The 72,089-nt window shown below is 35.5% G+C and overlaps 4 protein-coding genes across 8 annotated transcripts in view; 3 read left to right on the top strand and 1 right to left on the bottom strand.

Moving 5' to 3' along the window:
- The window catches only part of LOC121318228 (hepatocyte growth factor receptor-like), a 27,915-nt gene extending 18,198 nt beyond the window's left edge, over nucleotides 1-9,717 (top strand). For 2 of the 3 annotated variants that reach the window (XM_041254679.1, XM_041254678.1), the window contains exons 9-21: nucleotides 57-221; nucleotides 418-517; nucleotides 3,090-3,308; nucleotides 3,642-3,788; nucleotides 4,451-4,607; nucleotides 4,836-4,976; nucleotides 5,522-5,752; nucleotides 6,696-6,776; nucleotides 7,492-7,673; nucleotides 7,970-8,079; nucleotides 8,335-8,524; nucleotides 8,995-9,131; nucleotides 9,494-9,717. In XM_041254679.1, the coding sequence (XP_041110613.1) occupies nucleotides 57-221; nucleotides 418-517; nucleotides 3,090-3,308; nucleotides 3,642-3,788; nucleotides 4,451-4,607; nucleotides 4,836-4,976; nucleotides 5,522-5,752; nucleotides 6,696-6,776; nucleotides 7,492-7,673; nucleotides 7,970-8,079; nucleotides 8,335-8,524; nucleotides 8,995-9,131; nucleotides 9,494-9,707 (2,074 nt within the window). In that variant the 3' untranslated portion in view covers nucleotides 9,708-9,717. The remainder of the gene's footprint in view (nucleotides 1-56; nucleotides 222-417; nucleotides 518-3,089; nucleotides 3,309-3,641; nucleotides 3,789-4,450; nucleotides 4,608-4,835; nucleotides 4,977-5,521; nucleotides 5,753-6,695; nucleotides 6,777-7,491; nucleotides 7,674-7,969; nucleotides 8,080-8,334; nucleotides 8,525-8,994; nucleotides 9,132-9,493) is intronic. The other variant, XM_041254680.1, reaches the window with a different exon arrangement.
- Nucleotides 9,718-16,013: 6,296 nt separating this feature from the next.
- LOC121318225 (F-actin-capping protein subunit alpha-2-like) lies at nucleotides 16,014-32,156 on the top strand. Its single transcript, XM_041254677.1, is given in 10 exon segments — nucleotides 16,014-16,097; nucleotides 24,045-24,108; nucleotides 25,673-25,728; nucleotides 26,386-26,451; nucleotides 26,967-27,173; nucleotides 27,822-27,901; nucleotides 28,269-28,347; nucleotides 29,630-29,701; nucleotides 30,306-30,368; nucleotides 30,976-32,156. Coding segments are annotated over 10 exon segments (867 nt in total). The 5' UTR covers nucleotides 16,014-16,058; the 3' UTR covers nucleotides 31,117-32,156.
- Nucleotides 32,157-33,618: 1,462 nt separating this feature from the next.
- LOC121318224 (suppressor of tumorigenicity 7 protein homolog) lies at nucleotides 33,619-58,081 on the top strand. 2 transcript variants are annotated; one of them, XR_005950585.1, is made up of 16 exons: nucleotides 33,619-33,771; nucleotides 45,169-45,251; nucleotides 47,580-47,739; nucleotides 48,815-48,869; nucleotides 48,969-49,084; nucleotides 49,888-49,963; nucleotides 50,161-50,315; nucleotides 50,648-50,745; nucleotides 51,487-51,601; nucleotides 51,719-51,791; nucleotides 52,089-52,191; nucleotides 52,606-52,756; nucleotides 53,561-53,653; nucleotides 53,974-54,113; nucleotides 56,300-56,526; nucleotides 57,462-57,518. XR_005950585.1 is itself a non-coding variant. In XM_041254675.1 (15 exons), exons 1-15 carry the CDS (start codon nucleotides 33,711-33,713, stop codon nucleotides 57,555-57,557), a joined length of 1,575 nt encoding a protein of 524 aa, XP_041110609.1. In that variant the 5' UTR covers nucleotides 33,619-33,710; the 3' UTR covers nucleotides 57,558-58,081. The 2 variants fall into 2 exon arrangements, 1 of the variants encoding a protein (XP_041110609.1); XM_041254675.1 differs by lacking the exon at nucleotides 56,300-56,526 and having other exon boundaries at nucleotides 57,462-58,081.
- A 2,894-nt stretch (nucleotides 58,082-60,975) lies between these two features.
- On the bottom strand, nucleotides 60,976-67,909 carry LOC121318223 (protein Wnt-2-like). Of its 2 annotated transcripts, XM_041254673.1 has the most exons (6): nucleotides 67,834-67,909; nucleotides 66,116-66,244; nucleotides 65,307-65,533; nucleotides 63,072-63,349; nucleotides 62,342-62,606; nucleotides 60,976-61,333 (listed from the first exon to the last, which is right to left on the bottom strand). In XM_041254673.1, the coding sequence occupies exons 2-6, from the start codon at nucleotides 66,196-66,198 to the stop codon at nucleotides 61,104-61,106; spliced, it is 1,083 nt and encodes a 360-aa protein (XP_041110607.1). In that variant the 5' UTR covers nucleotides 66,199-66,244; nucleotides 67,834-67,909; the 3' UTR covers nucleotides 60,976-61,103. The 2 variants fall into 2 exon arrangements, with proteins under 2 accessions (XP_041110607.1, XP_041110608.1); XM_041254674.1 differs by lacking the exon at nucleotides 67,834-67,909 and having other exon boundaries at nucleotides 66,116-66,645.
- Nucleotides 67,910-72,089: the final 4,180 nt, after the last annotated feature.

The following is a 72,089-nucleotide window of genomic DNA, read 5'->3' as shown; positions in this document are numbered from 1 at the left end:
GTTTGTTTAAACAAATATCTAGATTTTATTTTGAAAATATATATTTTTCTGTCTAGTGTCTCGGATACCATGTTAAAGTGTACGACTCCAGCACAGACGACACCATCGAAATACCCTGTTAAATTGAAAATTGATTCGTCTGTGCTTGAAGTTGCCATTCCCTACACATACAACGAGGATCCCATTGTTTCTGACATCCAGCCGTCCAGATCTTTCATCAGGTGAGGCATTGTTATGTAAAGTTAACGTAAACTACTTTATTTAAAAACATTACACCGTGTGAAAGTTTTACCAAATTGCACACATGAAAGGAAATATGTTATCAGTACTTATTGTAATTGTATTAACTTCAAAGGGCTTATCAGGGTTTCAGTTTCCCTGTAGCAAATTACAGAACAGTCCGTTTTGTGTACACAGTGGAGGAGGCACGGTTGCAGCACATGGAGTTAATTTGAACTTGGCGCATTTACCGCAGATGGTCATTGCTGTACCGCATGAAGGAAAGGAATTTCAAGTGGTAAGTGTGTCAGTTTAAAATTGTGTTTGTCTGCTGTCATTACAGTGTTAGAAAGTGTTAAAAATGCCTGTAATGCAAAATATGAGGAAATCTAGCCTATCCATTATATTTATGATCACAGGCAAGCAAGTTTAGTTTAGTTTTTCACTGGCTGGTATCCATGGTAGGCCTGGTTTATGAATGTAAGGTTGAAAAATATGTTTCATTAAATGTAACAATTATAAAATGTATATGACTTGTGATGCTGTAACTTGCACAACAATGCTACTGCATAGTATCTCAAACATAAATAAGGGTTCCATTTTGCCAGGCTGCTGACCGTTACAAACACTTCTTAAAGCTCTCATCATGGGGCAGCTTTAATGCAAGCATTATACGGTGATCTTCCTCATCTCTTAGCCTCATTAGGACTGTGTTTGATTTAGTCATAATCCTAAATGTTGTCTTGAACACTACCCAGATTACTCCTGTTTTGAAAAGGAATCCAGGGCATGGCTTAAAAGGAGAAACAAGAGACTGGAAATGACATGTTCATCTTGTATCCCTCCAGATAATTATGTAAAATATATGATATGAAAAAATCAAAATCAATATAGTAAGAGAAGCATCTGAAAATATATATAGCACGATACTTCTGACAACCCTGAGCACAACTCTCATCTAAAAACATATAAATGTTGTTATCAGTATTACAGCAAGAAATGCTTGCCGCTTTCTCCCACTACACAGAATCACATAAGAAGTATTCACAGTGTGCTTCAGTAAGCTGCCTTTTTATTGCTTTTGGTCTCATTCTTCAGTATCATTGTCACTGAGCTGCTCATAAGCAGTGCCCATTTATATGAGCAAACAACGGTATTTCTAAAGCCAGTTGTTTATTTGTGTATCACTATATTTTCTATGAGCTAAAGCCTTTTTTAATAAAAATTGTTTTTAGAACTACAAAAAGGAGGCATTCAATGTAACCTTTAGCTTCTATTTTTTATATAGATAGAAAAATTAAACAAAGGCAATTTAGTGGGGACATGTAGGATGTCTTGGAGGTCCCCAGACAATTCCAGAAACCTCTATTTGTAAACAATACATATATTTAATATACATTGTTCACTTTGTAGTGTGACAAACAGGCCTTGCAATACAGACAATATAATTGAACTGCTAAGTTGTAGTACCAGTATATATACCAAGCACTGCTAAGGTTAATAGCCTATACAGCACAATGTACTTTCACTGTGGTTTTTGTTGATGATTTGGCTTTTATCTCAGTTTTCAGTAGGGGTTCCATATTCAAAATAATTCTTAAAAGAGGTCCCCAAAATAAAAAAATAAAAAAAAACGTTTAAGAACATGTGGTCTAGGACAGTTTTTGTTCTTGTAAAAGAAAAAATGACAATGGCATTAGCTGAAGCACATGTAAAAAAACAAGAAGACTTAGGAATGCAGGTAATAGCAGGCAGTCATACAACACAGGGAATCAGTAAAACAATGTGGCTTTGCTGACACACAAGGAATGCATTGTTGCAAAGCAAATTAGCACAGCCAGTTCTCTTGTAGGCACAGATTTGATATTTAGTTGGGGGGGAAAAAAATCCTTTTAGAACATGATTGTAACTATTATCAGATTCTTCAGCTTATGTAGCCTTTTTCTTAGCAAGCATTTAGATTTATCAGCATATACACAGAGATAATCTCAACAAAGAATAATTATCAGGATGATCATCATGTTTACATCACAACTTTTTTGAATACAGTAAAATTAAGTAAAAAATAAAACAATTAAATTCACAATTAAAAAAAAAAAATGGCAATAACCAGATTCAGAGCATGGATTTGCTAGGCAATGTTCTAGAGTCAAGGCAAGAGATGTTGACAGTTGGTTAATATATAGTGTTAACAAATGTATTTTGACTGCAGCCTTGGATCTTCGTTGGCTTGATAAACACATGGAATTAGAGAACATTCCAGCTGTAATGAAGAAATGCCAACCGTCTCTGATTTCAAGGGGAAAGTGCCAAGGCAGCCTACTGAGGCCATTACTTTATGCCTGCCTGCCAGTTAAAATTAAACAGATTGCTGTGGGATACAATGAAAATAGAGTAAAATAACACATATACCTTTGTTTTCTTCTACCACTTGGGTACTAAGGTGGGCCGTACAAAGGCTAGAGAAATATGAAGAATACAGTTAGAAGAATGTTGGGGCAAATAAACATCCTTTCACATAGTGGATGTGCCACAGCTGAATTGCCAAAAAGGCAGTACTGATTTGGTGAATACCACTATAAATTGACCTTTGTATTTTAGAGGTTGTATACGCAAGAATAGCTTAATAGAGGCAACTTGCAGATGCAACAATGCTTATGGAATGTAACAGTGAAGTTTTCAGAGACTGTGAATTATTTTTTATAGAATAATATCAGCACTTCAAAGAAAAGCAATGTATAAGTTGTAGAAATCAAGGTCAGTAACATTCTGAATGCCTAAATACTGTATAAGGCATGGATTATTTTATCATCCAGACATTTTCATCAAACTCTCATTAAGTTACAAAGAGCTAATTTTCTTTTTTCTAGGAATGCACTCCGGGAGACAATAAGCATATCATCCTCTGTACAACTCCCTCCCTGAAAGACTTGCAGCGTCACCCACCGATATTGACAAAAGTTTCCTTTGCCTTGGATGGATTTTCTTCAAGGCACTTTGATTTTGTGTACGTGGAGGATCCAAAGTTTGAAATGTTTGAAAAACCGAAAGTTAACTCTAAAGGCAATAAATATATTTTAGAAATAAAGGTAAGGAGTTTTTTTTTGTGTTTCTGTCAGGCTCACCAGATTGTCTACAAGTAAAGCTCATACATTTGTCGTATACATTCAATCTAAAGTTTTAATACATATACATGGATATACCATTGCTGTGTACATTTGGGCTACACTACAGCCTCATTTCAATATAACTACATATTGTACGATGTTCTCATGTGTTACCCACCCCAAAAGAAGATATCAAATGAACAGCTGTTTGTCTGCATGTGTATGTGTGTGTGTGTGTGTGTGTGTGTGTGTGTGTGTATATATATATATATATATATATATATATATATAATACCCCCCCCCTTCTAACCCTAGGTAAGTAATGTTGACTCTGAGGCTGTACAAGGTGAAGTGCTTAAAGTGAGCAACAGAAGCTGTGAAAATATCCGTCTGGTTGCAAACACAATAGTGTGCACCATTCCCACGGAGCTCTTGGAAGTCAATAATGAGGTACAAGTTGAGGTAAGGGCTCTTATCACTATTGGAATTCTTTTGTTTTAGCAAACCAACTGAATGGATGGTTGTTCAAAGAAGGATAAAAATAATAATACAAAGATTGATTTCAACTGTCTTATTTTACTCAATAACTAGTTTATACAATGCTTGTTTTTTTTTTTTTTCTTTTGGTAAGGAATACAAACATATTATGAAATAGAGCGCATTATAAATGGCGGTAGCAATGTATGATCTTTATACTCCAAAGAGTCATTTTACATTTGTTAATAGCCATAAAACAAAAACTAACTGTTTGAGGTAATCCCAACTGATTCAAGCATTCATGGTTAAACTGCACACTGTAATGCAATACCAAACTGCAATTTAAAATCAAAATGTAAGAGTCTTCTAATCTGGGATGAATTATTAGGGTATCTGTTATTGAATTATTTTCCAATACAGGTTTTATTTCATTGGGGGTACAATTCTACCACTCACTAGGTGAAACGATTGAATTGACAGGGTATTCGATTTGCTGTAAAGAATTCCTTATTTCAGGTTTAATTTGCACTGCACCTTTGACCCCAGGAGAACAGCTTGTCTTGGGGTTGTGACATAGGGATTGAGTTATAGTTTATTGAATTCTCTTAAGTTCAGGTGTTTTTTTTTCTCTGTTTCTTTTCCTTCAGTGGAAGCAAGACGTTTCGTCAGTTGCGCTTGGAAAAGTAATGCTTGCCAAAGAACAAGAATACACAGGCCTTGTTGCAGGAGTGGTGTCTGTTACCATTTTAATTCTCCTGGTGTTCACAGCCTTCATGTGGATGAGGAAGAAGAAACAAGTTGAAGGTACATTACAATGTTTAACAAAACTGAAGAACACTGGGGCTATCGATGAAGCCGATGAGCAGGAATGCCCTGCGGTATCCACAGGGTGTGGGTTGACTGTTAACCAGGAGGGATTTTTGTAATGATTTTGTCCTGGTGTGGATACAGTTGCTCAACATAAATATAAATTGTAGCATGAGAATATTTTGAATTTTTGATTTTAAAATATCAATTATATTTGACTTATAGATTTGGATGAAGCTATGGTTTGGTATGAAGGAAGAGCACATATTCCACACCTGGACATGCTGGCAAATGCAAGAAGTGTCAGTCCAACCAATGAAATGGTCTCCCATGAATCTGTGGATTACAGAACTACCTTGCTAGACGGTATGTCATTGTAGTAACTTCCAATACAGTATTCATGAAGCTCATGCAATGTTTGATTTCATTTAAGTTCATATGATTGCTTTCTTTATTTCAGTGATTTAATCAGATGTTTTTTTTCTAGTGCTGATGATTAATTCATCATTATACCGATACTGTTCTTGTTTTATAATATATAAAGAATGATTTTTAAAATGCATTTTTAAGTCATGCTGCATATCATATATTTTTATAACGAAAGAAATAGACAGATTCTCAAAGCTATTTACTCTAAATTATCATTCACGCAATTTTTTTCAAAAGAAAAAAACAAAAAAAAAAAAACACTTGTTAATCGATTAACAAAAGTTAAGACTGCTTACAAGTCCCTGAATTAAAAGTCTTAAGTTGTTTATTTCTGGTTTGGTAACTTTTGAAGATTTGGAGTAAAAAGCTTTGAGAATCCGGCAACAGAAGTTTTGCTGTTCATTTTATTGGATCTAGCATTTCAGTGTGCATATTGACCATACATGCTTTCTGCTTTTATCCCGTTGGTAATTTTCTTCCAGATCAGGGCCAAAATCTGTCCCAGACTGAGTCATGCCGACACCCCCAGTACAGCCATTCAGGTTTGTCGGCTATACAGTCCAGTGGAGATACTGACCTGGCTTCTCCGCTGCTTCTGTCCAACGTTCACATCAATATCAACAGCCTGGACCCAGAGCTGCTCAAAGCAGTGCAGCACGTTGTTATTGCACGAGATGACCTAATTCTGCACGTCAATAAAGTGATAGGAAGAGGCAAGTATTGTGTGTGTGTGTGTGTGTGTGTATACAACAAGTCATGCATGAATCCCACATACTGCACACAGGCTGCACCCGTGAGAAGCTGCTTGACACATATAGACTTTTATTGTCAACTAACAATATGACAAGAGGCACTGTAAGAGAGAGTAATGGGGCATGTTCGTAAATAATTACATTAGCATGACAGGAAATGCATGGGGGTATATTTTCTAAGCTACTTTTTTTTTTTTTTAAAGCAGTAAACACATGTTAAAACCAGGCAGCTAAATATTATAATTATAATAAGGTCTGTTGATATAACCATGGAAATACATTATTTTTGCCTTAACCAGCTGTTCTTTTAGTGGGCTTCCTTAAAAAAATCAAGATATCTTGAAGACCAGCTACTTGAACCCTGATGTGTATGAAAACTGACGTTCTCTTTGCGGAGATATTTCCCAAGAAACACTATGATTGCAAGTCAAAGGAAACCTAGTGGATTTATTCTATTAAAATAAATCATTTAGTTGTTGAATTTTTTCCCCATTGTTAAGCACATGAATCCCCATTGGTGGTAATCAGACACCATTGCCATCTGGAAGGATGTGATAGTGGAATGGCTGTGAATTTTTTATGTCATTCACAATTTGCTCCTGCATTAGCCAAGGCTCTCTGTCTGTGTTGGTTCTCCTTTTACTTTCAGTGCTGACTGACCAAACTAACAAAATTATAAATTAAAGTGTCGCACTGTCCTTTAGCAAAATATATCGTAATTGGACAGCACTTGAATGCTTTGGCCTACATGGATTTTTTCATGTAGTATTCAATACTCCTAATATATCATGTTTCATAACTATAATTGTGTAGATGTGAGTGTTTGTTTATAAAACACTAACAGAAAAAAAGTTAGGTTATGCTTAAGGGTTATTTGTTTTTTTGTTTGTTTTTTGTTGAATAGGACACTTTGGCTGCGTTTTTCATGGAACACTTTTGGATAAAGACAGCATGAAAATTCACTGTGCAGTGAAATCCCTTAACAGTGAGTAACAGATTTAGTAATACGGTTTTATACAAGGTAGATTTTGATGAGTGTACATAAACCCCATGGCTGATGTATTTATTATGTTTTGAATTCCCTATACTGTATTTGTGTCTTGAGTGCAAAAAAATGATGTGCATGGCAAATAGCCTTTTCTCCTGGGAGGTTTTGGTATGATTTATTGCAATTTTATAATATGGCATTTTTAGCTGTAAGATTTATACTCTCTTGTGGCTGTTGTTTCATGAACCTCATAGTTTTGCCTTTGGGCCTTGATTTAGAATTATATATATATATCAAACTAATTATTTTAAAGGATGCATTTGTTTACTGCTTTGCTTTCTTTGTTTTGGGTTGGATATTAAGATGGCAAGAGGAAACTAAAAGAATTCTACATCAGCCATAAGTACAGTTTCCATAACTACAGTGAACATTTACACTGAATGTATTTGTTTTTTTTTTTTGTTTTTTTTAAATAAAACGTTTGTTAGGATACCACGAGGCAGTTTTAACAACATTAAAGACGCCATGACAACAGCAACCCTCACCACTGCTATGGTCTTTTTTAACAGTTAGCGTTGACGTTTCTGCTGGATGTATATCAGTCCTTATCCAGGTTATTGTTCTATTAGAAAGGATATAAACCAGATGATGTTAATTACCCACGAGATTAATGGGTTTGTCAAGTAATGTATTCACTTTCTTTGTATTTTAGGGATTACAGACATCGAGGAGGTAGCACAGTTCCTAAAAGAAGGAATCATCATGAAAGATTTCAGCCATCCTAACGTCCTTTCTTTATTGGGCATCTGTCTTCCAAGTGAAGGCTCTCCACTAGTTGTTCTGCCATACATGAAACATGGAGATCTTAGAAACTTCATTAGGGACGAGGCTCACGTGAGTACAAGATCAGTTCATTAAGAGCAAGGCAGATATTCTATGATGTGATATTTTGGAATGTTTCTTTTGAAATGTCTTTTAGAACTGTATTTTGTAGCCTAAAAGATTTACAATTAAAATGTAAACATGTTAAGTAAAAAGTCGAAATGTGAATGAATACCGTGGCTAGACTTTCACAACCCCCTTGTGTAACTGCATTTTTAGAGAGTACCAAAGGGAAAGTTAAATATGTTCGGTTTGGATTTTGTTTTCTTGTCCTCTATAATAATATTGTTGTGTCTTACATTTTACAGAACCCAACAGTGAAAGATCTCATAGGGTTTGGGCTACAGGTAGCAAAAGGAATGGAATATCTAGCCAGCAAAAAGTTTGTCCATAGAGATCTAGCTGCCAGGAACTGCATGTAAGTATGGCATTTAAACATACTGAATGATTATATTATAAACCCATTTTATTATGTGACATTTTCCTGATTTATTTTCTGCATTGGGGATTTCACGCATGACTGTTAAGCTTCTGATAACCTGTTGCTGTTTTAAGAAAATAACATTGTATTATGTGTATATTGTACTTTTGAGTCCATGATTTATAGCTACTTATTGCTGTTTATATATAGTAAAATTAAATGATGTTGACAGATTGTTTGCTATTAATGCAGGTTGGATGAAAAATACACTGTTAAAGTGGCTGATTTTGGTCTTGCGAGGGATGTCTATGATAAGGAATATTACAGCGTGCACAATAAAAACGGAGTCAAATTGCCTGTGAAGTGGATGGCACTGGAGAGCTTACAGATACACAAATTTACTACAAAATCTGATGTGGTAAAACAGTACTTTCTATACATTGTGGGTTTTTTTTCACATTAAGCTGCTTAGTTTAAAAGTAACTAACAAAATAAATGCATCTTTCCTAGTAAATGGAATCAGTGACACAATTAGGCTATTAATGACTGGACATGTATTTGTTATTTGAGCAGTTAATTATGATCAACAAGCACGGTTTGCCATAGGCTATTTGAAATACCTGAACTAAAACACTGGGGATGTTTGTTTAATGAGCAGTAGCTATAACTGGCTTAGTTTTACCTTATGTTTTATGATTGAGTGTTTTGAAGTTATGGATGATGATGTTCTTATGGATTACTCTTTTGTGATTTCTGTACTTATTCATAGTGTATAAATTACTAAAGAGCTGTAAACAAAGGAGAACATAAGGATTATCCAGCATGTTTTGTTTACACTTTTTAACAAATGAAGTTAGTTAATAAGCACTAATTATTGTTCAAGGTGTCTTTGTTGTTGCTGTATTCCCTCAGTGGTCTTTTGGAGTTTTGCTATGGGAGCTGATGACAAGAGGGGCCCCACCTTACTCAGATGTCAATTCTTTTGAAATTACTGTATTTCTGCTGCAAGGAAGGCGCCTTCTTCAGCCAGAATTCTGCCCTGACTCACTGTAAGTCTGTGTGCCAAACTGGCTTGATTTGGGAGGGAGTGGGTGGGGTGGTGCTGTAGTTTGTTGGCACACCGCTCCTACAGGGCATGTACCTGAGAAATATGTAATGCAGGCCCCAGGTTAGGCAATGTGGTGAGTGCCCCTGAGGAACATTATTTTCACCTGTGAACTATTGCTTTGTGTTGATCTCTTAGTTTACCAGCGTTTTATGTTCTCTGACTAAAGTTATGCCATTTGTCACTATTAGATGTAATACTTGGTTTCCTCGGCCTATACACAGAAACAATGTATCCTTCTTATTATACCTATACAGAGATGGCCATTACGTTTTACATATTTGTTTTCTCTTTTTTTAAATACAGATACAATGTGATGATTGAATGCTGGCATCCTAATCCAGAACGGCGGCCGACATTCTCAGCACTAGTTTCCAGAATATCTTCTATCTTCTCCAGTTTTAGTGGGGAACACTACATCCTTTTAAATAGCAGCTATGTTAACATTGATAGACTTACTCCATACCCTTCTATTAAGTCATCCCAGAATGATCTAAATGACCAAGAACTGTGCACATGAGGTAAGGAGCTAAAAAACATAATCCCCATATCAGTCGTTAACTGTATGGAAAGAAGAGCACAGACTGTATAATTAGAGGCAGCTACAGTACTATAAACAGTCCTGCTGACACTGAAGTGATAATGGATGTAACCAACTTTCAAATGGAAGTAATGAAAACTGAGTTGCACTTTTTCGCAGAAAGGATTACAACAAAAAGTACACAGTAAACCCACTGCCATGAGCAACAGAGATGTGGAAAATCCTTGCCACTGAAAGTGGCCCATTTTACCAAGTGCAGCAGATATCTGACCGGCAAATCGGATTTATTAACTGCTGATGCCGAGGCTCACCTTGATAATGCGTGACTTAAAATGACAAAGTGCCACAACAACTGTTATGTCAAATTATCAGAATCCTTTGCAATGTGTGTAACTTCAGCATAACCTGTGTAGGTCAAGTTCACCTTCTAATTTACCAGTTCAGCATTCTTTCTGTGTGTAGTGTGTAATGATGAACCTGTAGTGCCATTGTGAACTTCAGTTATAGCACACTGCCTAACTGGACAAACAGCAAAACACTGGACACGTTATATGTGCCACTAACTTTTAGCATTTAAAACTAAGCATTTTAAACTAAAATGAGATAAACTCACACTTCTTATATCTGTGTCTTGTATTAAGTATTTGTGACTGGCTTGTCACTTGGAAACAAAAGAGCTTGTGCTCCTGTGGGAAATGAATGCTTTGTTTCTGTGCTTGCTGCTGTTTTTCTTTTCTTTCAGTAGTGTTTAGAAGATTGTAACGTCTGTGTAGACTGCTATACTGTAAGTAGTATATTTTTTTTGTAAGGAAATGTTTTCTTTTTTAAATAAAGAAGCATCGAACATTTCTGAACAGACACAGTGGTACAACAAAATGAAACCCAAGGCAACCTACTGTATTTAAATGATTAATTATGTGGAAATACTAAAACATTCAAGGAACACTGTATGTTTTGTACTGTATATTAAATAACTATTCTGACTTGTAGTATGTATGATGATGAGATATGAATAATGGTACATGTTATGTTATATTGTTTGTGATATTTTCTTAATTATATTTACTGTAATAATAAACAACAATTGTAATTCATGTAATACAGTTCAAGATATCGTAACAGATTATCTGTAAAGCAGGAGATGTGTATGTTAAATTATGCCACGGTACATCTACCTTTGTGGGACATGTTAATTTTTAATTTTATTCCAGTTTGTGACTGAGATACAGTACATAGAGACAAAGGCCTATATTTATTAAAATACACCAGTGAAAACACTCGCAAACAATTTATAGTTAAATTAATTATTGAATAAACATAATCTTTAATAGTATGTCCCACAGCCACAAAGATATACAAATAATTTTGGTAGACTGATGAGGAAAACAGCATCCTGTAAGATGTATGGAGTGACTTTTAAACTGTTGATGGCATCATGAATGTGGGGTGTTTCATTCAGAGCACAGTCCTTAAATTACCCTTTACAATTTAGTTTGACAATTTTAATTTCACAGATATGCTGCAAATTCTAGTGAAAAGATGTGTTAAATGTGTGTGACTGAGTGTTTTACATTGTTTTAGCCAAGCCATTGTTTTAAACTGGTCTTTGACACTAAGATCTGGCGACAGTTATTTTTAAAAGGTTTATACAAGTTCAGAACTCCTTTTAAGTCCATAGATTCATCCACGTGTTTTGTGTGGATCTGGAACTTCATATATTTAACCCTGACAAAATTGCAAAGTTTATGATATGTAATACTTTTCAGTGTATAGTATTCTCTAATATGTACTTATTGAAATGCATTGAACCAAAGGAAAGCCACTAATTTGTCAGAAAACCTTAATGACAATATTTGGGAGCACAATGGGATAATTATTTTAGTACCATGATATTAAACAGTTCACTTGCTTATATCTAATTTAAACATCAAGCTTGTTTTACAAATATCTGGCCCCTAGATTAGTAAAATTAAATAATACAAAATCTATCTCCTTTTCAAAGTATGAACTCTTTCAAAACATAGAATTCTGTCCAGCTCAGTCAACAGGACTGGAACATATCGTATTTTAAACATTCCTAGCTGAGTAAGTCACTTTCTCTACCACTTGTACTTGTACTACACAGCCTGCATATGACTATCCTTTATGAGTAAGCCATGTTTGTTTTTGGCAGGCATCAAAGACTGACCCTTGTACTATTTTACTAAATACTGCGGTGTGTCCTAACCCCAATTGTATTGTGGAGAAAATAAGTACCTTTAAGTTTTGTAATATTATGACTACAATATGCCAGGATTTTCAGCCTTTTAATGGAGAACAAAATGTAGTGCAGTTACCTGATCAAAGTATAAGCAAATTATTAAAGAACTGAACAGCTCTGTAGGGTATGAAATATTAGAGTTTTATCTTTGTACTGTATTCTATGTACCTGGGTAACTGACACTTGCCAAATATTGTGAAAGGGACATTTTGAAACAGAGAATTAATTTCTCAGCATGCCTGCCCTCATTTGGCCTGGATCACATCCCGCAGTCTGGACAAAATGTTGCTGCATGTAATAATCACATTTTGCAGACTTACTTGTATCTGAATAGCTTAGAAAGTCTTCTTTTTTTCCTCTTTTGGTGAATTTAATCACTAGTCAAAGTCAAGGAAGAGGCACTGACAACAAACAATTATAGTTGGCAGGTCCAATGATTGTTAAAGACTAGTGAACTATCCTGCTGCGAGCTGTTCATACTTTGAAATAATGTACGCATGTTCTTAGTGAAATCAGTCGAGTGTTATACCATACATGTCTTACCTTTAGATTTGTGATCCCTATTTTGAAGTATAATCCTATATCCTCTATTCCTGTATTCTGTACACGTCCAGAGCTAATAGCATTGTGGTATGTGAAGCTCAAACTCAAGACAATAATTCTGGGAGTGGATGTATTTTTCCAAAATGATTTGCAGTCAGAATCTGAGTTTCTGACCTTATGGCTCAAAGGCATGTGTGATACTAGTTGTTTTATGGGGCCCTTAGAAATGTGTGCTTCTAGCGTGACATCATTAGTTTTACTTATGTCTGTTTCAGTGTTCAGAAAAGGATAATGTAGGTGTTCAAAGCTAATAAACAGCTGCCGGCTAATATAATTCCGATACTACTAGAACAGAAAAGGAATGTGCAGAAGGGTTAATAGTAGGACACATAAGCATCCGTGCCTCGGGGGTTTCTGTTTAAAATCAAATGGGAGAGGTGGGTGATGATTACTTCCCCAGAGAAAGATTTATTGCCTTCCACACTATAGAATTTTTTTAAATATATTTTTTTTTTAACAAAAATGATGATTAAAAACCCCAATGATATGGGGTTGGAATGGTTTTTAAATTGTGACTAATAAAGCCTCTTATCTATCCAATGGATTTTTTTTTTTTTTAGGTCGATAAATGTATAAGGCTACCTAATCAAAATTCAAGTAGTACCCTCAAAGTTACTAATATGTTGTGTGTGTGCGTGCATGCGTGAGTGCATGTGTGTTAAATTAAGTGACCTCAATGGTCTAGTCCCTTAATTGTATACATGTTTGCTATGCTTTTGTATTGCTACTGCTTTGCTCGGTAAATTGTGTCACCAAGGTAAATATGGGAAAAGGGGGTTATTTTTTTTTTAGCTATAATGTTTCACTCAACATCAGTTACCAAGCTCTGAAAATCAGGTTCCCAAAGGCTCAGGCGACACGTAGATTCTGGTTTCATTCACGCTGAAATGGGACCTTCAATGACATTACTGGGATGCCGTGGGGATAGTGATCTTTTTAACAGTGTGTCTTGAATTTGAAAGCAATAGTTATTTCGTAATACCTGCCCTTATGTTTAATAGTAGTACTGCAGTACTCTAACTATATGAAGTTGGTATGTAACGAGCAAACAGCAAATGCAAAGTTGCTTATAACTTCCCATATATTTAACTGTAAGTAAACATTAAAATCCAAAACATATGTATAGATTAGGAGATACATAGAAGACACTGAAAGAAGCAGCTGTTAGAACAATACACTGATTCACTGAAGGAAGGACTTTTATATACAGATTAAACACGCAGCTACTGTCCTCCAGTGAGCTCTAAACTTTGAAGAGATAGCTAACTAAGGACATCTACTGGTAACAACATTTTCTGCAATATATTTTTTTAGAAACCAAACCTACAATTTAAAATGAACATGTCTAGATTTGGAACTAAAGGATTTTTTTTTTCTCTGGCGGCTCTTGCAACAGTCTTAATGTAGACACTGTAGTAAGCACACTAAAAGAAGTGCCTTCACTTAAACAATATGTGGTTGGCCATTCCCTTATAAAAGTTTACCACGATATGTGTACACAGTAATTTTGCAGTTTTTGCCATGTTTTTACATGCATTTATACCATGCATTTACTATAGTTTATCATGTTTTCCCATATTTTTCAATCACCTTTACAATGCTTACCTATGCTTTACCATGCTTTCACTTTTATTTATTATACTTTGCAAAGCTTTCATTATGGCAAACCTCCATAAGGGTTACTGCACAATATGTATTATGTTCCTTGTCACAGCAAAACACAAAGCATCTGGAAGCACAGCTTGTTATAGAAGGTATTGTCAAATTTCACATTTGTAACTGTTCTTCGCTCTAGCTCTGTGGAAGGACTTTTCCATGCCCCTGGGCTACCTTTTCAAGTTCAGGTTTGGAAAATGAGACTCTAATAGACCATCTCTAAAAGTGGTTCATGAACAGCACATTGATTTCATCAGCCAAGGTAATTAAAATAAGTAACAAATAAGACACAATGGACAGTGCATGTAACATGTAGAGTATGTTTACAATATTAATGTCAGCTGTTACCCATATTAAGAATCGGTCTAGTATTTAATCAAAAGAATAACAACAAATAGTTAAAAACAAGTAGATACTGTATTGTATTGGGTTCATTCAAATGATGAGTGCTGGCTGGTATTAGTATTATTACAAGATGTATGTTTAAAATGTGATCTGTGGTATGATATTAAAGGGAATGTTGATAGTATGTTAGATCATGCATACTGTTTCAGATGTGTTTACTTTAATATAAACTTGATAGGTTCTCTTAAAATGTATGTGCATATTTAATAAATCAAATTAAAACCAATGCATAAAGGGGAAGACATGCACCGTTGTTCCAGCTGTACGTATTGTTTATTGAAAATAGAACACATTGGAGATAGTGTGGTGCAGTGGTTAAAGTCCAAGACTTGTCACTGGTTCAAATCCCACCGCTGCCACTGGCTGACTCACTGTGTGTCTCTTAGCAAGTCACTTAACCTCCTTGTGCTCCATCCTGCGGATGAGGTGTTAAATCAATGTCCTACTGTAAGTGAATGTATATAATGCACAGTTCACAGCCTACCACTGTAAAGTGCTTTGTGATGGTGGTCCACTATGAAAAGCTCTATATAAATATATTAAATCGCCGCAAAAAATGTATTTATTATCTCAACCTCTAATAACAAGTTCAAGGACTTTGAATAATTGTTGAGGGAGGGGAAGACCAAGTTGGATGTTACAACCACATGCTTTTATTTATTTTGTATTTTTTATTTTAAAACCATAGATAACTTGCTTTGTACTTGAAATTGTTCATTCTAAAGTGATTGTACATAGCAATATATAACTAGCATCAATACGATAAAGAGGCGATCTGCTACTACTTTATTATTTAAAATAAACAAAAGCAATAAAAAATACTGAAAATAATAAAAAGAGCATTTTTATTTCAAAGCTAGTCTTTATATTAAAAAGTTCTGCTTTAGTACCATGAGCAACACTATAATTTCTTGGAGTCTTTGTAAGATAGATGGTTTACTTGTTTCACTAGTTAATGTTGTGCTTATTTATGGTGTTCGCATACATTTTTGTGTCTTAAGTACGATACTGCAAAGGTGTGTCCTAGAAGTTACCTATGGAGTTGAAGACTAGATATTTAATAATAATAATAATAATAATAATAATAATAATAATAATAATAATAAATTATAAAACTTGGTTTATACAACACTTTATGTGGAGCATGTTTTACATTTAAAACGTGGAAACAGCACAGAGTACTGTTTCAAGTTTGAATACAGACTGGTCTTTCTGAAAGACTGGAACAATGACAATTCCAGGGATTGGGAACTGTAGAAGTGTGTCAGTTTTGTACAGAATTGTTTTTACGTAGATATGCGCTTCCTGTTCACTGTTTGCGTGGCTCTAGCGTGTGCCCGTGCGGTAATCCTCCCTTCTGATGACGTCAAACTCGGCTTCAATGAGACGTCGTGCCGGAAGGAAAGATGGCAGATCATGAGGAGCAGTTATCTGAAGAGGAGAAGGTAGGGGATGCTAAGCGTCTTATATCAGTGCATTGCTTACGAAAAACCTGACGTTTAGCAGTATTACAATCCGCTTTGTTGTGACCTACAGCATGTCATTTAGAAAATACTTATTTTTGCAGCAATTAGCGATTCAATGCTCGGCCATCAACTATTATTATTTTTAGCTAACCAGTCCCTGCCCAACTTCCGTTCCTGTAATGTCGATCGGGGACGCCTATCCTTGTACGGTCTGATAGCAACAAATAGGAACCGGGCTGCATATAGCCGCCTAGTCTATTTGCAGCGCTGAAGTGGGTCAGGGAAAGTCGTTATGTTCACTTTCTGGCGTTTTAAATGAATCGATCTGTTACAATGCACGCGTTTTTATGCTAGGTCGTGTTGTTGTTTGTTCAATTATCTAGATAGGATGTGTATTTATACGCACCCATTTGCCAGTGGCACTGATTGTGACCGTATATGTACACTGAAAATACCTGAGCAAGGTGAAATTCTTCAATGTGCCTGTTCATTGCACGGAGACTCATTGCTCTAACCGCACAGGCCCACATAGGGTAGGTACTCTCCCTGGCACTGTCTGTATTCAGCGAGACAGACAGCCGTTGGGACACAAGCGCAAGGGAAAGGGGATGATATATAATAGCACAGTTCTGATAGAAACATCTGTAATAGAACTGTGCCATTAGGAGGAAATACGGTTTCTTGCGTTGTGAGGGTGGGATAACAATGCAGCCTTGAATCACACCAACCTCCACTCCGGATGACAGACCGGTTAGAGATGATTTGATAACAGTATAATCAGGGCACCATGGATTGCTATTGTTTACCGGTGGACGTTTCATAGTGTCTATGTCAAACTTAAAGAATAATTACCTCCCAGTATGCTTTATTAAATGTTTAAGGTCTTTCTGCTTTGTGGCAGCACGTTTCCAGTATATAGACATGAAAGGTCTGCATGCTTAGATGACATGTTTTTTTTTATTTTATTTTAAGTCACTGGGCCATTAACAGTACAGTAAGAATGAGACTTTTTTTTGTCTGTGCTGAAAGTGCCAAATATTTTAATTCTCATAGAAAAGTGAACACATCAGAAACAGTGACCAACTTTAAAACTGCAGCTTTTTTTTCATTCATGGAATATTTGAAATACTCCAAAAATACTCCACAACTACTCTCCCAGTGTTTTCTTAATTAGTTGGTATGTTGTTTTAGGAAATCCAGACTGAAAAATGTAGAAAACTTAAAGCTCCAGTACAGAAGCCATACAGACAAATTACCTGGTTTTTGAATGTTGAATAAATGGCTGTGAATTTTTTTTTCTTTCAATAAAAGTCCCTTAGTAATCGTTGATCTTTTTACACATTAACATTAACTTTTTACACCATAGAATTTATCTTGATAGTTTGATATGCTTCATTATTGTGGCCTGTGTAGTGATACTATACATGTCCTTACCCCCTAGGGTCAAACACCAACTGTAGCAGTCAGGTAAAGATTCTGCCAATTTAATTCAGAGACTTTATCTTGGAAGGACATTGTTAGAGTAATCTGGGCAGTTGCAAACTTTTTAAGACTATAGTATTAATAGATCTGTGCATTATGTGAAAATAAGTTATAATCAACTATCAATATTGATTACTGTGTTGCTGTGCAGTTCCATGTTGATGATGACTGCATGACTATAGACATGAAGTTATTACTATTTGTAGGAATAAACAAATCATTTATGTTTCTTTTTGACTGTTCGGTCAGCAGATTCAGTGCAACTGAGTATACATAATGTGCAAGAGGAAGTCTTTTTAGTGCCGCAATGGTTCTGAGAGTAAGTGCTGCTACTACTGCTACCATGTGTTTGATGGACGCTTGCAGCCTACTGAACTTATTCAAAATCACCCGCTGAATTGATTTAAATTGCTCTTCTTGCATGTGAGTTTCAGTGCTTATTCTTATGCTGTCTGGACAACTGAAAATACTTACAAAATGTTGAGGATTCACATTCACACATTTCCACAACCAGAGTACCCAGCCAGTGTTATACAGCAGTGTTGGGTCATCATCCATTCATTATCTTAGTTTTTCATTTTTCATTATGGTAACTGCATTCTCATACAGTAAGTGGAGAAAACATGTCAACCAAGACCACTGCGGCTTTCATTAGGGAGCAGTAGTTTCAGACTAAAACGTTATTAAATGAAAACAGCAGATCTCATAAATTTAGGGGTTTGGATATTTGGGTTAAACGAAGATACAGCATAAGTTCAACACCACAAATATATATTTTATTCAAGTCAGGGTTAAAACCCGATTTCACCTGAAAATATTGTCACTAAATTGATTTTCACTGTTAACTGTTGTGCCCAAATTCCACAAACACAATCATAAAAGTCTGTATCATTTTGTAGGTATTGAATACTTGTAAAGGACTTGGAATTAGATTTTGACGTTTCTAATATTTTTGTAAACTAAACTGTTATTGTAGTAACAAACTAAATTAATTTAGTGTCTGACTTTTCAGAGTTTGTGGAATGTGCTGCTTTGTTTTTGGGTTGTTTAGATGGAAGTTAAACTCTTCTGGAGTGCTCAATAAAAAGGCTTAGGGCACAGTGATATTTTCTTAGTTTCACCCTGCTGTTGCAGTGTTGTGATGGCATGTATGCACTGTATGATAATTATGAGAGAAAAAATACAGTATGTGGTGTCGTTAGAGTTTAAACATCATATTTACACTTGACTCAAAGATACATATCAAATATAGGCGTTACCATAGTGTTTACATAGTAGTGGTACTGTATATGTACAATGAAAGCAATTTTGTTTTATTGTCATTTTCTTCAGTCTTTCCCAAATTTTGCATAATAAGATACAGTCTTACACACAAATATTGTACAGGCTGCAGTAGTTTATATAAAAAAAGTGATGGACTTCTATTGATGGCTTTTAGGAGCAAACATTCCCAATATAAACTTTACAACACCCCAATGAAGACAGTAATACAGGCAATGGAGAACACAAATTGTATTCCTTACAAACACAAAAGTCTGTTATGATAAGTAAAGTAAATAGTTTTAAATACCAAACTGTTTGTTTGTTTGTTTATTTTTTTTCTGTTGATCATCGTCAACATCAGTAATGTTGGGGATGTTAAAACAAAACTGTAATGTGCTTCTGGAGTGGTGATACAGTATTTATAATTATTTATAATTTTAGCACAGTGCTCTTAACTCCTGCACAGATGCAATCCCATCAGTAAACACTCACAGGGGGCGGGGCAGGGGGAGACGGTGAGCTCAATAGCATGCAGATTCAGTGAGTCAAACCTGAGGGGAGCAGAGAAGCTCTGCGCTTAATGCAAAAAATAATGGCTGATTCCAAATTTTATAAAAAAAATGTAAAGTTTCCTTTGCTTAAACCCTTTACACAAAAATGATACACACACTATCAATAGTTGTCAAACGATACGATGCCTCAGCCTTTATATATATATATATATATAAATATATATATATATATATACACACACACACAGGGTACACCAATATGTTTTTTTAGATCATTACAGGCATTTCACTAAAAACTAAACAAGGAAAAAAAAAAAATTCAGATGAAATAGGCTGTATTTAAGCGATAGAGCCCTTCGATGCGGGCTCTACAGTGTGGTAGATGACTGCGACTGGAGTTATGCGTCCCGAGCCGTATGCGAGAACGCTAACAAAAGTCAAGGTCATCTACCACACGGTAGAGCCATCATTGAGAGGGCTCTATCGCTATTAGAAAACAATTTATTTATTTATTTTCTCTTTAAAAAAAACAAACAAACTTTAAAATCTATATTTACCTTGAACTTCTGATATTTCGCCAGGTAACATTCCACAACGAAAAATAGTCCTTAACATAATTAGAATATAAAAACAACATACATGTAGAGAAAACATTGTTGTTGTTGTTGTTGTTGTTGTTGTTATTATTATTATTAAAGGTATTATTCAAGTTTGATTATTATTGCTAACATATTTATTGGGGTCTTACTCTTTCTTATTATAATTTATCTGGACGTGTACAATTGTTGATTAGTCCTTTTAGTATTGGGTCTGACTTGAAACTTGTTGGAGGCAGGGAGTGAATTGGCTGGTGCAGAAAGAACTAAAACAGGTTTGGCATTTTGACTGGCTGGTTTTGAGGGAGTGTGTATTTTGGATCCAGACGATGACAGAATTGTTGACCAATCCTGTCTCCCCTGTTGATTTGCTGTCCAGTAGCTGCGAATTGAGCCTTCGTTACGGTGTTCTCTCACAGACATGATTTCACTTGTGTCTAGACCAACATCAGAAAGTATGTTTAAGTAGCTGTTTATGTTATCAGATTAGCTGTAGTTTAGAATGTTAAGGGAAATAGCAGGTTTATGCGCGGATTGATTTTAAAATATAATTCACAGTTAAGCACTTCACTGATCCAGCGGGCATCTGTGCAAAATAGAAGCCAGCTAGATCTGGAAGCTGATTAGCTGTTCGCACTCAATCGTTTTCTATATATATAATATATATATATATATATATATATATATATATATATATATATATATATATATATATAGATAGATAGATAGATAGATTCACTCTAGATAGAGAGTGAGGGTCTTCGTAGAGATTTAGGAAGTGCAGCACAGAAAAGAGTGCAAGAGATGTTCACCAGCTTTGTTTGCAAATGCTATGAAAAAAATACCATTAAAAATCAAATAAACCTTGAACATAATGTGTGTATCTTTCAAATAGGAACAATTAATGATCTGCAAAGTGATGGTAATAAATAAATTGTATTAAATAAGTTTTACTGGAATTATTGTGTTAACTAAATGTACTTTAACCATGACCTGGTCTGCTCTTGTTATTGTACTGTAACTGTAACCTCTGTCAGTGGTGGTGTACCTAATCATAAAAACAAATATACAAAGTACAATAGCCTAATTTTAAGGGGTACTGACAATGTTCAAAGTAATAATGGAATTCTTGAGTCAAAGCCTGGGACTGGAGGGCCTGAGCATAAATGTGAAGTGTTTAATCAGTAAGCAGTGGTTTAGAACAGGTGTCATCTCTCTGAGCCTTGCTGTTCTGTTATTGAGCACTAACAGAACTTCTGAGCTCCGTAGAAAACAGAGGATGAGCAGTGTACATTTGTTGGATATTTCGAAATAATGAGTTGTAATGTGTCCCTTCATTTCAAATGCAGTCTTTTCCCAGTGTTGCCTCACTCTAATGCCTTTTGTATAATTAATGTGCTCAAGTCTCACCCAACCTCATAATTTTGTGCGCAGTTAATTAAGAAAAATAATGTTTTTTCTTATTAGATTCAAATTTCTGTACTCTTAGCTTATTGCAGAACTCATTATCTTCAACCACAGTGTACAATTTGATGACAATGCTGATAAAGTACCCTGCAAAGCATCTATTACCGGACTGCACATTTCTGCTTTCAAAGCACTCTATACAGAGAAATGACTGAAATCAGCAAAAAGTACATGTTTTTGCTTTTTCTTTACTACAGTACTATCTTTTATCTGTCTTTAAAAAATAAAACAAACCAACATCGATCAAGGAGAGTTTCATGACTATTTAACTTGGTCTAATCCAGCAAAACACACTCAAACATTTAAATCGCTGTTGTCGTTAAAAGTTTTAAATACAGTATTCCTTCAAATTTAAGATGCCCTCGATTTTAAGACGCAGCCCAAATTTCCCACCCTCAATTTGAGGAAAAAATAAAACTTAAAATAAATATGCATCTACAATAGTAAAAGGGACAATTGATACATTATTAAGAAATGCCCTTACCCTGTTGAATAGTACAAAGCTACTGTATGGATGGGAGGACTGTTTCATTGTCCAGCATTATCTTGTGGTTAGAAATCAGTGAATGATGTGCAGGTGTGTGGGGTGGTACTGGAGGTGGAAATGCTGATGGTAGGCTTTGATCTTTCAGGATAGTCTGTTTTACTGTGGGTCTGCCATAATCAGGTCTGCTCTTTCCATCATTGGAACTACAACTGCAGTGTTTACGGGTTACAGTAACAAATGCCACCTGGTCTCGGCATACCAATCAACTACTTTCTATACTGGCCTGACCGGAGATTGAGTGGCTTGAACTTTGTGACCTGTTTTTTTCAACATGTGAAAAAAATCCTGTTTACACATAGTCTATTATTATTAATTATTAATTATTAATTACTTATTTAGCAGATGCTTTTATCCAAAGCAAGTTGCAGAGACTAGGGGGTGAACTGTGCATCATCAACTGCTGCTGCAGTCACTTACAATAGTTTTTTTTGTTATCAAGATATTCAATAAAATGATCAGTCATGTTGAAATATCTTACCTTATACCTGGTGAATTACAGGTATGTTGAGGCTAAGACACCTGTCTGTCCTTTCCTATGTATATACCATTCCCAAATTAAGCATCAGTTTGCTAACAGGGCTAAAGGGTTAATATGCTTCCACACCAGTGTCACGAGAGTGTGTGTGTGTGTGTGTATGTATGTGTGTGTATATATATATATATATATATATATATATATATATATATATATATATATATATATATATATATATATATATTAGTGTGTGTATTTATTTGTCAACAGCATGGAAACTTGAAGAGCATTACTGTGGTTGCAATTTCTGGAGGGGGAGCTGACAGTATGTGAGCAAATACTTCATTCAGCTGCCAAAGCATGCGTGTGCTTTTCACAGAAGTTACATCGAAGAGTAGTTATCTCTATGTTATCACAGGGATCAGCAAAAAATTCTGCTTGTTCTGTACTTCCCCAGTTAGATTTATCAATCAACAAGTTTAAGATAAAATCAGTTGCGAGCATCTCTTGACTCAGAAAAAAATTAATTGAACATGCCTTATTAAAGACAATACAATAACTATATGCTGTCAAATAGCTCGTTTTACATTGTCTTCCAAACATGAACTGGTTATTAGAATTTTTTGTGTGTGTTTGTAAATTAAAAAAATAAAATATTTGATGTCTTTTTTTTTTTTTTTTTGTTCAATTGCACAGTAATTATAAATTAGATTTAAATGAGCTGAGTTTGTTTCAGGTCTGAAATGCATGAGCTGGATAGGACAGGACTTCTGACAGTACAGAATGGACATGTATGCTATCTCAGTGTCTCTCAAGCCACAGTCAGCAGTGTCAGTCTGCACCCCCAGGCTCTGGCTACTCAGGGGATTATCTTACACATTTGTATGCCCATCTATGGTCATGCACAGCACAGGGAGAGCAGGCTACACTGCAACGCTGACTGTCACTTTCAGCTGCGACTGCAAACAGGACTTGCTACAAAATTTCCCAGTAGTAAATACAAACAAAGCCAGGCCTAAATACAGAGCTGTAGACAACGCCAATGTTTGAAAGGTGTTCTCCAGCTGAGGTTTATGATATTTTGGTTCTGTGTCTGCCCCCACAAAAACAATTTCAAATAGTTTAAAGAGAGATCAAGGATAAACTATGTTGTTGTGTATATGTGTATTGTGCATCTTGTTTAATTAATAAAAAATGAACATTTTAAATGGAAGTCAACAAAAGCAAAAAAATATGCTGGAAGTGGCAAAAATAAGTGATGCAGAAGAAGTGTTATTCCTTTTCATTATTGTTTCAATTCTAGTATTCACATTTTATAGTAGATTTATACATTGCCCAGAGGGTAGGGGTATGTTTTTAAGCAATGGAAATACACAATGTTACTTTTAAAAGAAACCTCTAGTTCTACAGTATATCATACAAAAAGCTACTTGAAGGGTGCATGTTTTTCATTTGAACTGTGATACTGGGCAGTTTTGTTTATTGTATCTCTGGATTCTATAAACAAATTTTGGAAAAAAAAAAGCAGTTAATGAAAAGGGGTCAGTATGCTAATCAATTTCTCTAAATGTTGTCTAATTGCAGGTACGCATAGCAGCTAACTTTGTCATTCACGCACCCCCAGGAGAGTTTAATGAAGTTTTCAATGGTAAGTTCTGTATATACATATTTTTGTTGTTCACGCACACATTTTCATTTTAGTGTACACTTTCATTCACTGTAGCATATCCCCTAAATTAATTTCAACCTCACATCTAAGACAGAGGAGGTTGTCGGGCAGTGATATACTGTAGAGCAAGTTCCTACAGAGATTTTTTTATGTATTTACATTGCGGCAATAGTTTCTCAAAGACAGAAACGACATCTGAGCTTGCTTTTTGACAAACTAGCTGCTAGGACTTGTCAAATTGCCTTTTTTTTTGTGATGGAGGATCTTTTCTCAAAGAGGCTCATTGATCAAGGGAACTAATAAATTTACGCGTCCAGAATTTGATTGTGCTGGAAATGTAGCAGTGAGATTAAACATGAAACAGCCCAGGGACTTGTTGTAAGACAGTAGGCCTCAGAATGGACTTTGACAGGTTTTTGGAGAGTCTAAATTGTAATGCTTGTTCGGCTGAATGAGTTCCTACCCAGTGAGTGTTTTGTGCTGAATAATTATTGGAGATCTATCAGCAGACAAATCCATCACAATAGGAAGCGATCACTACCTCTAGCAACATCTTTGGAGACAAAATTGCGAATACCCCCATACCAAAGTGAAGAACACAACTATTTTGGTGCAAAATAAGGACTAATTCAAAAAAATTACCAGTTATAATAATACTGCTATTGATGATATGTTATAATATAACCTTATTTCAACTTGTTTGATGCTTCCTTGGGCTAGACTTGCTATTGTTTGCCTTCACTCCAGTTTGAAATCAGGGAACAAGTTCACCTAACTTCCAGGTCCCAAAATAAGATAGTTGTATTGAAATTAGTTTGTGTATGAAGGCAAGTACTCTTCAGTAAACATAATGATAGTAAAGTAAACCATATCTTAACAGTGCAATTCACATTTTGGTGCTACAGTGTAGTGCAGATACAGTTTCTGTTTAAAATGGAATTGTCTTTGTGGTAGATTAGTTTGAGTGGTATGCTTCATCACATTTCAAGACAATCAAGCAGAAAGGCACATTACCAAAACCTTTCCCTAACGGTTATGGCACAGAGAAATAAATTACTCTCCCGTAACACAGCTTATTTGTACAAAACAACTCGGCTCTAATGTTTATAGTTAAATACAGTATTAACCTAAATATGAATAATACATTTCTTTTCAACAGAGAGCCTCAGTTTGAATCTGGTCAGGTCATACAACTGTAATTATTGAAGTGGTCTCGGTTCAGTTGCTATATTGCCAGTGTTTTTGAAAGGGAAACTCGGAAATTAATATTACCCTTAACAACCACCATACTGGGATCTAATCAGCTTAGAGGCCCTTAGAGGAAACAGTGTAGCCATCGTTGCCCTGCTCTTTGGATAAGTAGAATTAAAAACTTATTTGCTTTTTTTGTCTTATTACAATACATGGATTTTCCTGACTGTTCTTGGAAACATTTAGCACTTCTGATACTGTGTTTTTTTGCTATTCAGATATAACAATACAAGTCCTATCCTTTTGTACTAGTTTGTACACCTTTCTAACAGATTGTCTTTTAACATTTCAGATGTGCGATTGCTGCTCAACGATGACAATCTTCTCAGGGAAGGTGCAGCTTAGTAAGTCTTTTACCATTTTTGTATTTCTCACTTTTTCAGTGAAACTACAAGTGTTTCTCACAGTACCATACTGTATTGTCAAGAATCTCAGTACGTGGACTGATGAGTGACTGATACGTAATGCATCCCACAGCTAGCACTTTGTTAGGTAATGTTCATTTCACAGTGAATCCTTTCTGCTATAGGTTTGCTTTGCTTAAGGTGAACATTTTAATGTCTGTAAAATGAGACTTTATTTTCATTAGGTATATTCCCGTTGTGGTACTGAACAGTATGAGTGGCCTGGGAAGAGAATGTTGCAGACATTAACCTAAAGTATCTTCTACTGATGGACATTAGTAAGGAAAAGAGGTTCCACTGAATTGGTTGGATTAGTTTTTAGTACAGTATATGGACTTTAACTGTAGTAGTGTTATTACAGCCATAGAAACTTGGAGTTGTATTAATCTTCATGTTCTTCATATTCTTTTTATATATTTCTTTACATTTAATATGTGTTTCATGTGTTCAGAGGGATTATATCAAGCCCGACCTTAGCTGAGCTACTCAAACTGTGCAAAATGTTGCTTCTCATAATTAGACCCTCTTAAACACAGCATATTGTTAATTTTGCCTTTTGTAAAGTACTGTATTCATTTTTTTTTTTTTTTTTTTTTTTTAGTGCATTTTTGCACAGTACAATGTGGACCAGTTTACACCAGTGAAAGTTGATGGGTACGACGAACAGGTACGTGATGAAACATATAAAAGGCTTATCAGTGGTCTTCAGAATTGACAACTAGGGCTGTGCCCTTATCATTACCTTTTCTTTTAATGGTTCAATGTGATTTAAATCATTTATATGTAGGACAGGTGTGCCGCTCAATGAAGACCACTGCCTTACGCCATTAGATTTTATCTTGTGTACGTTTTTTGGAAAAATATTGCATAAAGTAGAAAATATCATTAATTGGATGCTTGACATGAACTAGAAATACATGTTAATTTAATAGAATTATTACCTATCGGAGTGTTGAGTTGTTCTGTATGCAGTAGTCTGGCTTTACAATCCTACTTTAAAGGAATTCTCTGCTGAAAACCTTTAAACAAATTATCAGAAAATGGTCTAGCAATACTGGTACAGAGTAAAAAAAAAAACAGCAACAATGCAGCCTCAATTTTAGTGGTGAATGATTTAAAAAATATTACAAAGATATGTCAGATCTTACTACTTCCTACTAAATGGTGCTGTTGAATTTGTAGGTCTTAATCACGGAACATGGTGACCTTGGAACTGGAAGATATCTGGATCCAAAGAACAAGATTTCCTTCAAGTTTGACCACTTGCGGAAGGAAGCAAGCGACCCTCGCTCTCAGAATGTGGAGAACACGCTTGAGTCTTGGAGGAGTGCTGTGGACAGTGTGGTCAGGGCTTATGTCAAGGAGCATTACCCAAATGGTGTCTGCACTGTAAGTATGATGCAGGCTTTTTTAAGCTTCAGGAAGTCTGTACCATTAAGGGTAATAGATAGATAATCATCAGGTGGGCATATCTGTGTGTGAGGCATCTGTTTCCCTTCATTCAAGTGAGTCTGGATTCTCAGAGCTAATACCCCCCCCACCCCCCAAAAAATAAATAAATAAAATAAATAAATAAAAATATAATTCTGTCAGAGTTCTGCTTACCACATGTGTATTTTATGAACTTTGTTCAGTGTCAAGCCTACTGTATGGACATGACTGTAAAAAGCTTGGAGAACATTCAGTGTTGGGCTGGTATCCCAAATTCTTGTGTAAAACATTTGCACAAAGAGACCGCTCCGCCTATTCTAATTCAATCTGTTTTTAACTGCTAAATTTTAACACTGATACATTTGAGTCTGCAAGTAATGTATGTACAGAAATATATACCATATGTATACCTCTAAAAACTTTTGAGCCAGCAATTGATTGTTATTGCCCTTTGCTCTTATACATGTTATATGATGTGGAAAGTTTGATTCCATATGCTTATGTATATTTGGGTGAGAACAAAATCAAATGTATAAATTAAACTAAGATTGTGTTTATTGTATTGTATTTTATTTAAAATAATCAGTGCTTTATTTCTCCCTCTAGATATATGGGAAGACTGTTGATGGGCATCAAACCATCATTGTATGTATTGAGTGCCATCAGTTTCAACCAAAAAATTTCTGGTAAGAAAAATTAACATTTAAGCATTTCAGTTTATCAAAGGACAAAAAAAAAAAAAAAAAAACAACTTCTATTTAATAGCCAGATAACAGACCTATTATGGATTGTCACACTGGGAAAAAAAAACACACTTAATCTTATTTTCTTGGTTTGTAGCCTCTTTGTGGTTAATACAGTGTGGCAGTGTTTAATATCATTAATATTCTATATTGTCCCTTTTAATTGGTTACGTTTGCGTTTATGCCTAATGTACCCTCTTTTATGGATGAGTTGCATTTTAATATCAAAAGCACTGCTTATAAAGTTTTCTGACTCAGCAGCATCATGTATATGCTTGAACATTAAGCTAAAACAGATTTAACTTTAAAGGAATGGACGCTGGAGGTCAGAATGGAAATTTACCATCAATCCTGCAACAACGCAAGTGATGGGCATCATGAAAATCCAGGTAAGCTTAATTTGCATATATTGCAGGGCTGCACTGGCACACTACGTAAAGAGGTCATATACCTATGCATTTAGAGTTTTCAGGGAGCTGGTGCACAAAGGTTTCTTCAAAACAGTATAATTTTAAATTGACAGCTGTGCAAAAAGGTTAGGAAAGCAGCATTTTAGAATCCTAATAACCTTTTCCAGTAATGTGGACCCCCAAAAAAGAAAGATTAGATGGTCAGTTTGACCAACCTATACCCTGCAAAGATCAGCCACAGCTGGATTTTGTTGGAATGTTTTACAGCACTGGGGAATCTACCTGGGTATAGGCTGGACAGATTGACCATTTGGTCTTGACCCCAGTGGCGGAGGAAGAGAATGATGGACCCCGGTGCAGACATTATTGTGGGCCCCACCCCCCCCCTCCCCAAACTTTAATGTAACACTTGTTTATGAATCTAAAACATACCAAGTCAAGTGTCAATTATTTAACAATATTTATTTAATTCTCAAAATGTTAGCATGTATGAAACAGTATACCACTAGCAAGGTTTTCTACTCGCCTACTTGAATTTCATTTTGCATCCATCTTTATATCAAACACCACACTATTTTCTTCATAAACTAAAAAGTTTAATCCCTCCAGGATTGTGCGATAGCAGAGATTATTTCAGAATTCCTACAAGTGTGAAGAATTTTGCACAGAAATTTGCAGAAGTTGTCTTGTAGGAAACTGTTTTTAATAATAAATAAATTTAAAAAATTATCAGAAATACAGGCATTTAAATTTGCTGTAGTTTATTTTGGTACTCGGCAGCACCCATTAACAGCTTCTGTCTAAATTACAGGGTGAATCGTGCACACAGACTATCACTGCAAAAGACTGCTAAACAGTACCCTGACATCTTCCAAAAAGAGTGTGGGGAAGCACAAGTGATCGCAAAGTTTGAAATAGAGATGCTGATTAAACATAAAACAGTGTCTTCTACCAGCCTCCTTGCAAACACAGTGCTAGGAGGTTCATTTGAATTTAACAGTTACATTTTTTATGACATAATTAAGACAATAGCGATACCTGTTGAAATGAGGGAGGATAAAATCTGAATTACTGGCAGCGGCAGCTACAGTAATGTGAAAATGAAGGGTGTAACATCTGTAAATATAAATGTGGAGGATGTTATCACTGTCAATTTTTTCCCACTTTCAAACCGCCCTGGGGCCCTCTTGAGTGTGTGTTTCTAGCTTGTTAAACAAAATAGGAACTTGAACGGGTATTTATACAGTGAATTTCATTGTAGGTTCACTATTATGAAGATGGAAATGTTCAGCTTGTGAGTCACAAAGATGTTCAGGATTCTATGTCTCTTTCTGTAAGTATAATATTATCACCAGAAAACCTTTTGAAAGAGTGTCTGCACTTGTATTTTTTAATTTCTTTTTGCACAGAAATGAAACCACAAGAAGCCTAGTCACAAGTGTGGTGCGTGTGCCCAGGGTTTATTGAATTGTCTGAGTGGTAGGCATTTTTATATTGGGCAAGCTCTGTATATTTGAGTATATTTTAAGACTGGCTTCAATTGTCATTAGGCATCACAAAAATCTTCATAGCCAAAATTCAGGTATTAAAAAAGCAGTCATACAGAGAGGTCCTGTAAACCGTCTCTGTTCTTGTATGGGTCTGAGCCTGAAATATCCTCAGGAGTATTTTCCTTTTTTAGTTTTGGGAAGTGAAAGTGGATGTTTATAGTAATAAAACTAAACAAATGTCACATGCAGGACTGCTTGTTTTCTGCTAAAGTGGAAGCTGCTTTGAATGGGTGCATTATGTTGTGGGTTTTAATATTTGCTTTAATGTTGTAATTGTGGCCATCAGGGATGTTTAATTTCTGTGTTCTCTGTTTGTTTTTTTTGAGTACCATAATCTGATCTAATATATATTTGTTTAATTAATTAGTAAATGTAATTTACATTTAGAGTGAAGCTCAAGCTGCAAAGGAATTCATCAAGATCATGGAGGCTGCAGAAAACGAATACCAGGTATGACTGTCAGTTGATCAAACTCCTTATTTTCACATGCTGAATAATTCTACTGCAATTCAGTTTGCCGCACTACAACTACCCTCTAACCTAAAATTTCGGAGTTGCCTGCAGAGCAAGGCTGAGGCAAGTTACTGGCGTAGTGTTGGAAATTGCGGATTGTCGCTGCCCATATTATACCTAATCTGGACTATAATTTTTAGTCAACAGTCCCGCTAAAAAGAAAGAAAACAGGGCAGTCTTGCAGCTGTCATCAGACGTTAATGCTTTTCAATAAATGCAAGTTATACAAAGGCAATAACAATTTAATGTATGATCTCCATCTCAAGCCTACCGCCATACAGTAAAATTTACAAAAGTCCAGGCATTTCAGATATTCCCTGTCAAATCCATAACTCAACATTCTATTAGTGTTTTTTTTTTTTTTTTTTTTAGAGCTGGCTTCATATTCCTCTGAGAAGCTATATTTGAATTTACTAAAGCCTACTTAAACATCACTAAGATACTCACCTGACATGCATGTGACTACACTGTGTGATGCATACTGTAGTGTGTAAGTTTGTGTTCTTTTGAGTTAATTTTTTAATACTTTTTTTTTTTTTTTAAGACTGCCATTAATGAGAACTACCAGACCATGTCGGACACTACTTTCAAAGCCTTACGTCGACAGCTACCAGTTACTCGCACCAAGATTGACTGGAATAAGATCCTAAGCTACAAGATCGGAAAAGAGATGCAGAACGCTTAAAAATGAACATTGCATGACTGGATTGTTGTATTGTTCTTGTGTAAATTGAAAAATACATAAAAGGTTTGGTCTCACACTATGTAAAACATTTATTACACTTAAGATATCTACTTTTAATAAGCAAATTTTATACAGAGGATTGCCATTAAAACTTACTATAACCACACCATTGGGTTTTTGTTTTAAATTATTTGTTGTTTCTTAAACAACTGTATTTAATCTTAAATAAAAAAAGAAACATCAATATTGTCACACCAGTAGTTTTTAATTAAGGTGATGGGACCATGCCTTTTAAAATATTATGATATGGAGAGGCCATTTAAATATTAAAATAAATTATTTTAAATTAAACCAATAGCGTAGTTTTTGTTTTTAAAAAGCAAAACATATAGTAATATTCTGAAATGTATTCTTCATTGAATTTCATTACTGTGAAAAATAACTTTTCTGTGTCATCGCTGCACAAACAGCCATCCTATTCATCACATAACGTCTTGTCATCAGTGTTTGTATTCTTCATAGTATGTAAGCTGAGCAAACTATAACCTCTCTCTTGGTTACAAAGATATGCACAGGTTATAATTGTGTTTCATGACATGTATCCTAGAAAAGAAAGGCAAGGTTTCATAAACGGGGTTTTTTGATCTGTATCTTAATACAACTTGAAAAAAAAACACACAAAGAACTGTACTGCGTAATGTGTGCTTATGTTAACTCCTTAAAAGAAATTTGTATTACATTTGCTGTTTAATTGTTTATTTTTATTAAACAGACATGACTGTATTATAACAAGGCACATTGTAATATATAATACCTGTATTAAATCTTGTCTGTCCGTTTGACTTTTCTTCGCTCTCTTGGAATGAACTGTAGTACAATATCATTTATGTTACATTAATGATGGATTTTCTATTTAATTGAGTAGTAAACAACTGTGTTCACAATGTATATATTTTTTGCTGGAATGTAACATTTTCCACTTAACCCACCCTTCCACTGATGTCTTATTGGCTCTGCTAATAAATATGACAGGAACTTGATGCTCTATTTTTAATATATTGTTATTTTGTTTCAGAAATAAAAATTGGTAAAAATACTCTTTAGTGAATGTTGTAAAGTAACTGTAATTTTCAGAGACATTCTGCACAATTATTTATTAGAATTTGTGGAAATACTGCCTTTTGAAAAGGTCCTTAAACTGTCCAATTACAAATTCACAAAGCCAAGATCCTGCCATGCATAGCACTTTATTCGCTATAAACAAGACTTCTAATTGTGTAGCGCATTCTAAACAAACCTGCTCAAAGCTTGTTGTCTTGTCTTCATTCTGTAATAGAGCTCACAGCCCCGTAGGAAGGTTTCTTGTGATACAGAAAGCATATATATATATATATATATATATAATAGGTTTAACATTAGTTGTAACTTAACTGGTGTGCTGTAGCTGATACATGTTGACAACACGCCATCGACTGCATCGATTAATACGTTTGTCGGTTTGAATATTTAGGGCTCAGAGTAGAATATATTGCCTTGTGATATTTAGGGCTCAGAGTAGAATATATTTGGGTGCATAGCAACCTCTTACAGTTGGGATTAATAAGAGTTAAAATAACACTCAAGATAATCCCAGTTATTGTGAGATAATTGTTGATAATTGAAGAATTCATTTTTGAGGTTGGAAAATACTCCTAAAATTTGAACATATATTAACTAGGCCAAATAACTTGTCGGTTTGCCCCAGACAGGACATGATTTTCAGCGGCAATTAAAACAATCTATAAAGTGTACTTTGAAACATTTGGAAACTGTTCAGAGGGACATTCGCTTGACCATACAGGGACCATTGGCATGTGTGATAATGTGTAGTCACTACACAGTGGTAGTGTCATAGTTCTGGATAGTGATTGGTAATAAAAATATACAAAAACATCAAATCTTCCAAACACGAATAACAATCAAGTTACAGATTTGGGTAACACTTGTAATTGGTAATACAAATAAAATGTTGTATGAAATTAAATATTCTATTAATTAATATATATATATATATATATATATATATCTATATATATATATCTATATATATATATATAATATATATATATATATTACATAAAGAAAAACTCTTGATCATAACGACCATTGTAAAATCCAAAATATGACATAAATTAGCTCTACGTAACGGATAGGTGTACATTTACTATTTGGTATACATTAGGGTAATTATACGGTATTTAATGAGATGCAGCCTATCACATTGTACTGTGTATGATAATAGAGCAAACATAATGGAATGTTTATCTTGCTAGTATTTAAAACATTATTAGTTACGGTGTTACCGTGTTCATTATTTTGGAGCAAATATTTCAAACCCCGACTCGAGACTCGAGCGATGTTTATAAGCAAAAAGTCAAACCAGACTCAAGAGTCTGTATGAATCATCCCATAAATAATACACTGAGGGTAAGTGGTGGCAGGGGGCAGTAGAGAGCACAAAACATGGCTGAATAGCTGGGATAGGCTTTTTAGAACAGCTTCAATCGTGCATCGTCTGCTCTTGGAAGTACCTCTGGACTGTCTTGTTCTTTGTTATGCTTTTTCTGGTTTTAATACTAAGAGTGCCTTTAAAAATCAACAATAGTTTAACAGCAGGTAAGCACCAATGTCTTAATGCATGTAAATTTTGCTGTTACGAAAACTTTGTTTCCTTTCTGTCTACATAAAGTGAAAAATGAGAGACACGTCTACAGTTTAAATTGAGTGCAGGCTTAGGAGCACTAATGTGTTTTATAGTTTTGAGGGCTTTATAGAGTTTAATTAATGTTTACTAAAACGAAGTCGCATTGTTTAATATTACATGTGATGTTTTATTTAGTAGATATTTTTTGGAGTTTTTGGAAGCTAATTTTTTGTTTTAACGCAGCTGCCCAAAATACACCCTCTGGGTCCTAAAGTCTGAAAGATTTTAACTTTATCTTAAGGCCACCTGCTAATTATAGTACTGTACCGCACATCAAATGTCGAGCCCTTTTCAGTCCTGGTATATATTTATTTTTTGTAAAGTTTAGTTCTACTGTTCAACCCTTACAGTAGTGCATTATATTAGAACATTCAATATATTGACTCCTTCCAGGGCAAATAGGTTAAACAACTTTTAGTTGTGCACACTTAAATAATTGGGAAATGGACTGTTATAAAATAATAAATGTATTGCATACATCCTTGTTGCAACGTGTTGTGTGATTATATATATATATATTTTTTATTATTAGTCGGGGGACAGGCAGAGAGTGGCACAACAGCCAGTCCACAGTCCCAGTGCTCTGGCTGGAGGCAGCACACATGTTGGTCTACAGGGATAAAGTGCACATTGCACACTCCATGGTTTGGAGGGTAAATCTGCCGGCAAGATTGATGAGGTCCCATCTTTAAAAGGTCAAACTGCCCTATCTGGGCAAATTGTCACATTCCCTTCACTTGCTGGTTTATCACCTATATTTAACAAGCCTTAGTATTTATAAACCACTGTGTTTGGGTTGTTTACTAGTTACTACATGTATCAAGTAAGAAACTAATAATAAATGTGTTCCAATTCCCAGCTGCTTGCTGGTCACAAGCAGTTGCTGTATTAGTGTTTATTTATGAAACTTATTTTCATATTTGCAACACACTTTCCAAATGGGGGTGTCCTTTAAATAACAGTTCCATAGTGTCAGACAGTGTGGGGCATTGTTTGTTGTGGTTTCGGTAATCAGTTTATAAGAAAGGTGACTGCATGATAATGTCAAGTCACAAGTGAACTAGTCATATTTTAGCTTCAGGACATAAGTTTACTTTTTTGCCCCTTAAAAATGGCTTTTGTCATACTGAAAGCCAAACCCCTGTGAAACTAGACTATGATGGTCTTGTTATGGAACGTTTTACAGGAAATGTTTACATGGGTTCAGTATAGTTACATATGTGGCTCTGCATGGGCTCAATATGTATTCAGAACAAAGTGTGGTGTTTGTTATTAGTCTAACAATAACCATTTTTGTTTGTGTGTATGGTAATGATACTGGAGAGAGTTTGTTATCTCAGTGCGACAATAAATACAGATAATGTAGATTGAAAAGTCGTGGGTGTAGTTCTCTCTCAGGATGTACAGAATCTGAATAGGTCTAAACTGAGAGCTCAATCCTACTTAAACCTGCTGAATGACGATGGCAGGCAAGCCACAGTATTGTACATGGTGCCATGGACTGTCTATCATGAAGGTGTAACTCTTTTGGATTAGCAGTTACTGTAAATGTGTCTTCATTGCCCACATCATTTGTTAAATGGCTAACCAATAAAAGGAGGCCTTAGCTTGCTCTGGGAGAAAGTTTTGCAGAGAATCACTTTTTTTTTTTTTCCTAAACAGATACCTCATATTTAGGACAAACTGTGCCTCCCAACATGTCTGTCTAGCAAGGGAGTACTGTATAAATAAAAAAATGTATAGTATGCAATAAAACAGTTGAACTATTTATTTTTTCCTTGCTAAAATCTGAAGTGTGCAGTTTTCCAAGAAACGTATATTCCAACAAACAAGTAGGCCCTAAAAGACTGAAAACCAAACCTATGTTTGTAGGTGGTAATGTCATAATAACTTGTTGAGGCTTACGTTAGCCTGTTATGTGTGTGCAGGTTTATTGGGCAAGAGGAAAACTGTTGAAAACAGTGTACCAGTCCAAATATTGTGAACCCTTTATACTTCCTCTGTGGAAATGTCTCTGCATACAAATACTAACAAAACTTGCTGGCTACTGCAGACTGAAACAATTTACAGCTCTCATCACAGAGGAATGCATTGGAACATGGTTTCTGTAATCCATTTTTTTTTTTTTTTTTTTTTTTTTTAATGTAAGCCTACTTGGTAAGTCTAATTTTAGAGGACTTAAAGAATAGCATGTTGCATTTGTTGGAATTTTTACCGTTTACTGTGTAGGGTCCCATCTGTATTTAATGCCTGTTTTCTCAATTTCGAATATATTGGACACTGGGCAGCAAATGGTTAAGAGCCTTGGTTTTATGTTTACAGCCTAGCAATATTTATATGCAAACCATTTCTGCTTACAGTACAATACTTTCTGACATGCAGTTCGCAGCCTTATTAGTCTGAACTTGCCTTGGCTTCTGTCTGTTGCAGCTTTCTGGTAAAGCAGCGCGATGTGCATGTTTAATTGGTGAAGGATATTCTCCCTTTCCAGCTCTCTCACTCCTGAAGGCAGTATCTTTCAAAGAGGATGATGACCCCCTGGGCCTCAAGCACAATCTGGAACTGTGCCACGTCCTCAGTATACGTTTAGCTCCCCGTGCCAGGACTTGAACTCATGGCCCAGCACTAACACTTATTGTGTCCAGTGGCTAAACCTGCTTGCGCTGGCTTTCTTCTTTCAAAACTTTTTTTACAGGGTGACTCAGAAGTAATGCCCTTAACTGTGACTAACAAAAAAAAAAAAAATATGACCGTGCAAAAGTGATTCTAGGCATCCTGTAAAATGTGCACAGCATTTTAACTTCTCAGCCTCTTCCGGTCTCTCATTAAGTAGTTGTTTGTTGATTTTTGCCATTCCAGTTTGTCACTTCTTTTCTGTGGCGTGTAAGTCTTCTTTAGGCGTTCAGTTACTTCAGTTTTTTGTCACTGCCCGCTGTGAACAATGTTGAAGACTGACCTGGTTCATTCAAAACTTCACACTCACTCAACCTTAGATGTGTTCAGTTGGTAAAAATAAGTGCCAATTTAAAAGTGCTAGAGTAACAGGAACGGTGCAATTTCTACAGTATTTGTGAACAGCAACTGCAATTTTTAAATCACCTGGACTGCTCTGACTAAGATTAATTACTGCATATTTATTGTTTGAGATTTTTTATTATTTTAATCCATGCAAATGATTAAACACTTTAACAATGGTCTGTTAGCTTGATAATACTGCTTTGCATAGATTGGGGGTAGTCACCTGTACTGTACCTCCATTGTCAGTAGTGACTTTCTCAGTTAACTAAACCCTTAATTTAACTAATGATTTGCTTAATTAGACCTTTTTGGTTATTCTCAGCTCATAAACAGTTGGATTTCAAGTTAATAAAAGTTAACTTGAAATCTGCAACTTTTTTTAGGAGCTGACAACAATCAAAAAGGACTAATGCATGGGTTAGCATTTTTTTCAAGCCTTGTAGTAATGATGATAATTTGAGATTCTGTACTCGGCAATAAATAGTTCAGTGGCAGTACTGTATTACATGCGGATAGCTCAAACCTAAAAACAATTTTAAACTAGCTTGCCCACCGCGTCTGTACCCGTCTTCCCTGAGGAAGGTGAGCTGTGAACTCTCTCCAGCCTCATAAAAGGTTCAATTCCCTTTATGTCAAATAATTAACATGAGCTGGTTTTCCCTAATAGTTGAAAAGACCCCCACATTTCCTCACAGGGTTGTCTCAAACCTTGATATCCTACAGACCCAGATCCTGCAATACATGGTCAAATTGTTGACCAGCTGCTGTGTCCCAGCCAATTCCAGGAATACTTTGAAACAGATTTTAAAGTGGGGATGTGTAACGCTATATTTTTTGGAACCTCGCTACTTGCTCTTTTAAGATGCTTATTTTGCTTTGACTGTTATTGTTCTCCTACAGTGATAGAATGAAATAAACACATGCGTGTGCATGAATTTGAAACATAGCGTCTTTCTTCTACTTATTTTAAATCCAGTGTCGTTTGACTGAAGTTTCAGCAGTAAGGTGCCACGGAAAGCTGTTTGTTATGTGTAATACAACTGACAACCTATATTTTACAATAGTATTGCACTTGAAATCACCACATCTGTTTGACATATATACAGTGCCTATAGTAAGTATTCACCCGCCTTGGACGTTTTCACAGTTTGTGTTACAGCCTGTAATCTTGAGGCATTTAAATGGGATTGTTTTTCTTTTGATTTACACAACCTACTCAACACTTTGAAGAGCCAAGAGAATTTTTATTGTGAAACAACAGTTAATGAAAAATAAAAAAAACTGAAATGTCTTGGTTAGATAAGTGTTCACCCCCCTGAGTCAATACTTGGTAGAACCAGCTGTAAGTCTTTTGAGAAGTCATAAATCACCCTGCCGATGAAAAGCCTCGCCATAGTATGGTGCTTCCACCACCATGCTTCACAGTAGGGATGCTGTTACCTGGGTGATGTGCTGTGTTTGGTTTGCACCTGACATAACACTTTGCATTTAGGCCAGATAGTTCAATTTTTGTTTCATCAGACCACAGAATCTTTTGCCACATCTTTTCAGAGTCTCCCACATGCCCTTTTGAAAATTCCATTGTCATTGGCCTCTTAGTGGCTTCTCTGCCTTTCTTACCCGGCTGCTGTTTTGGAGGACGGCCTGCTCTGAACAGATTCTGGGTGGTGCCGTATACCTTCCACTTCTTAATGATCAACTTGACTGTGCTCCAAGGAATACTTCCTATAGGCACGAGGTCTTTATGTAGGGATATCCGATATATATATATATATATATATATATATATATATATATATATATATATATATATAATATAATAAAATGAAAGGATGTGCTGTAGGGTAAACTAAGCACACACTTTGGTCATATTGTGCAAGCTGTGTTTTACTCTGTAATGTTCTCATATTTGAGTGATTACATTATACAGGACTTTAGTAATAAAAAACAGAAGTAATTTACAGGCAGGAGATACATTTGTTGCAAATATTCTCACCAGAGTTGTGAATGATACCAAAACCAAGCAGATCCATTAATAGTGTGCTTTTCTTTTTTTCTTTTTTTTTTTTTTTTTTTTTTAAAGTCTGATCACTAAAAGGTAAGTATTAAATGAATATCCACTATGTACAGTAACATTTCTGTTTCTATGCTTAATCTACTAAATGTCCTGGTATTGTAAAGATAATAAGCTAGTTCCATGTCAAGGACAGAAGGAACTATAAAATGTAATTATTTAAAACTGCACTTGGATTTTCAATTTATCTGTTATTTCTTTCTAGGTATATCAATACAATTATACAGCATGTGTATATTTTAATAACATATAATAAGCTATAGAATTAATTGCTTCCCAATTTAAACAATTTACTAATACCTTTATATATGTTATAGCTAAAAGACTACTGCATTTTTGCTGTACAGTTGACCCCACTGTTATCTGTCCCCTAAATATTGCCTGTTTCTTACTTCAATGTTCCTTGCTGTCAGATGTATGTTTCTAGTATTCCCTGAACCCTGTGGGGGTTGTGTGCATTTTGCTTTTTGCAACAGTAAAACCCCCCTTTTGATTTGCCTGCTTCCATTGAGCCATTCTGGTTAACAGCACTCAGTCTTTGCAGCGTCTTGACGTCATTCAGTGTTTGCATAGCTCGTGCATTGTCTTACTTGGGTGCTGGGCTAGTGGATTGCAGTATCTGGTTTCTGCTACCTAGTGCTGCATCACAGAAAGAGGAGCTAATTCATTCAGTCCTCTGTAGCCTGGATCTAAAACAGGCTCTCCCCCACTCCCCCAAGGAGTATTATTCTCTATTGGTTTCAAGCAAAAGCTGTTTGCAGCTTGAAGATTAGGAACAGAGCATCTGGCAGTCATGGAGCCTGGGCTGCATTGTCTGCTTTGACTCCTGTTGTGTAGCTGCCTCATCTCCCCCCCCTTTCCCCCCCCCCCCCCCCCCCCCCCCCCCCCCCCTTTTTTTTCACAACACCATCTGGGCCAGCAAGCCGTGACTGGCACTACATCGGCACGTAGACAAGAGGTAAGACATTCTGTGTGTGTTAAGTGATGCTGTGTTTTTTGTGGTGGTTCTTTTTTGCTTCCTTATGACAGATTGTTCTGCAGGCTCTGGGCTCTACCGTTTTGTACAAAGAGCCAATGATGCTAGTGAATGATGCAAAATTGATTGTGCACATCCTCCCCCCCACCCCCTTCCATCCTTCAGTCTGACAGTGACAGAGACTGCCTTTCACTAGCTTTGCTCTGCTTTCTGAACACAAGGATGGGAAAATAGCTTTGAATGCTTTTGTTCGCATGGGCTCTGTACGCATTTGATCTAGAAGAAATATATCTTTACAGGTATGTGTTTTTTTTTTTTTTTTTTATTTTATGTCTACGACGCAATCATTTACCTTTGAAAGACAGCATTTTGGGCCCCACAGTAGTATTGCTATAATACCAGGATTGTGTATGTATGTGTGGGTAATATATATATATATATATATATATATATATATATATATATATATATATATATATATATTGATACCAAGGCTAATACATCTCTTCATCAGAAATGAGAGCAGTCCCTGCAAAAGAAACCTCACTAGACAGGAATCTGTACCAAGGATGCAAAGTCACAATCTCTGCTTAATGTCAGTGGATTTTATTAATGGTGAAGTGTTCTCTTATGTAAGGTAAATTCGTGGCCTGTCTGACAAGAGATGCAAAAATAAAAATGAGTTTAAATTTGATTCCAGAACAGACCGTGTAAGATACTGAAAAATGTATTTCCTGCATACAAGTAACATTAAATCAGAAGCTAGTATTGAATTGTTTTGTTTTTGCTTGCTGTGCCATGGTATCTGTTGTTACTAATTGAATATTTGAATATAGTAACTCAGGAGGCAATGTGTTTGTGTGTTTTTTTTTTTTTTTTTTGTTTTTTTAAGATTAAAATTAAATGTATTCATTGTAGATAATATGGTACAGGGGAACAATTAATTTCTTGACCCTCTTAATACAATTTTTAATTTCATAATAAAAAAAAAAAAAAAAAACATTTTGCATAAGTGTAATTTTCTTCTCTTGGGGGCTAGCTTGTATGCCTCTGTGTGCAGCTATAATATGCACCATTATTTTTAATACTGTCGAATCTGGGTGGTCCTATTGGTCGGGAACTTCCCTATTGGTTATCTCCTCTCAAATCTACTAATGCCCATTTCTTCAAAAGCTTTACAACACAAACTTGTATGCCATGTGTTTAGCACAGGTGTGGTGTACTTATCTTAATCAGGTGCAATGTGATTGTTATTGGGTGCTTTGAATTGAACAAGAGTGGTACCAACAAGTAATGGGATTTTATAGGCCGATAACTTCAAATAATAAGCTGAACTATTGATGGTCCCATATCTCGTTACTTTAGATAACGTAGTTATCGTCACAATGACAAGAGGTGAAGGCAGTATTTTATATGTAGGATTGTAATGTCATGGAAATGTTGAATCCAGTCAGAATTTATATGGTGAAATGTAGATGACAGGGTACTAGAATAATGGAGAAAATAATAAAGATGAAGTTATTTATCCAACAGTAACACTATATACTATATACATACACTATAGCCTGACAGCATTGCTGATATAGGTGAAAATGCCTCATAAAACACAAATGTTCAGGGAGAAATAATAAAAAACAAGCAGTATAAAACTACTGTAGCAAGAAACTGCGGTACACTAATTAGATTTTTTTTCCTGCATGTATTCCCTTTTTAGCATTAAAATGTTTATTGTGCTCTAAAAATGTTTCTTGGCTTTGTATGGCAAAGAGTCAAAATAGGGCTTTGTTTAGGCCTGTTAGTTTCCATACAGTAAAGATCCTTTTTCATACTTCACATCAGTTAACAAAAAGAACAGGTACTGCATTGTTAATTTGCATGTCTTCTTGGTTTAGAAACCCACATGGGTGGAGTACAATAAATAAACAAGGAAGCAGGCTGTTAAATATAGTGTGCAAATGTATTATGCCACCAGTGACAGATGTACAGTATGTTTGATTCCTTTCAAATGTACTCTTCCAACATGAAACAGAAGGTGCCCATGCCTAACCAATACGTCTCCTTTAACATTTTACTATCGTATGTATGGTATGAATCTACTGTATGACACATAGTTATTCACAGCTATGCCACATAGTTATTCAAATAAGGCACAAAAAGATGGCCGTATTATACAACATGGTTTGGAAAGTACAGTAAAATCTTGAGCATTTTATTCATCAATTATGTATTTCTACACAATATGGATTGCTGACTGTTTTTTGGGAGTTTCTTTGTTGCAAATTACATGTACAGTATACAAGCCAAAAGACTGTTATACTGTAACTTCATGTAAATGTAATACTTTTGAAAGACATTCTTATCATAATTATGATATTGGGCAATGTGCCGTGTTATTTGTTTTTTAGCCACATCTTCTTAGGGACATGTGTCCTTTGTTTACTGTATACGGCAGTTTGATAAAGCCATGAATGCTTTCCTTGGTGAAGCCTGACATCAACCAGCTGCTCCTGTTGCCTTAGTTACCAGACTGTCAGAGCTGCAAAATGGTATCAGTGTTAGACTTGCATTGTAATGGCTAGATTCTGGAAATGTAGCGAGGCTGTGAAGAAAAGCCTATGGGGTCTATCTTAATTATCTTGAAACCTTCATTTTAACGCTATATTACTCCCATAAGGATTTTTTTATGTAGTTTTGTGATGCTAGCATTTCACTACTGTAAATGTAATAAATAGAGAACAGTTGTTTTTTTGTGTGTTTGTGTGATAGAGTATTAATGTTCTGCAATCAGGATCACCTATTGACCAGTTACTCATGACACACCTGTGAGTTCCATCATATGTCCACCTGTGCTCATTTTGCCCATCATACCTACAACCGGGATCTACAGCCTATGCGTTAATAAAGAGTACATGTCGGGTGGTGCTATTTGCATAACAATTTAATCAGTCATGCAATGGACTCTCCCAGTACACAAGAGGTTAAAAATTTGTGCCATTTCCATTTCCATCCATCTGAAAATATTTTTCTAAAAAGTAAAGTTTAAATTAGGCACATGTTTGAACAACAAAGCTAATTGAAGTTATGTTCTGCTCTGTGATACTACAGTATAGTATTGTACTGTATTACTTTACAATACATGTGTGTTTTCTGTGGCATACAAACCGTGCTGGGATGTCATACTGTACCTGTGCAGTTTGGGCACATTTATTTTGTAGGACTATTTGCAGTTTTTATAAATCAACACTACAGTATATGTAGTTTAAACTACAATAGTTCATGTAGTATATATGTTAAGTTAGTTTTCTTTTTCATGCAGTAAAAGCAATGGCATTCAATGGGATACCCACATCTTAGAAAGAAAATCTGAAATCGTATTTTTTTTATTTCTCCTAATTATTTGTGTTTTAAGGTAACAGTGCCATTCATTTCTATTTCAGCTGACAACTTTTTGTCAGATTTTGCACAACTTGTCATCTTTGTAAATGCTGAAGTGGTTGGTTTTAACCTGAAGGGTATGAATGCTGTCAAGTAAAGAGGGGTTTCTGTGCTCTTGTGTTTGTCTGGATGTGTGTGTACTGTAGATCATGATAAGACATGCCAAACAGTGGCTCAATTGAACATATTGGATCAGCTGCCCTGATTCTCATTAGATATTTAGGCAAACAAAACAAATAGAAACTTGCATTGAGAATCTGTTTCATTCAACAGCATGTTAAGACTAATACTGGCATGGTGTGGGTTTTGAGGCTTAAATCCTGTGATGTGCACAAAATCGCAAGAATTTAACTTTCAACAATTATCAATTAAAAGAAGCTTTGTATAGCACATACCTGGTATGCACTTGCATTCGCTGTATGCCCTTCGGTCCGATATTTTTTATTATACTTTCTAAAAAACTTAAAATAATTTGTGTGAACTCTATGTTGCCCTGTGGGAAAAAAAAAAACAAAACAAAACAAAAAAAACATATGCATTATAAAGTAGATAGGAAAATTGTATAATTATGCAGTCACTGAGAGGATATAGTTTTCACATGTGCAGTTTTAAAGAAATGCATGTTACAGCAAACATATTTTCATTAAAGTGAAACTACATCTGGTACTATACTCTGTTCATAACAAGGCCTTAGTCTGCTTGCCTTACTTTCAGGTAGTCTCTGACTTTCACTTCCTGTGCATTCCCTCAGCAGTGTCTTCTGGTTCAAAGCATGATACTGGCTTCAAAGCATGCCAGTCAAGCAGGGAAGCAGCTTATTGGTTAATGGCAAGAAAGACAAGCATCTGCATCCAGATGCTTGAACTCAGTGTTATGCTAAATGTAAGGGATTATCAATGGGATTTATTTTTCAGAACAACATTGTGATTCTCTTGTTGCTTGCTTTAATAAGAGCCTGACAACAAGTTCTTCTGACAATCGCAGCCTGTTCGTGCACGAAAGGGGCATTGAGGTTGTGAAAACTGTATGGGTTTCCGTGCAATTTACCTTCAAATTCAGATAGTCTACGGTGAGATCTTCCATGAAGCCAAGTTGTTGCTTTTAATTGTACCATTATCATTTTAACTTACCTTGTATATTTGGTTTAACAGTAGAATGTTGCTCAAATTTAATATTGCTCAGTGGTTGCAGGACTCTCTAATAGTTCTGTCTCCAGTGTACTATATGTTTATGTAATTAAATTAATGTAAACAGATATTCACATGGGCAATTCCACCTTGGTTCCTATTTTTGTTTTTGCTCTGGAGTGCTTGGGGAACGTTTCATTGACTCATCAGCTGTTGATGGATGAGTGACAGATTTTCAGCAAAAACAAGGGGGTGTTAATAGTCCTAGTTGTATAAAAACTAACTTAAAATCACACCACAAATTGGCAGTTTTAAAATGGCCTAGCAGTATATCGTGAATAAATTAATGAAGTACTCGATGTATTTATTCAGTCACCCATTAAAGTAGCTTCAGCCCAACTTGATTAAGCTATTAATATTATAATTACTCCTCAAAATGCAATGAGTCTTGGTATATACTACACATTATTTACCACCAAGGTTGAGGCTTGAGGTTCTCACAATCTAGTTTACAGCGATGCAGCATGATGTCAAGCTTGTGGCTACAGTGTTGTAAGTCCTTTTTTTTAATTTGGTCAAAAGTTGCATGGACCATTATTTGTAAATCATACACATGTTCAAAGCCATATGTATTTTCTTTGTCTTATTTGATAGCTTTCCCCTCTTTTTTCTATTTCAGTGAGCATGTTTCTGAACACATTGACCCCCAAGTTCTACGTTGCCCTGACCGGAACCTCGTCTTTAATATCAGGGCTTATATTGGTAAGTCAGTTTTGTTTAGTTGGATTACACTCTGTGCTCACCTTCTGAAGTTCATGTGAGGAGATGGAGGTGCTAATGCTGCAGCATTTGTTTTAGTGCGTTGGTTTGCCAGGTTTCAAAGTATTTTACTGAATGTCAGTACAATAAAAAATTAAAATACCTTAGACTTGCCAATGTTTTTATTGCTTAATATTCTGAGAATGCAAAATGTATTTTGGCAATACAAAAGAAATATGTTACCATTATTTTCTCACTAAGTTAATTAAAATCCAAGAAGTTACAGTTCCTCTTATTTTCATTTTCCTCAAAACAGAAATACATGTTCCTCAGACATCGGTGTTGGGGACTGTTTTACAGTTGTGTTAATGATTTGTTTTGCATTACAAACACACAAGCACATACAGATGAGGTAGCCTTATCTATACAGTAACGGTGGTGGATCCCTGGGATCCCTGGATATTTTGCCTCTGTTTAATTTTGTATTGTCAGTACATACGTAGCAACCACCTTGCACTGATACTGAAGCCTGGAAAGTTTTACTAATGGTACTGTACTTACTAACAGCTGTTTTGTTCCAGCGTATTATTGATTAGGAAAGACTAATCGGTGCCTGCTGCTGATTCATAGACTATTTTACCTCAGCATAAAACTACTGTAGTAAGTAGCACAGCAGTGTCGCCCAGTTGTCTTTATTCCTATATTCTAATGCAAAAATACATGATGTTCTTTATATTGTCGAGGATACAATATGCACAGAGTTTTTTGAGGGGCTCTTCCATTTTGTTGCTTTTTAATATTTATTTTTTTTGCTGGAAAGGTGAGGCAATATTCTGCCATTCACCTAATGAAGTTGGACTCCATGCTTTGTGTTCCAGTGATATTCCAGTAGCATATAGTTGCTGTGCATTCTTGAGGGAGACCGTATCTGTATCAAGTACTAGTGGGATCAGTGCCTGCTGCTGACTGAGGCCCTCTCTATTGAAATGTATCTCAATGCTGTGATGCACGGTCTTCAGATAGTGCAGCCCTAAAAGTCACAGGCTTCCTCTCTCCTAAATCTTTGTTTCTTGATTTTATTTTGCACACGCATATTCATAAAGAGGATCCCAATCCTGGAATAATGTTGTGTCTTGTAAATCATGACTGGAATGACAATGCACAAATCAAACCACACATGAAAGATCTCGGAGTGACCAGGAGAGTTTCATTTGAATAAATTGTTGTTGTATTCAGATGTTTTTGTTTTTGTTGCTGTTACTCTTTTTTTAAAAATTAAAAAAAAAAAAAAAAAATTCTACAGAATTTGAATTTCAATTGATTATCTGTTTTATTTGAATGCCAGTATCAAAAACATTTTAAATGATTGGGATATTTGTCAATGAGCTTTTGGCATCTTCAGTGATGTATATATATATTTTTTAACCATTTTTCGGCGCAGAATTGTTCCAGTTCCTTCAAATTCAACTCATACCAAAGATTCTCAATCGGATTTAGATCTGGACTTTGGCTCACCATTCTAGAACCTTGATTTTATTCTTCTTTAATCATTCTGAAGTAGATTCTGATGTGTGCCTTGTGACGTTTTCTTAAGACTGGCTTGTTTCGTTGGCCTGCGACCATTGAGACCTTCACCATGCAATACTCAACCCGTTGTTGAAATGGAAACCCCAGTCTCACTTGCAGCAAATTCACTGTAAATATCTTTGGCAGTTTGTCTCAGACTGTTATTAACCTTCCTCACGATTCTTCTACTTGTTCTTGGTGAAAGAACCTTCTTTCTTCCAGACTGAGGGAGCATTGTGACAGTACCACAAGTCTTGTACTTCTTGATAATAGAAACAGTAGTTTAAGTTGGGATACCCAAATGTTTGGAAATCGTCCTGTAATAACAATAAATCATTTTCCAAGGTCTTCAGATAGCGCTTTACTTTTTCCCATATTGACTTATTGGTAATGACAGCAATCATCCTATGCGTCACGTTTTTATACTCCTAATAATGTTCATCTACATTCTGCATTATCATATTGAAATTTCTGGCACCTTGTAGACAATACTATCATAGCACCAAAGGGTATGAATACTTTTTTTTGAGTTTTAAAAAAATAAAATAAAATAAATAATATATAAATGCTGAAATAATTGTAGACATCTATTTCTTGTAACTTTTTTTTTCCTCATCCACAAAAGCAAAACATTTGCTACAAAAGATTTTTCCTAGAATTCTTTGTCTGAGAAATTTCTACAAATTATACATTTCCATTGGGGTATGTAAACTTTTGAGTACAACTATGTATTATTATTTATTTGTTTGTTTGTTTCATCTTCAGATATTTGAATGGTGGTATTTCCGAAAGTATGGAACATCATTCATTGAGCAGGTCTCTGTGAGTCACCTTCGCCCACTGCTGGGTGGAGTAGATAACAGCACTCCAAGCAACCCCAGCACTCCTAATGGAGACTCGGATTCAAACAGACAGAGTGTGTCAGGTAAGGGCAATACTGTGAAAAACCAAGTCCTTACTACAGCATCGCATTGAGAGAAAATGAAAACACATTTAGGTATTTATTTTGGAAAGATCACTTTTCAGTTCCTTTTGTCTTCACCAAACTGCTTTTACCATCTACCAAGCAGCATGCAAAAACATGTGGCCATATTTTACAGATATGAAAACAGATTTATTTATTTATTTATTTTTAATATGTAAAGTATGGAACCCCTTGCTCATGGTTTCAGATTTAAAATGACTGCCACCATATTGCACTCCATAAATGCACACAATGAATACATTCAATTGGATCAGATTTTCGGTGCATACAACATTTTTTTTATTTTTTATTTCCTGTTATTTATACAATGAGAAATGTTTCAGTTAAATGAAAGGTGCAAGTTTAACAAGATTCCATTGGGTTTAGGAAGCTGAACTTGTATCCCTTTGCATGATCAGCTTCTGTTTTAATGTTGGAGCTATATGCTGTTTAAAATCTCTCTCAGACACTGACATATGACTGATAGAGCTGGGGTGAGCTTGTGAAAACTTGTGATTTCACTACAGTCTTGCTTAGTGCTATTTGGCCAGGGCAGGTTCTGCAGAAGGGAGTTGTCTTTTATTGCGGTCAGTGGGAATCCTGGTGAACTGAGCTTGAACAAATGAGCTCCCCTTTATAAAACGCCCAGGTGAACCACTCCGCCAGTGTTCTGCTCTTCCGTTTGTAAAAGCTGTGAATCCTCCACAGCAGCACATGTTTGTGGATGTTGACTTTCTGAGCTGCTTAAAGCATTATCTATGAGTATTGTGATATGCAAATGTGGTGCTGGACATCATCTTCTAATCCGTTCCATCTTTTAACCGCCTTTAAGACCTTGCAAATCTGGAATTAGACTGTGATATCACAGTGCAGAGCCATTAAATGGTTTAGAGAGAGAAAAGTTTGGGGCCATACACAAGATTCAAAATGCAAAAAATAATTACATGGAGAATTAAAAGCTATCGCCTGTCAGGATTAAGAGGCATGTTGGGGAAATCATATATTCTCTAACAAATCTTTGTTGTTCTTTTTTCAGAATGTAAAGTGTGGAGAAATCCGTTAAATTTATTCAGAGGAGCAGAATATAACCGGTAAGTGTATCATTCAGCACAAGGCTTTTTTGCAGCTTTTCAATTTGGGATCTTGTGAAATGTTAAATTCTGACCTCTTCCTGGTGTGATTGCTTTCAGATATACATGGGTAACAGGAAGAGAGCCACTCACATACTATGACATGAATCTTTCAGCGCAGGATCATCAAACGTTCTTTACGTGTGACACGGACCACTTAAGACCACCAGATGCTAGTAAGAAGCAACCCCTGAATGTGACGTTGTTGCTGATTACATCACGAACGGTTCAAAGTGTAGTGCCATTTTTTATTAATTAAAAAAAAAAAAAAAAAATGTACATTTATTTAACCCGGAGAATCCCATTCAGGTTATTATTTTTTATTTCAAGGGTGCCTTGGTCACAAAGGTGGCATATAATACAAAAAAAAACACACACACACCCACAAGTTCAATTGAGCACAACCAATACAAACAAGTTAATCAAATTACAACAGCTTGGGAGCACCTGCCAAAACAAATACGTGTCTCGGCTACATGCAGGTTTCATTTTTTTGAACTCCTTTCAAAGGTATCAAGACAGGAAGGTTTAGTTCCCAAAACCTTATCTGGAGTGCTGGTACCAATAATATCTAGTGAAGTGCAAGGATTAGAGGTTAAACTGTGGTGGCATCTTGACAGGGTTCTGAAGAGCACTACCTTTAGCATGCTGCCCCTTTGCACTCCAGTGGTATGAGATTAAGCCTCCGTAAAGTTCCTGACCTTGTAAGAATGCAGCCAGTATTGGTCTTGCTCACACTGTTGATAACTGTGTGGTTGCAGATCCATTTTAACTGGTTTAGGCTTGTGATAAACATTTCGACCAATAGAAAAGTTGTTCTGCTGTTTTCCAGCATATGATTTTAATGTGTTAGCTGATTTATTATTTTATTTAATTTTTTTTAAAGTTTACTATCCTGTAGGGTGTATTCCCAGATTATTGTATTGTACTTGCAGTTTATTCCACAGTCGAGACTGAAGCCATGTGTTTTTGATAACAGTAATGCAGAAAGCGTGGAGAGAGAGAAACCCGCAGGCTCGGATCTCTGCAGCACATGAAGCCTTGGAGCTAAATGAGTGAGTAGAACTGCTCTTCAGGTAGTCTTGTAAAGCAAGATATCTCGTTAAATAGCCTCAGAGATCTTAAATACCTGCTCAAACGCAGTCACTCTTTCACGTCTGCATCTGGAAGATATTGTACACAATGCTTTTGCTCAGTTTTGTACGGAAGGGTTTTTAAAGTTTCTCAAAAGTCTGCTTGTGTTGTCTCCCAGCTGCGCTACAGCATGCATTCTCCTGGCTGAAGAAGAAGCCACAACGATCGTGGAGGCTGAGAAACTATTTAAACAAGCACTGAAGGCAGGAGAGGGCTGTTACAGACGCAGTCAGCAGCTGCAGCACCATGGAGCCCAGTACGAAGCACAGCACAGTGAGTAAATCATTAGCATTGGTGATACTGACCAAGGGCAAAAAACACAGAGATTCAACATGAAGAGCACTTATACAGCAAGGATCACTCCTACTAGAAAGTGTAAATCAAGCAAAGTATTTAGTAATGCATTGTACTGTAGTGTTTTCAAAACACACCTAGTGCAATGACATTTTGACAAGTGTTCTTATTCAAAATGCAGTAACTTAAGTCTGACATAGGGCTGCATTATGCCTACTGTAAATGGGTCTGTGGTATTAAATTAGATGCAAAATGATGGTCAAAACCTTAAGAAGTAAAGTGCAAATTAAGTCATTTGTTTCACTTAATAGGAAGGGACACAAATGTACTGGTTTACATTAAAAGAAGGTTAGCAATGTGTGCAAGAAAACTCGGAAGAACGAGGGAAGCAGTGAAAATGTTGAGAGATGTAAGTAATCCTGATGCCTTTACTAATGTTCTAGCAGATTTGCCGTTCCCTGATCTACTGTAATTCTTCGTATCCCATTCAGACATGTCTTTCACACACTAACTTTCTCAGCCTTTTCTGAAACCGAGGGCAATTAGGATGGTGAACTGTGAACTCTTATTTATTTATATTTACACAGTAAATGTATGTTTCTTATCATACAAGTATAATTTGGCTTGCTGTTTGTGCCATGAGTATAGCGTGAGAATAATAATAATCATAATAATAATAATAATAATACTAACTGTATAATAATACCCGCACACAATAGAATCAATAAGTACTGAAATGTCTACTTTCTGTTCTAGTGTTCAATACTATGCAGGCTGCTATGTATTTCTAGTTATCCAGAAATTTCTTATCTAATCAGCTGTTAATATAAAACTATTTCAACTTTTGCCAAAAATCCTTTACTTTTTAAAATAATCTCAAGATCTGTCAAAGCAACTTTAATTATATCTGAAAAGCAGTAACATATCTAAGTTGGTAGTTGTTGTTGTTGAACATGAACTAACATGACCTGTTCTATTTTAAATTAGTCTTGGTCCATTTTGTGGTTTTACTGTGTAGTCTCGATAGAGTAAAATTGCAGCCGTTTGGGTAACAGTCTGCTGTAGATCAAACAGGAGTTGTGATGCTTTAATACTGAGCTGAGCTCATCTTCTAAGGTTATACATGTAACAGCAGTTGTATGTTTTCCAGTTAATGAAGGAGTTCCCTCTCCTCAGCATGTTCAATATCCATGAGAATCTGCTGGAGGCCTTACTGGAGCTGCAGGCCTATGCTGATGTACAAGCAGTATTAGCAAAATATGATGGTAAGTCTTTAGGTACAGTAGAAAGTACTGCAAACATCAGGTCTTTCAAATAATGACCATTGTGCTTCACTGTTACATGTAACAATACTATGCTATGTGTGTTTTTTGTTTTTACAGATATTAGTTTACCCAAATCAGCAACAATATGCTACACAGCAGCCCTTCTCAAAGCTAGGGCCGTCTCGGACAAGTAAGTACTGTGTTCCCTGTGCTTCAGCAGCACCTTTCAATAAAGGGAATGAACGCAGTGCAATATAAACATCATATTAATAAAAGGAATTGATGCTGATTCGAATGAGGGTAACATTAAAAGGGTCAATACAGTGACGTTTGTGATTAACAAGTACATATTATTTTCTTCTGATTTTCAACAATATAGGTTTGTAAATGCTCCACGTCGACACATGATACATCAAATGCGAGATGTCTGATAATATCTGCTTTGTTGCTGTTGGTGAGCTAATCCAATCCAACCCCACTGTTCCAGATTCTCTCCAGAGGCTGCATCCAGGCGAGGTCTCAGTACTGCAGAGATGAATGCTGTGGAAGCCATACACAGAGCTGTAGAGTTTAATCCACACGTACCAAAAGTGAGTACCTGACCACTGAGCAAGTTTATAAAACAAGAACTACTTTCTGTAACGAAACCACTAACTCTGTCTTCATGATGCTTTCATTTCAGATTTTAAATATATTTGTGTAAAGTACCTGGAATAATATTCAGGATCATGTTCCCAGACCAATCTGTAAATGCAATCCACACACTTATTAATGTATGATCAGCCTTGTGTTAAATGTAGTACCAAGAATAACCAGCTGATGAAAAAAAATAAAGCTTCAAGGCTTTAATTTAGTTCTGGGAGCTATTATTTATTATTATTATTATTATTATTATTATTATTATTATTATTATTATTATTATTATTATTATTATTTACCAGGCTTCAAGCATTGGTTATGATTCTAGAAACAGTAATAATGTAACTTTGTTTTCTCCCTTGCAGTACCTCTTAGAAATGAAAAGTTTAATACTACCACCAGAACATATTTTGAAGAGAGGAGACAGTGAAGCGATAGCGTACGCATTCTTTCACCTGCAGCACTGGAAACGGGTGGAAGGGGCTTTAAATCTCTTGCACTGTACCTGGGAAGGAAGTAAGTATGCATTTTGTTTTTTTCATTTTATACCCTGTGGAAAATTGGGAGTTTTATTAGGTGTTGAGCTCTCATTCAGCATTTTCACGCAATTCTCTGCAATGAGTCAAGTTCATACAATTGTAAGTTAATCAATTTGATAACGAACTTTCTAGATAACATAAAACAAAACAAAAAATGACACTTAACATCGCAATTACAAATATTAACTTAAGTAGCGTACATATTTTTCACATTTCTATAAAGCCATTTAAAAAAAAAAAAAAGAAAAACAATGAACATTGCCTTCCTCCATACAGGGGTGCTCAAAATGATAGAAATCCAACGCACATAACATTGCTTAAAACTTGTATTAAGCCAGTCACCCCTTTACAACACCTACCTGCCAGCTACTTCATAATCAAGAAGCAACAAATTACACTATCAACCGTTAAGAAACAGATTTAAATTAACTCCTCAGGTTGAATTTAACAGGACCGTTCTAACTAATGCATCCTCCTGGAAACTGGTTTTACCTATATTTTGCACATGTTTTTTTTTGAGGGTTGCACTTCCCCTGATCACCAGATGGAGGGGCTGCTAATCTAGTTAAGATTTGTTTTAGGCTGTCCTTTAAAATACTGTTAAAGTAATGGTCTAATCCCACAACCATGCAGTTAATACATTTTGTAAGAGTTATTGCTCAATGTGTGTGTTGTAAGATACTATATAGTGTGTTCCAACTATTGCAAAAATATGTGTTTTTGTTTCTTACAATAGACGTGGTGTGGAAAGTTATTCATTCCTCTTAATATTTTCTTCAAGCTTTTCGAATGATTCCTTACCCTCTGGAAAAAGGTCACCTCTTCTACCCTTATCCAGTTTGTACAGAGACAGCCGACAGAGAACTACTACCCTGTAAGACAATTATTTTATTAAAAACCAGCATGCAACAGTATTTCGTACAGATCTCGACACTACTGCAGTCTTCTCAAACCCACGATTGTTATGTCGATGCTCACTTTGTGTTTTTTTTTTTTTTTTTTTTTGTATATAAATGCCAATAAGGCGCTTGACGTTTTAATCTGGTGTATCTACATTAATTGCACTTGCTTTGTCAGTAAGAATGAACATTCTGTGCTGTAGTTCTCAAGTTGTTGTGGGTGTTAAATCTCTATTGGTGTTAATCCGTACTTCAGTAACTTTTTTTTTTCTCTGTCTCTCTCTTGTGTATTCAGCGTTTCATGAAGTTTCAGTATACCCAAAGAAAGAACTGCCTTTCTTCATCCTGTTCACAGCAGGCTTGTGTTCCTTCACTGCAATGCTCGCACTCCTCACACACCAGTTCCCAGAACTAATGGGGGTCTTTGCTAAAGCTGTAAGTAATATCATTTAATTAGCCTTTCTACTTTTTGTATGTACTGGTTCTTATCCTGCTTTATAGACCCAGATTACACCAGCTGAAATGTTGCATGCACTTTGATGTTCTGCTTGCATCCAATGTTACTTTTAAAGAACTTGAGGGTTAAGGATTAAAAATATTTTAGTAAATGATACTTGCTTTGCTTGTCTCAGATGTATAGTACCAGGTCCCTGGTTGCCTAAACAATTTGCAGCAGGGATAACATTTTGCTTGCAAAAAATCAAATGTAAAAGATGCAGTATAAAGATTTATACCTGGTTTCAAACACATTGAAACTTTGATCATTCAAACAAGTAGAGTAATAATGAATTCAAATCTGAAATATGTGAACATAAGTATAAAAAGAAAATTGAAACAAATTGACCTAAAAAACTGTTTTTGTATTCACCCCCTGCCAGTAATGTCACAGTTTGTTGAATTATAAATAATGTGTGCACAGTTTTTCAAACAAACTTTTTTTTATTCAAAGGTGTTGTGGTTAAACTGAACACACATATGAGGAGGAGGTTAAATGTCAGCAAAACTTGCAAAGAAAATGTGCAAAATGACATGTACTGGTTGCATAAGTATTCAGCCCCTTAAGTTAGTACTTGGTAGAAGTACCTTTTGCAGCAAGTACTGCTATGAGTCTTTTTGGATAGGTCTGTACTAGTTTTGCACAGTGAGATGTTTATATTTTTGCCCATTCTTCATGGGAAAATTGGTCCAGTTCTGATTCTCAAGTTTGTTGGGGATCATTGATGGACTGCAATCGTCAAGTCTCGACAAAATTTTTTGATTGGATTCAAGTCAGGACTTTGACTGGGCAACTCAAGAACATTAATTCTCTTGTTCCACTGTGGCTTTGGCTTTGTGCTTCGGGTTATTGTCCTGCTGAAATGTGAATTTCCTTCCCAGTTTCAGAGTCTTGGCTGACTCCAAACAGGTTTTCCTCAAGGATTCACCTGTATTTTGCACCATCCATTCTCCTGTCTATCCCAGTCCCTGCTGAAGAGAAGCATCCCCATAACATGTTGCTGCCACCACCAGTCTCCTGCTTGTCTGGCTGCTCAGTTTGGGAGGGCGACCAGATTCCACTTATTAATGATGGACTTCACTGTGCTGAGAGGGATAATCAGCGCCTTTTGAAATTTTCTTGTAACCTTCTCCTGCTCTGCCTCTCTACCACTTTATCCTACTTGTTTCGAAAGCTCCTTGGTCTTCATGGTTGCTTTGGATCACTATGTGAGTTGCAGCTTGAAAGTCTTTATATACCTGAAGGAAATTATCTACAAATTAAACCACTTTGAGTACACACAAGCTGAAACCATTTCACTAATTTTGTGACCTTTCAACAAATCATTTGCACCTGAGCTGATGTAGGGCTGCAGTTCTAAAGGGGTTGAATACTTACACAACTGAGATTTAATCTGTTTTTCTCTGTAAATCGTACTTACTTATATTCTATGTGCATTTTTCAACTTTTTATCAATGTGGAGTAGTTTGTGTAGATTCTACATGTAAAGTTTAATTTGAAAGCGTCGTGGAGTATGAACAGGTGCCAACAAAATGTGACTTACCTGCAAGCACTGAAGTATAAAGTGTATTCAGTAAGTGTGTAGTGACTGTTGTTAAATAACTCTGTTACATAATGACAATGGAGTTCACTTTCTGTAAGATTAAGCATTCCACAAATCTTTAAAATAAGTTTCATATCCAAGTAATTAATTCCTTCTTTGGCCTTCAAAGCACTGGGTCAATATATTTCTATGCACATGCACAGTTTTGGCTTTCTTGAGTGGGAAGTTCTTGAGTGTTACGATGGTGGGTTGCCTTTTTAACCTACATGTTTGAGCCTCACCTTTTTAGTGCCTCTGGCCACAGCCTAATTTATAGCTGAAGACTAGTTGGCTTGACATTCTTTTCTTTTGATCCTTGGCAATGCTAAAAGGCTCCTTGACCTGTGATTGCAATGCCCATCTTAAAAAAGATTTCAAGTACGTGGGCCCCTATCACTCACTGTAAATGTTATCATAATATGTCAAAGCAGTAGGACTTTGTAGTAACAATAAAATCTAAAATGCCTGAATAGCATGCAGAACTCTTGTGTTTAGAGAAAAGAACGTTGGATGTAACAGAGCAGATATTGTCTTTTTGTATAGAAAGAAATTGAGTGAAGAAATAACCACGGGATGAAAGACACTTTTCTGAAGGTAGATGACCAGGGTGCCACACACTGAAACACAACTGCAGTACCACTGGGAATCTGTGAAAAATATTTTTACCACAAACTATTAAATATAGTGGAAGAAGTCATCTGGTAAATGCACTGATGTGTTGGTCAAGTGCTGTAGCCTGTTAGCCGGCCCTGTTTTTAATACTTTTTCAGGTGATTATACTTGGTTGATTTATCATCAATTGAAGGGCTGTCACTTCTTCTGTCGCCCTGCTCAAGTTGTGAAGCGTTCAAATTTCAAAGTCTGAAGTTGAAGAAAAATCATTTGTGTTCTAACCTTTCATTCTAGTGAGGAGTAAACACATAAAAATAACAGGTGTAAGCCTGACACGCAGTAAAGTGTGCAAGAGCCATGCACACTCCTGTTACTTGAATGAAATTCTAACCTTTTAATGGGGGGTGGGGTTTCTACTGAAGCACAGTATGCCGATTTTAAGTATACAGTAGCTAATGTGAATATATTCCTGTGACAGATGTATAATCCAGAGGACTAAATGACAGGAAGTTCTGGGTGTGAATTTATGATCACTGTCTTTCTTTGATAGCTTTGTGCAAATCAAGTTATACTTTAGTTCAACCCCATGGTAAAACTGGATGCAAGCTCTGTGCTTGCAAGATGTGACAATATGAATTCTTCTACTTCCCAAATATGGTTAGAGACCGACCTCACTGAAATGAATTACGTTTATAACTTATTGAAAATAATACAAAAAAACTTTTACCACAAGGGGTAAACACCCCCCTCCCCCCACAAAACTAAAGTGATCTGCATGCTCCGTAACTAACGGTAGGCATTGACAGCATCTCAAAGCTGCATTGCCTACAGCTGTTGCTGTTTTTGCCAGTGTACGAACCAGCTAATATTGTTTTGTGGGGGGAGAAAAAAGGGAAACATTAAACCTAAGTAAGTAGAAATACCGTACTTTTGAGTCACTGCATAAGGAAATAAACTAGAAAGGGTGCAAGACACCTCTGGTATTTGTTAGACTGGAGCTTTTGTGCATCAGCTAACCCCCTTTGTTAAATGATTGAGGAAGTGCTGTATGAAAAGACACACACTTACACATCTTTTGTGGATTTCTTGGCAGTTTCTCAGCACCCTGTTTGCACCATTAAACTTTGTAATGGAAAAGGTGGAAAGCATCCTACCCTCCAGCCTGTGGCACCAGCTGACAAGGATCTAGGACTTGAAGGGACTGCTGCCATCCGACTGCCATGACGTTTGTGCCAAGATCATGTGTCTTGTGGACCACAAGAAACCATGATGGAGAAACGGGGAGGGGGGAGACTGTCCGTTAAAGAATTTGTTTCGTTTGTTCTCATGTAAACCTGTTTTTGTTGTACAAAAAAGGTGATGTTAAGTTCTATTATATTTTGCCTTCAGAAAAAAATGCTCAAAGCTAAAAAAAAATAAAATAAAGATTTTTGTGTATTGGAGCAACATAAGTGTGTGCCTTGTTCATTAACTTAACCAAGTCCTTAATTTAACCCTTTGAAAAACCAACGCTAGAGAGAAAATCTTTTGTTTTATCAGAGAAAGTAAATCTGCATTGTTGGCTGCCAAGAAGTACCAACAATTGGCTGCACATTTGGAAAAGCAGCCAGAGAATGTGCTCCCTGCTCTGTATGAAGGCCACATTTTGAAATGTACGGCCTGATCAAAAGATGCAACAGCGACTGTAGAGGATGGGAAAAGTAACACAGTCAAATTCTTAACTTTTTTTTTTATTTTAGAAGCTTTCTTTAATTGCAAATGTCATTGTTTTAATTGGTTATTTATCCAAATATAATAAGTGTGTATTGTTTGTGCTGGAAGATCTCAAAAGTTACTTTCAAAGTATTCCAAGTACATTCCAAGTAGGAGTGGATTCTTGAAAGCTTTAACAACAAGATACAATATGTTTTATGTTTACTAAAAACTATCACATTATCAACAGCAACTTTTGTGAGCACAGAAATGCATCAGAATACAAGATAACGGTTATTATTGCAGTACTAATTATCTCTATAGTTTTTTGTTTCAAAATCCCTGAATGCCATTAACATCAAAAGGCATCTCATCCCGGAAAAGAGCTTTCATTCACTTGTCACCATCACAAGGCCAGTAGACCAAATATTTGTGTAAAGTTGTCTAGGTATCTGGCATGGATTCAAAGCACAGGGTTATTTTTTTCAAGTGAATGTAGAGTGACTTCTTTCAAGTGTTAATAACCTGCTGTGTGAACATGATACTGATGAAATGTTAATTGGCAACAAAGGATTTTTACTTGCTTTAATGTTTTCATAAAAACTTTCAATAAACCATAATCAGATAAATGGCTGTGTTATCTGATCAGTGTCTTAAGATGTTATGAACACAACTGCATCATTTTTTTTTTTTTTATGTGCAATTAATCTGCATACCTGTTCTCACATTTAATCCCCAAACTAACCAGACCAAAGCTACAAAACAAATGGTTTATTCCAAGTATTCTATTTAGTTTATTTTCTTTGGCAAAAAAATACAATAATTAATGTACTGTACCTGTCCAAAGCCATAATTAAAGAGAACAAGGTCTCAAATAAAAATACAGCATGTTACAAAGACAAAATAAGAAAAGTATATATTATGTCTGTTTGCTTTACAAAAGACTTTGTAGAAAATTCAAAGTGAAAGCCATCTTCTCAACGTGATGCAGCTGTGCACGGTCCTCATGGTTGTATGATGGCTTAAGGATAGACATATGCTGTGTGGATTTCAATTGCATGCTTAAATTAGCAAATCCAGTTTGAGAAAACAAAGGTAACTACTTCTGAACACTGCTTTTCTTTTTTTCATTTTCCTACAGTGGTTATAGTTTCAAACAATTTACGTAAACAATGTTTCTAATATTTATTTTAAGTTATGCAGCAACTATCTTTACACTTTAGAATATAGTTTAAAGATATCCTACTCGGATTTGAGCAAGATTTAGATTTAAATAAATAGTCCCATGACATTAAGTAGTTAAGGAAGGTTTATATATATATATAATATATATATATATATATATATATATTAGTGTATAAGCAAGCATATACTCTAATATCCACACGCCCCGGGTGTGTTATAAGACGCAAGGCAAAGCCGAGTGGCTTGAACCGCCCGTGCATGTGGATATTATACTTCAGGACGTATATCCCACGTCCTGAAGTGCCTTATTGCGCTTAGAAAATGGATCAACCAACATTACACAAACACTCCCCCCCCCCAAAAAAAAACAAAACTTAAAAACATTTTTAATTAACAAAAAAGTAATTTTTATTAAATATCCTTCCACCTCTGCCTGACCTTAGAAAAAAGTCCCTTAAAACATAAACAAAAAAATAAAAACAAAAATGTGTTAATTGAAAAATAATTTCAGATGTTGAATTGAACATTGCCATTGAAAGTGCAGTTTTGATTCGTTACACTTCTTGTAATTCTCGGTTTATTCGTTACATTTTAAAGTAAAACAATACTGCCCATTTTCATCATGACACAGCACAAATGAGTCCACCTTTAAATCACATAGCACAAATAAGACAGCCTTTAAATCACGCAGACCCTTCCTCACAAGACCTGCAATAGTATCAGGTGAGAGTGCTTTTTTTTTTTTTTTAAATAATCCTTTGTTATCCGGGGTAGTAACAGGAGGTATCCATAACATATTTGTGCTGCAGCTTCACAGAGGCGAGAAAGACGTTATTTGTGTGGAATACCCGGTTACTTATCAAACTGACTGCAATTTACAGCTTGGTAACGTGGAGAACTACTTGGGCCAGTGTTAAGAAACTATTTTAAACAAGGCAGGGCACAGCAGAAAACATGACACCATCGTACCTGGACATGTTTAAAAGGTATGGCAGGAATTGTCCAGATGAATTTATAAATGTTCAGCATCAGATCACACAGCTGCACAGGGGGTGGGTTCAGTGGCAGGCAGGCAGACCGAAGAACGGACAGCGGGGCAACGGCAACAAAACATCTTTTAACCCCAAAGTCTAAAAAAAAAAAAAAAAAAAAAAAAAAAAAAAAAAAAAAAAAATTTAAGAGGGATCCAAATCTTTTGTGAAAAACTGAAAGTTTAAGAGATATTTTTAAGAAACTATTTATTTTCAAAATGGGATAGGGAAATGTTGTAGTTCAGGGAGAAGGCACAGAGCGATCAGAATGGCGAGTTTTGAATTTATTTGAATACTTCCGTTTGCTTTTTTTTTTTTACTACTTTAATTAATCATTGGTGTCGGATTCAGATTCATTCAATATCTCATGTACACTTCGGTTTCCCAAAAGTTCAACATTTACATAAATCTCGTCGGTCATGTTTATTGCAATAAATTCCAATATGTCTGCCGTTTTTTTTTTTAAATTCTAGGTGTATGGATATCTGCCAGTGATTTGCCCGTTTTTGAAAAAAGTGCCGACCCATGGTGATATGCTGTAATATCAACACCCCCATGTGACCTGTTTTGACCAATCGGGATAGAGTATTTAAAATACCTATATATATATATATATATATATATATATATATATATATATATATATATATATATATATATATATATATATATATAGGTATATATATCTATCTTCCTGTTGATGGTATAACATAAAACAAAAAATAAAAAGTGGTATTTATCTGCAATAATATAATTTCCATATGGCTAAATACCTTCTTTACTGTATACAGTCTACATGGTGCAAAATGTTCTGTTCTGCTCTCCCATCATGTTTGATCCAGCCAATCGGTATTCTTTAGAGCTTTGCAAGTCTGCACATCAACCACCTCGTGGCAGTCTTTGCAATGGACAGCACAGCACCAGTGAAATTTGCACTCACACTGTGTCATCCTCGAGACGCTGGCGGTGTCGTATCCCCTGCCACAGCACATCACTTCACAGCTGTCCACACCACGGGATGTACGGTTACAGGTCCGGCCAGCAGTGCCGAGAGATCCTAAAGGAAAATACAGAGACTTTAAATTCGAACCGCCAGGTAACATTCCGCTGAGGAAAATAGTCCCTAACATAATTAGTACATAAAAACGATATACATGTAGAGAAAACATTGTTATTCAAATTATTATTATTGCTAACATATTTATTTTTTATTTATTGGGGTCTTACTCTTTCTTCTTATAATTTATCTGGACATGTATAATTGCTGAGTAGTCCTTGTCAGATTGAGTCTGACTCGAAACTTGTTGTTGGAGGCGGGGTGTCATTCAAGCAGGCAGGGTGTGGATTGGCTGGTGTGGAAAGGTTTGATGTAAATGTATGATTGACAATTCATTGTGATTAGAGCCTCTTTGCGTATAACCATTAGCACTCATCTTGGACAACCTAATGTTACCTTAACTAAGACTGTTACAGATTAGTGTTACTTGGTCTATGAAACCCCACAAAATACAAAGGCAACATTTTAAATGTTATCTTTCCAAATGCTATAGCCAGGAAAACCAAGATTGTAGCATGATGGACATGTACCTCTGGGAATATAACAATTCCTATCCTCAACAGGTGTGACCTTCCCTCCAAAACATTCCTGCCTTGTGATGGACTCGAAAGATAAATTATGCTATGACCTTAATTTACTTTTCATACACTGTCCAAAGCGCTCATTTATAACGACCATAATTCAGATCATGTTTCATCATCTCCTATTATGCTACTGGTTGTGCGTTCTATGTGTAATTTGTGTGAAACACTCAGACATTCGATAGTTGATATTATATCTTGCCATGCAGCTGTTGGAAGTATATATATAAAATTAGCATGCAAAGATGTGACATTCAATTTTTTTATTTCTTCTTGAAAGACAGTTCTACATTATCAGTTATTCAACATTAGCTTGTCTTTTTTGATTAACTGACTTCCACACACAAGGCCATGTTTCCATATGCTGTTAAATATCACGTCATCAGAAATACTTCTGCAGAACTAAAAACCATGTTTTTAGACCCACCTGCTTCATGGTCCCTGATGCAATAATCTGGCGAGTTCTCAAAATAAACCAGATCATTTTTAGTGGGCTTCTTAAACTTCTTGTAGGCAACAGTGAAACCAGTGCCATACTGGTTCATGACAACCTGGATGGCTCCATTGTACTTTCTCCGTAGGTAATCTCCGGTCTTCCGGAAATCTGCCATTGCCAGCCAACAAGTCCTTACTGTACAAGAGCCACTTATGCCGTGACACTTGCATTCTAGTTTCAGAAAGCGTTTCACTGCCTGCCAAAGGTTAAGAGCTCAAGTTACTGCACGGCCTTCACAATACATAACACAAATGCAATTAAACCCAGAAACACAGTGCACAGTAGATTCACCTGCTTTCACGTTAATCTTTTCTTCTTTCACAGAGACCCCACAGTAAAAATAATTAATTAATTAAATAAATAAATAATACAAAATATTGCAGAGATCCTAGAAGTAAGAAAGATATCCAATTTTTTTTTTTTTTTTTTTGACAGGTACTTGCAGGCACCGATAGCTTCAACTGTAGGATCAAAATCGTGAAATTCTGACAATGCAAACACCTTCAGCGGTAGATATTCTTCGTTCCATAGCTGATCATGTCAAACTCCACTTCATTACCAGATCTTTATTACATCTTTCTTTTTTAAGATAAGTATCTATATAAACGTTGCATCACAAGGCTGAGTATATACCACCCCAAATAGAACCCCTCAGACATACCTTCCTCCCAGCTCTATTGTTGTGGAGATTCATCAGGGCCCTGGCATCCCTCTCTTTTCTCTCCCTGGCGTCCACAAAGGCTTGTGCAAACTGGATGCCGTAGTCTATGTTGTCACTGCAGCCTCCCCAGTCAAAGCTGCCCTTACTGTCGCTAGAGGAGCCTTTCTTCTTGGGATCACAGGAGCAGGATTCCAGTTCCCCCTGACTGCAGGCTCGGGTTAGCGAATACACCACACCCGCAGAGGAGATGGCATAGACAAATGCAGCTTCACGACTACCTTGAACAGGGAAGAAATACAAAATCACTATTAGACCGTTAGGACACATGAAGAAAATCTTCTGCAGCACAGAATAAAAGTCTTGAGTTTGCCTATAGTCTGATATTGATGACTTGTCAAAATGAAACAAAAATTACATTTTCATGGAATGGCCTTTTATTTTATATTTCACTAATCCTTTATGTATGTTGACTGTCAACAAAACAATGTGTATTGTTATCATCAAACTCAGACAATGTAACTGATCATAAATGCTGAGATCATAATACAGATGTGCATTTTTTTGGTCTAGAAACCCTAGTTTTAATCTTAAGCATACATTTCTTCACAGGTAACACATGTACATATTGAGTTACATATTGAAAACTGGGAGCTTCCATTTTGCAGGGCTTTAAGTATGAATCTTTGCCTTTCTAAAGTCACTATTACTGTGCCTATTATTTTTAACCCTGTTTGTGATCCAGTAAAATATTAGAGGATAGCATAGCACCCTGTACTTTCTTCAGCGTGCCCAAGCAGCAAGGCTTTTATAAAACCCAATTAAATGACTCTGCAGAACATCAGCAAACAGTAACATGCAGGTGGGAGGTTGAAGTTACTGTCGAAGCACATTTCACTTGTTCTGAACTCTTTGTAAGGTCCTTCCAATTGTTTTAAAAGTATGATTATATATATGCATAGCTGTTTTTAACCTAATCAATTTTGATTTAGAAAATGTCTTTTAAATGAAATGTAATATTCTGATAAGCAATAAAGAAAAGGAAAGATTAAAGATATAGGTGTAAATATACTAGTCACTGGGATCTCAGGATTCTTTCACTTGAGGAATTATATTTAGGGCTTCAATAAATCCACTTTGATGGTCTTCATCTTGAGCAATAATGCTTGTTTTCTGGAAACAATGGTAGTAAGTGTTTCAAGATTACAGCCCAATATCACATATCCTAGGTTTTACAGGTTTCTGTAAAAAGAAGCGTCCTCCTCCTTTTTAAAACTCAAAACACATAAATGAAAACACCCATCCTGGTGCACTTGCTACAGGCTTGCCATTAACCTCCTGCAATTGCTTTAAATTAGTGTACTGACATTGACACTAAGTACATTCTCATGGCATTGTGGAGTATTGCTGGCAGTCACATCTCTGTTATAAACCCCTTTAAAAGGGCTTGTCACTACGGGAGGTCTTAATACTTTGTAAAGAAGATATATATATATATATATATATATATATATATATATATATATATATATATATATATATATATATATATATATATATATATATATATATAAGATTTAAATATAACTTCTATTGCACCCCAGCCTCATTAGATGAGAGACCTTGGGAGCCAAGTTTCTGTTGCTTTCAATGTGAATATTAAAATGAGTAAGATTTCATATTGCTAGGAGGTATGTATTACTAGACTAATACCAGTACTAGAGACTGTGCTGTGATCCAGCCATATTCCTGTAAATAAAATTGCAAAATACTTGCCCAGTTTTTGGTAAAAAAGAATTACATCAACACATTGCAAAGGGCTAATGTCTGTCCACATGCCACTGTGAAGTGCAAGGTTTCCTACAGCACAGAAACATTGGTGTGTTGTCCTGGCCTATAAGTTCACACCATCGAGAATGCATGGGGTGCATTGGCCAAAGATTACCTCAAAAACAAGCAGATCTGGCAGATATATTGCTTTAGGAGAGGAATAACATCAGACACATTTCCATGTGGTGAATTTACATTTAAGGGATAATTGATAGTTAATTTATATAAAATTATTAGTTGTGAAATGTATGCATCAGGAGACTAAATATAGTGATACAATCACTGTAATTCTGTCTAAAGCTGTATAATTTAAATAGGGTTTTTTTGTTGTTGTTTTGTTTGAATTAAACAGAGTTGCTGAATTAAGAACAAAAACATTATTAAAAACAATAACATTTCTGCACTTACTCCTGAGCAGAACCCTGCCAAAGAGAGTGTGGTCTCGAGGCATCGTGTTACAGTTCCAGCGGTGATGCTGGAACTGATGCTGACATTCTCTAATCCATTCAATAATCCCAGCTCCAATCGACTGCATCGTATTGGGGTGCTGGTGACACAGCTGCCGCTGCTTGTTCACTAATCCGGGAATGTTATCGCACATCACTTGAGAACCCAGGCTAGGCCTGCCCATGTACCTGCATACAAAAGTGAGCGTCTGCATTTATCAACATAGTTATATCAATATTACATCACAGGTGTAGTGATTTGTTTTATACATTAAACACTTGTATTAATTAGCCTATTGCGCCAATCTTTGTAATCTTCTTTATCAAGTAAAATACGATAACGTTGGCAATTAATTCGTATTTATAATGACTGAACGTTTATTATAGTATGTACATAGTACATACTACTTCTAATTGCCCACGTTAAGTAAATTACATAGGTTTTACATTTAAAAAAAAATCCGGAATAATCAATATTCAAACATATTCTTAAGAGAACATTATTTAAAAAAATAATAAAACACAACTAAATATTACAGGTGCATCGCTACATGGTCATCATTTACCAAAAACAAGTTGTATAATTGTACACAATAATATACTTTTTTTTTTTGTAGGTTTGATTGGTAAGAAGTAAATGAATATGTTATATTTAGATTAGTTTAACTGTAGAATAATAATTAAAAAAAAAGTAAAACAAAGTTGTAATAGTTGTAATCGGTGTGAAATGACCACATCTTTGTATTTCAAACAAACCACTGAAGTACTCACCACCAAGACGAGTCGACTCTGGATGTGAACCAGCAGATCAATAAAGACAAAAAGAACAAGATCCCACTCCGCAGGAAGTTCATATTATATCGCTTGTACCTGGATCAGCATTCGATCACACTCTCGTAACTAATTCCATTGGTAGAAAAATATATATCTCATTAAAAAAAAGATCGCATTAAAGCATCTCCCGCTGCCTTCTGAGATCCAGTTGTATGTATTTCAGAGATAACTTGATATTTTCATTAACTCAAATTATTTAATGACCTCTTCTGTTAGTTATTATATAATACATTGACCAATTAAATATACGGATGTAACACCCAAGTAGTTTCAAGTGACCGTGTGATTTCCCTCGCCATTCTAAACGCAAGACGATAATATGCTATCTGAAGACAGCACCAACGATCTGGTATCAGATATAAACTGCTTACACAGGGGGTGGACCCAGTCTTCACCCTGGGTGGAATGAATTTAAAAAAAAAAAAAAATTGTCTATTAGTATTTGTTTAAGCTAGTTTGACACAGGAAAGTTTGTCTGATTTGCAGCCAAACACATTTTTGAGTGAGGTCCCGTCACTTTTAAAACAAAACAAAAACAAACACACATATATATATATATATATATATATATATATATATATATATATATATATATATATATAATATATAGCATTCATATTTTTACTAATAATCCAAACAAGTGAACATTTGTAAAATATGTATATTTTGCAATATACATATGTAATTAACCATATAGTATCCTATTATGCACGTTATATTTGATTACAATAATCCATGAAATACTATAATCCCAACATGTTTAAACTACTATAATCCCAAACATTACTTTTTTTTTTTTTTTTAAAACATCCTTTTGAACTTTTTCCACCATCTCTAGAATTGTCACGTTGTATTTCCATAATCTTTGATCTCCTGTTTATGCAACCGAGTTAATCTTGACTTATTTTTTAATTTGGGGGGTCTTGTCTGTAGAAAGAATGAAGATTAGCTGCCATCAAACTGTAATCAGCCGTTCTTGTCTCCAACAAAGATGAAAACGCCATGTCATCTGGAATAAAGAACGTTACCTATATAGTAATGTTGTTGAAGCTGACACCCTGGGATCCTTCAAGAAGCTGCTTGATGAGATTCTGGGATCAATAAGCTACTAACAACCAAACCAGCAAGATAGGCCGAATGGCCTCCTCTCGTTTGTAAACTTTCTTATGTTCCTATATTCTTACGCTTACGTTATTGTATATATTTCTTTAAACATATAAAAGTACATAAAACATAAAATTCTACATGTATTGGTTGTCAGTTTTTAAAAATTAACATAAAAATGTAGGTTTATTTTATTGTTCATTCACAAACCGCTGAAATAGTGTATACTTTCATTAAGTATAAAACAAATGTAACCACCCTATCTGCACCCCGTGTATGCGTGCAGATAACATATGTAGGCCTATATTACAGGAATATATTCTATGATGGCAGGGAAAAAGCATGTTATATTACCTATTACAATATTCATGTACATACAGTGCAAAAAAAAAAAAAAAAAAAAAATCCTATATTTGTAGAAAAAAAAGAAGAAAAAAAAAACATCGTTATATAGTTGAAATAATGAACGTGCAAAATAATCATGCTTATCATGCGAACAAAACGGTATCTAACTGGTCTTTCCGTTTTAAACAAACCACTGAAGTACTCACCACCAAGATGGGCCGACTATGGATGTGAACCAGCAGAAAAATAACGACAAAAAGAACGAGCTCCCACTTGGCAATAATTTCAGAAAAAAAAAAAAAAAAAAAAAAAAATCTCAGTAAAGATTGCATGAAAACATCCACTGTCTAACATCCCACCAAAAAAAAGAATGCAACAAAAATAAAAAAAGCAAGACATTAGAGAGTTTTTTAGTCACAACAATTATCTGCTCTCTTATCATATACTGTAAAAGCAAAATGCAGGAATATACTAACTCTAAAATAGTTCACCAAAGAAATTCTGTGTATTTTGTAGACATATATTTTACTGCAACGGTCAACATGCAGAGTTTCTGAAAGGTCTGCGAGAGGAAGGTACTCCTGGGGATGAAGGCAGGTGGAAGACCAGTTCCCTGTGCTCAGAAGGTCATTAGTGGTTGAGACATGAAGTGGGATAGGTTGGCATGATCCTATGAATACTAGGAAAGTAGTTGTGTAGGGATACCTTGCGCCATAACATTATACGCTCTTACAGGTGCAAGCCTGGTACGGTGGTGCACAGCTGGCACAGCCTTTGAGAAATAGAAACCAGCTACCTATCAGATCAGTTGAAAGAGACAGAAATAAAGAATCTGTAATTGGAACTGAAGGTTCACATAACACAGGAACAAACCTGGCAGGTTTCAAACCTTATTTTTTTTTTTTTATATCATTGTTTAATTTAGTACTACTGCTAAAATGTATAGTGTACTGGCAATATAGTCCAACTTACTGTCTAATGGAATTCAATGTATTTATTTACACAAAATGTGAGCACTATTTCAGAAACATTTGCATTGTATACAAAACAGGTTACTTATATTTATATAGCAGATAAAATATTGCCTAAATATGTAGGACATTATTACCATTAACATAGCACAGACATCACCTATTCTAAACTAGTCTTATCCAAATTATGAATTAGCCATAAGTCCCTTTGGCTGAATAATACTGCTCAACATTAACATTCAATGCTTAAAACAAATGTTAAACTTAGTATCTCAAACAAAGGTTGAAGTTCAACATTAGCCTTCTCTTCAAACTGTCAACGAGCACATTTTAGTGATAACTAACTTAGTTGAAGGTTTGGTTTATGATGTTATTGATGCCATCATGTGAATGGTCAATACTGTATGAGAAACTGCAGATAACAACAAAAGAAACTTGCATTAGTTCTGGACAGCTATAGTAATTTTTGGCCAAAGATATTTAATGGGCTGCATGTCCTTACTGCAATTGTTCAAATAAATCAAATGCGTGTGTTGCATAAAATGCACACTTTAAATCTGCAGAGAAGGATTACTTCACAATGATGTTTAATAAGAATGGACAGAGGGACTTGTCATGGACCAGGTATATCTGTCCTAGGCCTAATGTTAAGGAATACAAAATGCTAATTTACTTTGTCTTGTTTTCAGTCCATCATAAAAAATAAAAAAAAACATTTAAAAAATGCTGTGCCAGCAACCAGGTGTCCATTTGTTTTAACTTTCAGTGAAATAATGCTGTCTTAACTGGCTGCTAAAATAGGAAGCTGACTTGTTTACACATAATGAGTTAACAGGATTAGCTAACATTTGTATTCGTTGGTAGGCCCAGTTTGTGGAATGCACACACTTAATAACGTTCATTCAAATATAATATGAGATATAAAATCTTCAACAACCTTAACCTGCTCAAGCAGCTTAGTGAAAATAAGCACCAGTTATAAGATTAACGATTAAAAATGTTTTAAATAAATCAAGAGGTAAATCAAGAATGGTTTTAAAGATTAAAAAAAAAACAATACCGAAACAGCTGGGCCCAGTAACAGGACTGCCAAGTTCCACATGGCTCCATTCACCAACAGATTCCTAGCTGACAGTGATGCTCTCTTTGCTAAATCCTAGCCCCACCATCCCTTAGTGAATTATTTAAAGAGACACTTTCTGACAGGAGCATGTCGCTCTGTTTTTAGTTTCTATCTGAAATATGTGCTGCTAACATACTTAATTGTCAGGTATTTTACACTGTCTGCAAAACACATTCAGAACAGTTTAAACATCTCCCAGTACTAGCACCACTGTCACATCAATTTACGCTCCCTATCAAATGTTCCTACTTGGCGTACTGTGCATGATCAGAGTATTTTCACCCTGCACTGTGGTATGCCCAGATTTTTTTTTTCTCCCTTAAAAACTGCTACCTATTCTTTTTCGATGAAAGTACGTGTTTTGTAAAGTTACATTTACTCCATATGTAATAATTCCTTTTATATTAAATACATACAGCTGGTGTTAACAAACAGTAAAGTGTACTATAGAGCTAGGTACATTTATTAAATAAAAAAAGAAAAAGATAAAAAGGCAACTATATGTTGACTGCACAAGTGTTTTCTTGATGCTATAAGTAAACCCTTAAGTACACCTTTGTGAAATAGTTTTGCAAAGGTATTATTATTATTATTATTATTATTATTATTATTATTATTATTGATATTAGTTTAAAAATAAGCAATGTTAATTGTATTACATTATTTTACTTCTGCTGTATATTTTTTAGAATCTTTTCAAACTGTGTTCTATATGACCACTTAGATTAATTGTTGGATTGTTTTAACTTGACCAAAAGCAAATAACGTTTATGGCTGCTGATGAAATTTTGGTACATGTAGCACATGTAGCAGTCTTATGCAACTGGTAGCAAATTTAGACAAAATAGTACCGGTTGTGCATTTGCAAGATTAAAGTGAATCACACTGTTACAATACTTATCTTGGCTAACTAAAGACAGGTTCCTATTCAACATACCTTGTTCATCAAGTTACTTAAGCAAGTCGCCTCTTTGTGCAGGTCCCCAATTTGCTCAACCATCTCATCACAAATGGTCTGTGATTGCATTTTAGGATCCCAATCCAGTACCAGCTAGCAAAAGGAATAAAAGTTTTGGTTATTGTTGTTTTACTGCATAGAAACTGATCAACTAAAATACAATGTACTTAGTCCACGTCAAAACTTAAACTAAAAAGTAGATTGACAGTTACTAAATATTGATTTAAAATCTGCATTTCCTCTCAATGTCCATGAAAGAGAATTCTTGAAGCTTCTGGAAATGCACACTGGACTAACCTGTTGTAATTATAATTACCTCACACGCACTCCTTGGCAGCTTGTTTATTACATCCTGAACAGCCTCTGTCAAGTAACGGCATTGCTGCCTTAGGCTGATCAGGAAATTGTAAAGTTCTTCACTGCTACAATACAAGACAACACATAAAAACCATCATGCTATCAAAACTGTTAATGGAAATATGACTTTTAGCAAACATCTGCAAGCTATTTATTTTTGAGGCAGTCCTGAGAATTGATGGGTTAAAATTTATGAAAAAAATGTTTTTAAATATATATATATAATATATATATATATATATATATATATATATATATATATAATATATATAATATTATATATATATATATATATTTGGATGAAGGATCTGTACGTGTAATAACTGGAGATTTTGCTTATTGTCCTTATTGGTAATTATACTGTATATACAGATTGCTTTTGAATGAACCTGACACACAGCCCTTTTCTCCACAAGGAACTACTGTAAAACAGAGAAGTGTGTGTGTTAGAGGTACCATCTGTTTCCAGCTGCCCCCATAATCTCTTTCAGCAGCCTTCTAATGAATGTAAAAATGTATTACTTTGAATTTAAAGGTATGATCGCTCCTAAAGCCATTTGGGAGTTTGTTTATTGGGGAGAAAAGTCTGACTATCAGAACCTACAAGACTTATGCAAAAGCATCCTGATTATACCACGGGACCCTGCTGCACCATAATCTTACTTTTTAATGTCCCATTGTAAAAAAAAAAAAAAAAAAAAAAAAAAAGTTTACTCCAAATCTAAGATTTTTTGTTTTACTCAGGGAACAAATGCTTTACAAATCCTGTTACCAACTAATTATTTTGGCATGGCTTATGATATTGGTAATAAAACCATCCATAATTTGGCAAGGAGCAATGTTGCATAAACCATATGTAGGTTTGTTCTTTGCAGCAGTACAAAATTACCTTGGACAGGAACCTTATTTAAAAATGTGTGGGTTTTATCCTAGAATATATAATATATATATATATATATATATATATATATATATATATATATATATATATATATATATATATATATATATATATAGAGAGAGTTGATGGTGCCTGAAAAATGTTCCCAGCTG

Source organism: Polyodon spathula, chromosome 7, assembly GCF_017654505.1.
Source record: "Polyodon spathula isolate WHYD16114869_AA chromosome 7, ASM1765450v1, whole genome shotgun sequence".
Classification (NCBI taxonomy): Eukaryota; Metazoa; Chordata; class Actinopteri; order Acipenseriformes; family Polyodontidae; genus Polyodon; species Polyodon spathula.
Note: the sequence above shows the minus strand (reverse complement) of the source record. Positions and strands in the feature narration are given on the sequence as shown.

Coding starts and splice junctions, on each gene's coding strand:
- LOC121318224 (XM_041254675.1), top strand. CDS start 33,711: ATGCTTTTTCTGGTTTTAATACTAAGAGTGCCTTTAAAAATCAACAAT. Junction 33,772..45,168: donor CAACAATAGTTTAACAGCAG/GTAAGCACCAAT, acceptor TTTCTATTTCAG/TGAGCATGTTTCTGAACACA. Junction 50,746..51,486: donor CAGTGAAAATGTTGAGAGAT/GTAAGTAATCCT, acceptor TATGTTTTCCAG/TTAATGAAGGAGTTCCCTCT.
- LOC121318223 (XM_041254673.1), bottom strand. CDS start 66,198: ATGAACTTCCTGCGGAGTGGGATCTTGTTCTTTTTGTCTTTATTGATC. Junction 65,534..66,115: donor AGAGTCGACTCGTCTTGGTG/GTGAGTACTTCA, acceptor TTTTGTATGCAG/GTACATGGGCAGGCCTAGCC. Junction 61,334..62,341: donor CATCAGGGACCATGAAGCAG/GTGGGTCTAAAA, acceptor ATTTTCCTTTAG/GATCTCTCGGCACTGCTGGC.